Below are 72089 nucleotides of genomic sequence, written 5' to 3'. Positions count from 1 at the left end.
GTTGCTGATAAAAAAATGTACATTTTGAAATATGAGTTAAAATGAGGAAGAAAAAGTAACGGAAAATTTTTTTTATCCAGGTTTGGTGAGTTACTTACCGGAGGAGGGAGGCGTTTGGCGGAGGAGATGCGTTTTCCGGCGAGAATCTGGTGGCGGTCGAAGATGTTAAGGAAGCCAGCCATGCACCCCATTTGCTTGTGAATGTGCTTGTCGAGGTTCTGTTCTCTCACTATGGTACTCGTCATTTTGCTCTCTATTTTTTCTTCTGCGTGGATCTTCTTGCTTTCGCTCACTATCACACTTTTTTTTATGGTGATATGTTAATGTCAGGCCTTCGTATTCTTCCACATCCTTGTTCACTCTATGCTTTCTCTCTCACTCTATGCTTTCTCTCGTTCCTTCACTCTCTATCTCTATTGTGAGAGAGCTCTTTTATCTGAGACTCCCGCTTTTCTGGTCTTTAAAAGGGTGTTGAATGGTGTGACTGAAATGACGTTTAGTTCCCTTACTTTTTGTAGAATGTCTAATGTGTCCTAAACCTAAATCATTTTCGCTCTTGAATTTTCTTAACGAGATTGCTTTATAACTTTTTACTATATAAACTCTTGTATCATCTGTCTATATCATAATGAGTATTGGGAGGCCATTTCTAACATTTGAATTAAAAATGTCCTAGTTTGAGTTTAAAGTATCTTTTATTTAGACTAAACTTATATTTATTGTTATTCTATATATTTAAATTTATATTTTTGTCCATGTATTTAATTATATATTATCACACCAGTAAAAATAATTATTTAAAATAATTATCTTTTATCTGTAATAAAATATTTTAAGAATAAAATGGTAAATTAATAGACATGTTGGTTTATATTAATACAATAATGTAGAAAATTGTATAATTACAATTCTTTGAAACAGTAGCTTAAGGTTTCAAGTAACTATATTGGATATTTGAATTGAGAAGTGATTTTAATAGTGAAATGTGAGTATGTTAGCCAATGAATGTTTATAATAGTGGTAAGCATTAAGCATAGTGAAGCAGAGTAAGGAAGGCACGGAAAACCGCGCGAGCGCTTTTGGACAGTTTGCAAATGCGGTTGGGGGAGGCGAGGCCTTTTAGGCTTTTACTGTTACGCCCTGGCAGCATAGCCACCGTGGGCAATGCTCTCTGCCTCGCTGTCAGATTCCAACTCCTCTGGTTTTTGTGCCTTCACCCTCAGCTCTCATCTTTCTTTCCCTTTGAACAATTCAAACCAACTCCGATCACCCCCATACATACATAACAATTTTCGAGCCCTTCCATTCGGTGGATACCATTCACCACGTCAGCAATTTCCTTTACCTTATCAAAATATCTCCACCAAACCCTCCATTTTTTCGTGTTTTAGGATTTTATTTTGCTACCCTATATAATTATTCATATTATTTTAAATTTTTGAAAGAAATTATATTATTGTATAAAAAAGTTTTATGTTCAAAAAATCTAAAATTCAATCTTTTGATAAATTTAAAAAGTAAAAAAAGTAACATATGATAAAAAAAAAGTCTATGCGAAAATTAAATAAAAATTTATTTAAAAATATTAAAAATATAATTATTTATATAATTTTTTTATTAATTTAAATTTTAGAAAAAATAGTTTTATGAGATAGCTAAAGAATAGTCTTTTCTTTTATTATTTATTTGGTTCTAAATTTAAAATTTAAATAGGATGAGATTGCATGTTGAGGTGGCAGTGAAGATATCATACTTCTACTAAGACAAGCTCCCATGCGATAAGGAACATAATACGCAAAAGTTTCATCATATTTAATTATAAAAAGAATAATCATAAAAGTTTCATCACATTCTATTCTTTCGGTATTTCTAATGCAAATGCCATTTGGTTGATTGGAGTTTAAGGAGAGGCCATACATACAAGGCCACCCTTAGAGATGTAATACATTTCTCTCTTTATATCGGTTTAAATTTTTTGATAAAATAATTTTATAATATTATATCCAAATTTTTATGATAAAAAATCTAAAATTTTATTTTTATTATTCAAAAACAAAAATTTAGCATATTAGACAAACTAAAAAAGATATACAATCACACTTTAAAAATATAACTATTAATGTATTTTACGATAAATTATTTCATAACATATTCATAAAAACTCATATATGTCATGTAATAACGATGGTTAACATTTGTTACCATACAATTTTTAATTTATCTGTGGGAAGTAGGGAACGGCTTGGTAAGTAAATGAATATTGTTTAAGAGTGTTAATTGATTTTTAATTTATAGGGTAGAGCATTTATAAAAATAAATAAATAATTTATTTTATGTACAAAATTATCCCTCATTTTTCTCCCTTCATGTGACCATAAATTAAATTGCAAAAGAGACAATCTTATAATAACCACTCGCATTGGATCAGATGAAATCATAGAAGCATATTAATATTCCAACTGGTCACCCAATTTTGCATAGTAGTTGTAGTGCTCCCCGAACTTATGACAACAGCTATGAAAAATTTTAAAATTACATATAGCTGAATTAATTATTAAAGACAAGACCGTGATAGGATTGCATGCCTAGTACTAGTTGCAAAAATGATGGTGACAAATGTATATTTGTGGTAATATTTGAATCTAAATTTTTTGTTCAAGATTAGATACTTTATTTCTAATTCTTAGTTTTTATTACGTGAAAGTGAATTTTTAGATTTTTCTGTAAAAAAATTATAATAGGATATCTATATTATAAGTCTAACATTTTGAGTTCAAGTATTATGTTAAAAAGGGGGAGGGGGAGAGGAAAAAAAAACATAATAATAAGAAGAATAATTAATTGCGCATGAATGATTTGGATGGCTTGGGACACCCCCATTGAATGAAGTTAGGAAATGGGAGAGGGATCGAATTAAAAACAAGTCAAGTCGGTTGAATTATTATTTCACTGCTGTCCTCTCTTCATCACAATTATTAACTGTTGCCTATTCATAACAATTGATCCAGCAGTTACAGCTAGAAAGTGATAGTTCTTGAACAAATAATCACTCTTTTTTCTGAAAAAAAAAAAACCTCCTTCTTCAAATTAATGTTTCTACTTCTCTTAATTAAGGCATGTTCTTCTGTCTAGAGTCTCTCTATGATTTCACCTAAAACAGCTCATTCTAATATATCTTCTAAAGACATATATTAAAGTTACAAATTAAAAAAATATATATAAAATATAAAAATTTAATTTTTAATGTAATTATCATGCATTTATTTAAAAAATTTAAAAATTTCTATGAATAATAATATTAATAATATTCTAAAAATATATATTAACTAAACTCTTTTAATTATAATCTTGTCCATTATACAAACATGTTAATTTTTCAATAATAATGAATGTATTAATAGCACAACCTTTTTCTTCATATGGAGTTTGTAAAATTTGGACTTTATGAATAGGCTGATTTTTTTTAATATGAAAAAATATTAGTGTTTTTGTTGAAAATATGATTATTTGGTGTAATTACAGATAGGTGAATTTTGCAGGTAAGAAGTCAACACGTGGGAACGTGTTGCAATACATTGGGGCGTGTTGGACAAGTGGCAACATCCTGACTAACACGTAGGGGTGTGTTGGACACGTAACAACATTTTGACCAACACGTAAGGAGCGTGTTAAAACACTTTCACAATACTATAATATACTTCAAATGTCAATATTCAACCAAAATATCATCTCTAATTTCATATTAAAAATAATTTCTGTAAAATTGTTCTAATACTCAATTATATTAATTTCTCTTTATCTATCTGAAACCGACCCCAACTAAGTTCACATAAATTCACTTTCATGATTATCTTATCTTGTGGCTAGATCCGAACTTAAGAAGAAAAAAACCGCTACATATATATACACATCAATTTGAATTGAATGGCCGGAGTTAAAGTGCAATATTGCTAGCTCAACTCAACTCCTACAGTAATTGTATAATTAAGCATGAAAGTAAAGAGTTATAAATTTGTTTGTTATTATTTCAGGGTACCAATTATGATCATATCTATCTAACCCGTGCATGATATTATTTTAGTAGGGATGATTTCCACTGTTACTTTAATTAGTCACTTAATATCTTGTTGGTAGATCTGTTGTATAAACTATATATCCATGCAATATTACCTTTTCTTTAATCAATAATAATTAAGATGTTTGCATTATGTAACCTATGAATAAATAATTATAGCCTATTTGCTTGAATTTTCAATGCATGACCATTGTTATGTTCTCAAATTGGTCCAAAGTTATGGCCTCCCAAAAAAAATTTCTTTTTTGAAAATATGTCGGTCTATAAAAGATATAATTTGGATCATATATACAAAAGATTCTAAGTATATTTTTTATGAATTTATCCATTTCCTTCTCAAATTTCTCTTTTAAATATAATAAATAAAGGATTTAACACATACAGTATATTTACTAACTTAAGCATCATAATCAACGAGACCCACCACAATATATATTTTCCATTATTTATCATCACCTTTAAACAACAATATAGTTTTATTTTCACGTAATAATATCAAATGGGATAACCAGTTTAATTATAATTTAAGTCAAATTAATTAATTAGTTCACTTTATCTTCTCTGAATTCATGCATGTAATCCAAGAGAAATTCAGAACGTTACAGATATCAGCAAAAATAATAAGCAGCAAGCCAGGAATTAATTAACTTGTTATACTCCTGTGTTTCTTACACTATCGGTTTAGCCACTAAATTAATAAATTTTAACTATCAACATTAAATCCTAATAAAAATAAATGAGCGTGTCTTTTATATATCACAAAACATTATCATAGTGGCTAAAATTTAACCTTTTACCACAAATAACATTTTAAGAGAGGTCTTTTTAATAGAACTACGATAAAAAATTTATAGAAGATTTAGACGAAATAAGTCTCAAGCAACTGTACCTACCAGAAAAGATTATAATGATCCTTTAGTTATGAATGTCAAAGGTATATGAAATTTCAATTTTGTACGTGATTTTTTGAGTTCTAATATTTAGTTTATTTCTTTTATTCAATTTTATATTCAGTTGTAGACACTTTTACAGGAGAAATCACAACTGGCAGAAAGACGACCATTGAAGTTTGGCATTTGAAAAATGATGAAAAAGACATTGTGAAATTTGATGGGCATGGACAAATCAAGATAATGACGCAAATTTATTGGTACGGTTTTTGGGTGTAATGGCCCGTAGAACAACACTGTAAATTAGAAAGGTCTTTGGTCCTGAAAATGTAGGATGTGGATAAATTTAGAAAAGCTAGTTGAAACTTTAGAAAAAAAAGTTATGGATAGAAGAAACCAAAATTCAGTTGGCAGCTTTGTACAAATTTTTGTTATCAAAATACAGTGATAAAGTGCATAATTTATCCAGTGATATGCCAGACATTTAATTAATGTATTTAATAAGTAATAGTTGAAATTTTGAATATATTTATTCTAAAAGGGAGTAGAATTTATTTTATTTATGTTAAAATTTTTCTTATTTCTTAAAAAATGTTAGATATTATACATTTAAAAAGTTTAATTTTTGTTATTAATGTTATATATAAATATAATTTTAATTTAATAAAATTGTTCAATTAGAGTAAATTACCATAAATTAGTCACGAATTGTATGTGAAAATAGAGTGAGTTAGCCACAAAAATAGTGTGATTAAATAACTCAACTTTAGCTAAAAAAATTTGTGGTTGAAAAATCCGACCTGCACAAATTAACTACTGATGAAGTGTGGTAGAATTATACTTTTTTATTTGATTATTCTTATTTAACCGCAGCATTGTGTGTGAACAATGATATACAAATTGTGGCTCTTCAAAGGTCTCCACGATGTTTAAAATTGTGGCTAATAACGCTAAAATCGTGACAAATTGAAAATGCAACTCTTGATTAACCACAAATATTCTTTCGTGACCAATATATAGTTACTACAGTTATCTTAGAATTTAGCCACAATTTTTTTTGTGGTTAAGACTTTTACTTCTTGTAGTATTAATTGATGGCTAGATCAAAATGGGTAACGGGTCAAAAATTTTCCTTAAAAAAGAAAAGATTTTGTTATAGAAATTAGGTACAAAAAAAAATAAACAAGTAAAAAATCGCTACATAAATTATGTCTCCTTAGTCATCATTATTTATTTATTTATTTATTTTTAAATTATATCAATATAAATACCAAAATATTCTTATAAATAATTTTAAATAGACATATATATCCTTACGATTATTTTGTTAAAAGACTAAATAATCTTTTTTATTGTTCTAACTAAAATATCTTTTAGCAATAAAAAAAATTAAAATCAAATCCTAATCTAATAATCTCCAAATAGAAAAAAAAAATCAAACTAAATAATTTACAGAAAACAAATTAGAAATCCAGCATCTCCGTTATTCATAGTTGTTCATACTCTGATCCAACATTAAAGACCCAAGTCCCAATAAAATAAAAAGGGTACAATTCATAGATTGGCCTCCACTCGTAACCGACCTCCTTCAAAGAGGTCGAATTTAACACAAACTTTACACTGAGAAAGTTGAGATCGAAGATTAGCTGGTAGATAACACTTATTCAAATAAGTAACTGTCCCTAAAGTCTCTCAACCCACTTCCTGGAGCCATATCTCAACTTCCCTAAGATAAAGGGACGGTTATCCACCTTAAAAGATAGAACTACTCTAATGGTGATTATTGGTTCACCACTATAAATACACTGACACCCCTCAGGTATCTTTAAGTTCCAATATTCTCTAAACCTGCTCAGGCTCTTGCTAACTTAAGTATCGGAGTGTCTTTGCAGGTACCACCCCCATTCATTTATACTCACAAGTCGGACAGAGGCTTCTCAACGCAAACCCAACTAGAGGCTTCCTCCTCTAAATAATTGGACAAACCCAACGAGTCCAATCCACTAATCTCCAATTACCCATCGTAACAATAGTAATGAAATTAACCCTATTTTAATTCTTTATAGCAACCCAACAACAAAGCAAAAGTCAAATTGAAACCCCATGTCAAGCACCCCAAATAACCCCATTTTTAAAAATAAAAATATTTAGTAATAAAAAATTAAAAAAATTAAAATTTATTTTATTTAATATACGTTAATTATTACTAAAATTAATTAATAATAAATAAGATAAAATTGAGTCTTTTTGTCTCTCTAACATTATTACTTCAAAAAATCTAATGCTTTTTATACAGCAATTTGGATTCAAAACTTAATCACATAGCTTTCTCATCCATTTAGTGAGCTTATCCTTGGGTTAGATTTAGACTTAATTTGGTAATATTTTTTTGAAGAAGTATTTATACTTTTTAAAAGTATAAATACTTTATTTTTTATTTGATAAATTAAAAAATTGTTATATTTATGTTTATGACTTTTAAAAATTAGAATGCCTTTGAAAGCACCTAAAAAAAACTTTTTAAAAATTGACTTATAGTTGTCATAATTTAAAAAGTCTAATAAATTTTTATACTTAATTAATATTTAAATTTAATTTTTATATAAATGTCTATTATAATATTTTTAAATTTTAAAAATTATTTTATCAAATATAATTATTGTTATATATTTATGCATATTAAAATTATTTTTAATTTAATTTACCAAACATAGATACTATAATTTTTAAAAATAAAAGTTTTACAAAACCAAATCTTAATCACATATTCAAACATATGGAAGATATGGGTAAAGAAAATGAACAAATTTTTTATTTGTTTCTGGAAATTTAGTTTTGTTTTTCGTTTTTCTTTTTTAAAATTATTAAATTAAGATATGATGTTCATTTTTTTATTATTAAATAATATTTTAATCATATCAATAAAAAGAGTTATTTGATCTTTAATAAAAATAACTATAAGAATATATATAACTATTTAAAATTATTTATAAGAATATTTTGGTATTTTGTATATATATATATATATATATATATATATATATATATTAAAAAAATATTAAATAATGATTAAAAAATATAATTTACGGGACGATTTTTTACTGTTTATTTTTTTTTATTGTATCAACACGTATAAATTAATCATAATACTGAAACAAGTACCTAAAAATTATTGGATTGGATGCTTGTTTTGGAAAGGGCAAATTTTGGTACATGAATACTTGTGATTTGTAATATAAGCTTAATTATGCAACTCGAGATACTACTAATGAGTTTGAATATTTAATTTCGGATTGTGCATTTTGTGCTTGATGTCAAATGTTTCTGTTTACGATATATATTATGATAAACAAAGTTAGGAAACGATTTGGACATTTTCGATATATATTATACGTGCATTTAATTGCTAATGTAATATTACATAATTAAATATACGTGTATAAAACTTTTTACATTATCTATACATTAAAATTATATATATATATATATATATATATATATATATATATATCCAGAACTTGCTTTATTAATTAGTCCTCTCATTTCATTATTTACCCTATTAATTATCTTCACATTTTAAGGTATTTTTATTTATTTCACCAATGTTTTAATTTGTTTCATTTAGAAATTCACACTTTATCACCTTGTAAACGTAATTCAATTTAAATCTTTTAAATTCCTTAATGGAGCCTCTTCTCTACCAAATCCGTACGTGCGCCGTAGTTTAGACTTTATTAGACTTTAGTATGATTAAAGTAGGAAACCATGATGCACTAAGGCACTAATTAATCAATTATGATATTTGAATATTTTATATCTTATAGGTGTTGGATACTCATAAATTAACCAGAAGAAATAGAATTAAAAAAAGAGACAAATAACACAAATTTAAAATTCAAATATCATTTTTTAAAATTAATTCCCTGAAAGGAAGTATAATCTTGTAATAAAAATAAAAAATAAAAAACTAATACTTTTAGCTAACAAAATTAAAAATTAATTAAAATAATATTTTTATTAATTAAAAATTTCATAGTGATAACATAAACTACTATATAATATAATATAATATAGTAACATAATTATTTAACAATCACAAATGCGTTGAAGCTGCCATATCCCATGTGAATTGTCTTACTAGTCTCTTTATTCTGATTGATCCATGTGACCTTATTTTTCTCTCTCTCAGTACAATATTAATAATCCTATATATCTAAATTATTATTCAAAGCTTTACTCTAAGTGGTTACATTTCTAGTCTAGTGACATAAATAATGTATGCTCTGTGTGAAATTAAAGCATGCACACCAATCCTTTTCTTTTTTTTTTTTTTACTTCACTTTTTCTTTTTCTTTTTTCCCCATTAAATCTTTTATTGAAATCACATGCATTTGATCAGAAACTGATGCATATAATCCTTTTTTCATTTTCACCTATCACAAAACAGAAACCTCATATCCCTATATGGCTTCATGAATTCTGATCTGACTTTAGATATAAACAGATGCAAAACATTGTAGTCACAGACTCACAGTTTTGTTATAAATGATGCACATTATTCTCTAACATGTAACACACTGTTTTTCATTGCTGAACTCATTATCATTTATAGACTCATGCGTGATAGTTATTAATAAAGGACCTGCAACTTATAAGCTTAGGCATATATAGAGCATTACTAAATTAATTCACTCAATAATAATAATTATAAAGGACTAAATTAGGGTCATACTTGCTAATAACTAGTGTCATTTTAAATAGTTAACATCTAAACTGGTCTAAAAAAATTTGAATGACATATTTTAGTATTTAACAAATTTTCGTTCTCTAAAAATTTTCAATAATTGATTCCTCTATTATTTTGAACAGCATTAATGATATTTTTTTGGATCTAATTGTTTTATATTACAATTTATTAGGAATTTTTGCATTGTATTCCACAAACATATTAAAAATTGAGTGAATACCTAAATTCGTACTTAAAAGGATTTCAAATCGGATATTTGGTCTATAATAAATTTTTATTCTCTAAAAATTTTCGAAAATTACTTTCATAAGATAAATTAGTCATTTTATTACTTTCAATCAAATTTTTAATATATGTATTGGATAAATAAGTCCTCAACAAATTTTATTATAAAATAATTAAGTCTAAAATATATCACTATAAGACAAACAAATTCGTATTTAAAACGACGGAGGGACTAATTTGTTTGATAAGAGTAATTCGAATTAAAATTTGTTGAGAATTAAAGTATTTGATCTGAAATTTACTCGGATTAATTTGAGTATTTGTTCTTAAAAATTTGACTAAAAATGACAGAGAGACTAGTATGTTTAATAAGAGTAATTATTCTTAAAGACTTTTAGAGAACAAAAATTTATTGAGAATTAAAATGTTCAATCTAAAATTCATTATATATGGACACCAATTTAAACATTTCAAATTTAAATTATTATATATTGTAATTATTTTTTATTTTTTAATGAGATTAATATATGAAAAACATAAATTATTTATATTTTGAATTTATACAAATTTCCATTTTAAAATCCTAGCCAATACAATTTTTTTTTGTTTTCTCGTGGTATCTATTAACTCAGCAAATCAATGACTAATTTGTCGTGAATTCGAACTCCATTTAAAGGTATGTTGCTACCTAATAAATTACTGAAGACATAAATCAAAACTCAACACTTACTTAAGTAGACGAATGAATTGACCTCTCAACCTAATCAAGTTAGTTACTTAATAATTAATACCCCTAAACCTAATAATTAACATTATAATCCTTACATTTAAGTGAAGATATATAGTAGAAAATCTTTTGCGGTCCCCATCATCCTCCATTCTCCATTTTCCATTTTCCCATGCCATGGTTATATGAAAATGGCAAGAAAGCTCAGTTCCCAATCCTGAAAATTTTCATCTGTTTTGTCACCGACCCTATCTCTGTATACATTCCTTAGTATCCTAAGTCCTAACATGGCTTCCACTGCATTACGCATTCCTTTCTAATCTATAAAAACTTTTATTTATACAAATTAATTATTATCAATTTATTTAGCTATAAAGTATTGCAGTAATTAATCATAAATCCAGCATTTAATTAAAACCTTGTTATGTACCACAAATGACCTATAACTCCTAACAATGCTATGAAATTATATAATAGTGTTGCCATATATAGGTTTACATGATGATATCTCTACTCGAATTTAATTCGATCTATTCTTAAATTCAAAGTCTGGTATTTTATAATAACTAAGGTACTAGCTAGGAAGATTTTATAAAGAGTTAAAGACAATAGAAGAATCCATGCAAGAGAAGGAAAAGAAAAAGTACTTATAAGAAGTTATCATCTTAGGAAGCAAAAATTAATGTTTGAAATATATGTACAATTGTGCATGCTAATAAATAAACAATTAATTTAATTTTAATCTACTATTAGTGTGAAAAAATTTTACAATCACACCTAAAATATTTTATATTATTAGTATAGCAAAATTAAACTTACAAAATTATATGTCAATATTGAATATATAACTAAGTGAATAAATGTCCAAGATTTATTTAAGCAAAAATATAATTTAATAATATAATTACTTTGAGACTTTGGGTTTTACGATTTTATTTTTGATGAAAAATAAAAATTATTTAATACATCAAAATAAATTTAAAAAAATATCAATAATATTCTTATAAAATATGTTTGGTTCTCCTCTCCAAATCAATATGGAGTTGTTTCATGTATATATATATATATATATATATATATATATATATATATATATATATATATATATATATATCTTTTGCAATTTATTTATTTATTTTAAATTGTATCTCAGCATAATCGAAACTGCCACCATAAGCACAATAATTTAAACCCATAATTGGCATAAAAATATAAAATATATATTGCGGAAATTAGTTGATTGGCAGGAATGGATATTGGAATATGCTAAATCAATGATGAAGGAGAGATGGGATTCTGATTCCTCATTGTATCTAGGGTTCAGCACATATATTGTTGGACCACTTCGAAGACTGGTATTCCTCACATGGATTCTCTGTGTCTTTAATTAATTTTATTATATATGTTATCTATTTAATAATTTATTTTAATTTAATTTAGTTTGTATACATGTTTGGCCAATTTTATTCCTTCTGTATTAATTAATTTTATTTAGTATTTTTGAGTATCTTTTAAGCCAGGCACTGTCACCATATATTTGTTTTTGCCATTTGGTGCCCAATTAACAAGGCACAGTTCCTTCTTCTTACTTATAATTAAACCAATAACTATGGCTGTCAATATATAAATATATATATATGGAGTCTAAAAATTTTATTCCATGAAATTTGTTGTTTAACTTCTTTTGTTATGAAATTATATTATTCCATTAATTTTTATAATACTACACTACAAGAAAAATACTAAATATTGTCGGATTTAGCGTCGAATGTTAGCGGCGGATTTAATAATAAATTCGTCAGAGAAAAAAATTATCAATGGATTAGATTTTTCGACAATAAATCTGCCGGTAATATTTAGAGAGGAAAAAAGAAAAATTAGTACCAAATTACCTAGGATTTACCGTCGAATTTATACACCGGTAAAGCTCAATTAATGGAACGTTGCGTTTTACTCATACGCAATGTATTACCGTCAGATTTATCCGCCGATAAATTCGACGGTAAACCTTATCTAAATTCAAAATCGGCGTCCTTCTCTCCTTACTTTCGATGACATTTTTCTCTCCCCCGTTCTCCTCTCAATTCTCTCTCCCCTGTAACTACCTCTGACAGCCCCTCCGGTCACCTTCCGCCAGCGCTGCCCACCTTTATTCTCTTCCAAAATCTGCGTCAAGTCGCCTGTATCATGTTTCGTTGCTTCAAATGGAATTGCTTTTTCTATCTCTACCACCGTTGGAAGAGCTGCTGCTGCCACTCCATTTGTCGCGGGAGTTGTGTCTCTCCTTTATCGTTCAGATAGATTGTCCTCATTCCTCTTCCTATTCTATCTTGTTTTTATTTTTTAATAATAAATATTAACCCCTTTTTGCCCTCTCCGACGATGCGTCCCCTTTCTCTCCCAAAACTTGAAGCTTCGAGTTCCTCTATCTGCTATTCTGCGAGCTTTATCGTCGCCTTGTTGTCGTCTTCTGTCTCTTGTCTGCCATCGCTTTCAGTTTCTATTAGTTGTTCTTCTTTTTACTGATTCTTCTTATTAATTGTTATGTTGTTGTTGAATAGATGTTCAGTTCTTGTAGTTATTAAATTTATTTGCTGCCATTGTTCTTGATTACTTTAATTTTCTTTTCTAATAATTGTTCAGTTTTCATAGTTATTGATATTATGATTCTTGTTGATTTATTTGTGATTGTTGCTATTGCTGTCATTGTTCTTGTTGATTTGTTAAATTTTTTGCTAATAATTATTTTGTTATTGCTAATAATTCTTTTGCTAATTTTTTGTTAGGTGTTATTAAATTTTTGGCTATGTAATTTTTAAATTTATTTGCCTAGTTGTTATTGTTCTTATTTTTTACTTATTGTTCTAGCTGATATTTATTTGCATACTAATTGCCGCCTACTTATTAATTTTGTTTGGATATTTCTTTTGTTATTTGACTTATATGGACTTGGATGAGATTATATAACACATTAGTTGATGTAAAATTTTTAATTTGAATGAGATTTTAAGATTTATATTAGAATATAATTATATTTTATGTATTTATTTATATTTTACATATTATTTTATTATAATTCAGTTACTCTGATTGAACTATGATTGAACTTTTGATCTAATGAATCAGTAGCTAAGTTGAATAATTATTCATTCTTTTAATATGACGCTAATAAATTGTGTGCGCTAAAATAATAATAAGATATCGTTGCGGCATTTCTTGAAATTTTTTTATGGCGAGTTAATGAGGTCTGATGTAAAATTTTGCTAAAATAATTTGTTTTAACGTTCAAATAAATAATGCTTGCTTATTATGAAATGTGAAGGTATCTCTTATGTAAGTCACTAATTTAAGTCATATACACTTATAAATGCAATTTTGATTTTTCTAAGGTAGAATGAAAATAAATTAGTAATAATTTTTTGATATTTTTTAGAATTTGCTGGAAATATTTCAAGCTTCATTTTGATGTATAATTTTGAAAATGCTAGTTATGATAATTTTTCTAATAGAATGCTTAGTGATAGAAATATAACATGATCTAGAAGTTGACGTAATATAATTACTTTTGGTATATACGAGTTATACTTTTTTTGTTGTAGACTTGCAGTTCATATGGTATATAAGATTTTACAATATGATTTTAGATTGGATGCTTAAATCTATGTTTTTAAATATAAAGTAAATTATTTATCTTTGATCCATTGTAAATTTTAAATAAATCATTTATCTAAGTTTTTAAATTTATGTTCTCTTTTGATTTTTTATTTGATTTTGTTCACTTTTTGTAATTAAATTTATTTGTGAACTTTTAACTGAAAATTATACAAATTATTATAAAAAATTATAAAACTTTAAATATTGTTAGTCTAAAGATTATTAAATTTAAATATTTAAAATTATATATTAAATTTTTAAATAATTTTTTAAAAATTAAAATTAAAATTTACTGTCAAATTTATCGTCGGTTAAATCCATCAGTAACCATTAATTTAATTATTAATAATAATAAATAATATATTACTATTAGATTTATCAAAAAAAAATTTTCGATAATAACAAGCTCTAGAATTTCATAATTAAAATTTTATATCCATTGATAATTAACGATAAATGAAAAAAATCTATCAATAAATAATTACGGACTCGCCAATAAATAAATTTAACGTATCCAACGACTTATATATATATATATATATATATATATATATAGGCAAATTATATATATTACTGTTATCTTTATACTAGTCAAATTCAAATATTCTATCGATAAGACATTAATTAAATTATGTTGATTAGATTACTATTATATCTTTGTAATAGCCATCACTTGCAATTTTAATGACTAAATTTAGGGCATAAACTACTACATATATTATGGTGAGAGAAGATAACACTTTCTTAATTATGATGATTTATAGGTAAAATTTTACGTGCAATTATTTTAGTGAGAAATTAATAATTAAAAATTATTAAATAATAATTTATTTAAATATATTAAATTATTTAATAATTTTAATTATTATTTTTATATAAAGATAATTACAGATAAATTTTGCTTAATTTATATCGTTCTACTTATATGTACACCCTATAAAGGATAAGCATTTTTCATTATTTTTTCAATTATTACTAATTTACTATTAAGTATACAACCGCTCTACATAGCTAATACAATTTATTACTTTTCGCTGATAATAAAAATGTTAGATTACTGAATTAAAAATGTTAGATTACTGACTAAAATTCACAAGTATATTTTTTATAATTAATAATTATACTAAAAAAAAGTTAAACTTTTCTCTTAAGTATATATTGAAAAATTTACAAGTATATATAATTTTTATAGTTAATAATTATACTAAAAAAAGTTTTCAGCGATAATATCATGCCAATATTTTTCTTAATGAATGTACATGTGTAAGAGGGGATATTATTCATTGCATGAAATTTCTTGTGTGTGGTTAATTATATAAACAACTTTTTCATTTCAGGAATATGTTTTATCAAGTATTAAACCGATAATTAATTAAATAAGAATGCTTTTATAATTGTGATTAGAAGAAATGTATCCCTTACCTTAGCTTAGTTATATATTATCATCTCTTCGGTATATTCAATTTTTTTCCAAAAAGATAGTAAGTTATATTTCGTTAATTATTAAAAAATAAAATATAAGAATGTTTAAAAATAGAATAGCATAATAAAAAGTGAGGATTATTTAAAATAATATATTAAAGTTATTCATTCACTGATACATGATTAAAAACTAAGAAAAATCTAAAAAAATTGAAAGAATAATAATTTGAATTGAATAAAATTAAGAGTTTTTTTTGTGTGGAGACAACGAATTAAAATGGAAGTTCTTTGAATTTCACAGAGCAATTTGATGGAGCTTGTAAGAGTGGCTGACAATATTGAAGTAGAATCTTTAAAGACTAACTGGTTGCGAGTTTTCAAACAGTGCTAGCAAATGATGACAAGCAATTGAGGATTATTTCAGTCAACATTCTTCAACGAGTTAAGCATCTCCGTTGCTGCAGTTAGGGGTGGCAAGTGGGGAAGCCCGCCCCGCTCTGCCTAGTGAGGCAGTCCTAGAATCCCACCCCACCCCGTCTAACTGCGGGATGGCAGGCTAAACCTGCCAAAGCTCCTCTTTTTTTTTTTACTATTAACTACTAAATAATATATATAATTTCACAACCATATTAATAAATTTATAATTTCTAAATGCATAAAAATTATATTTTTTATATTCACAAATATTAAAGTCTTTGTAATTATAAAATATCTAATAAACATAATTATAAACCAAGTTTTCATCCAAAACATAAGTATAAATATTCTCTCCAAAGCAAAATAAACATAATCTAAAACATAATTATAAATATTGTTTTCAAAGTAACATAAACATAATCCAAAACACTCAATTTTTATCTTCATACTCTTATAAGTTAGGTTGGGAGAAGTTAAGTTTTGGCAAAAAAAAATGCAAAAATACCCCTTCACTAAAAAAATTAAGCCCAGCGAGGAAGTCCGCCCCGCCCCGCCAAAACCCGCGGTTTAAGCGGTGCAGGTTAGACGGACTTTTGTTATTTGGCGGTCCCAATTTTCCAGCCCAACGCGTCTTTTTTGGCGGTTATGCGGGTCGGCCTGGCGGGTTTAGGCCCGTTTGCCACCCCTAGCTGCAGTCTGCCATGTCAAAAAATCGTAAAAATTCTGAGAGAGGAGACAGTCACGAAGGTAACTCTAAGACCATAATTCTTTAATTCTAGAGCAGTGAAGCAAACAATGAGTGTCTGTTTCTGTTGCTTCATGACACCAGGGGCGTATTGGTGATACAGATGGGAAGCGACGGTGAATCTGAGCAAGCACCGAAAGACGACCATGGAAAAATTTTTAAATGAAGAGCTTAATTTTGTGAGGTAAGTTCAATTTTCATAATTCAATCCATAGCTTTTTCTGTTACATATGATTGGGGAAAAGCTCAAGAAGTGACTGGGGAAATAAATAACCAAATTTGTAATAACTTCAAGCAATATCATAATGTTTAGATTTGTTTAAATTTCATTGCAATTTGTCACTACTTCGATAAATTTTAACTGACAAAATTATGTCTGCAACGTCTTGAAAAAATAATTCTTGAATGAGACTCTAATTCCAATTCTCGTTTTTAGTTATTAAGTTTTTAACTCTTGAAACTAAATTAGAAATATCCTGTCTATTTGGCATTTCAAAAATCATTAAAGGATATAGAGGAAGCAGTCAAAGATCCTCAAAAGTTTGAATGTTCTTTCCAGTATTCACAGTCCAGTTAAAATCTTTTTTAACAATCTTTTGACCTTTCAGTATACTAACTCTTCCATCCCCATGAAGTAAGAGTCCAGTTTCTACAGTTAAAGCATTACTAATAGCGCTAGATTCTGAATTTTAATATCTTTAAATTCAAGGCCTCCTTCTATTCTTGGATGAGTCGTAGTGTCCCAGGCTCCTAACTGATCCAAGTTATTTGCCTTTCAGAACTTTTTTGCCCTCGCTAGAATTGAGAAAGTAGAGAGTGGGTTTTTAAAATTAAACCATTAGGTAATTTGAAGTAAGACAATGTATAAATAGAAATAGTTTCACCCATAACCTTAAACAATACCTGTCTACCACCCGAAGATAGAAGACCGCACTTTCGTCCTTGAATTCTCTTCCAAACCTTCTCTTTGATCATATTGAAAGAAGTCATTTTAGATCTAGAGACCGTAGAAGACAAACCAATATATCTGTTCTGAGCTCCCAATATGATCAATATTCATAGAGTTAACTAGTTGTGTTCGTGTAGTAAAGGGAGCCGGGTGTTGTGTCTAAAAATTACAGCAGAATTATTAAGATTCATCCCCTGACCACTGATGTTTTCATAAGAACTCAGGATTATCCTTCCAGAATAAGATAGAATCATCATCTAATAGGAGGTGGTTGACCTTAGGATATCGCCTGTGTACCTGAATACTTTGAATTAGTTTGTTTTTTCAACCTTGTGTAACAAGAAGGAGAGACATTCTAAACAAAAAAGAAAAAGAATAGGGAGATAGATGATCTCCTTATCGGATACCTCTATTTGGTTTGAAGAAACCATAGGGTTATCCTTCCATAATGACATGATAAGAAACTGTTGTCACTAATTCTTGAATTCACATAATTTACCGGGAGTCAAAACCAAACTTTTTTAATATAAACTTTTTCAAACTTTTTAAATAATGCATGTCCTCATGAGCAATTAGGATATTATCAAAAATTAATCTTTTTTTAATAAAAGCACTCTGTATAGGATTAATTAGTCTATTCATCATACCTTGCAGTCTATGCATAAGTGCTTTAGATATAATGTTATAAAATACTGATGATAGGCTTATTGGTCTTACCTGAGTCATATCTTTAGCATCAGAAATCTTAGAAATAAGACAAATTTGAGTGTGGTTAAAATATTTTAAAATTTTTTTTCCTAAAAAGAAGTTTTTAACTACTCAAAATACATCACCACTAAGAATGTTCCAAAATTTTTAAAAAAACTTTTCTATTGTGCCATCATATTTTTGAGCACTTTAGGGATGAATGCTAAATGTAGCATGTTTCACTTTTTCTATAGTCAATAGTCTTTAAAGTCTACGGTTGATGGGAACTGTAATTAGGTTCAAAGTCAGTAAACAAAGGTTCAAGGTTCTCATGACAAGTAGGGGAGAAGATGTCTTTGAAATACGATATTCAGCTACATAAGCAATTCCAGCATTAGAAGTACCCACTTTACCATTACTACCATTTTTAGTGGCAAAATTTTGTTCATTCCGATTCAATTTCTGAAATTTTTGATAACAGAAAACTGTGTTCTGATCACCAGATTTGAGCCATTTGATTCTAGATTTATCTTTTCAATAGGATTTCTCATTTTGCAATGCTTTCTCAAGGCTTTCCTCTAGTTTTGAAATAATTTCACTCCCATGAATTCCTGCTAAATGGAGTTCCTCTTATTCAGACGGTAGTGAATCAATCTCCACTTTTAAATTAAAATTATTTTTTTTCCTGTCATTTGACAATCTTATGCCGACAATGTTCTATTTTTAAGTTAGGATATACATGGTTGAATCATCAATCTGTTCGTGCCAAACTTCGCTAACAATATGTCTTATTTTATTATTGAAACACCATTTTTCTTAAAATTTGAATCGCCGTTTAGATTTCTCAATTCTTGGGTTAAAGTCTAAGAGAAGAGAGGAATGATTCAACCCTAATTCTGAGAGTCTAAGAACCAATGCACTGAGAAAGAATTGTGGCCAATCAACTCCTACTAGAAATCGATCCAGTGTCTCCTGTACTAATTCATCACCACTCTGTCTATTCAACCAAGTGAATGGTCTTCCGATCATACCAATATCAATCAAAGAATTATTATCAATAAAAATATTAAAAATCTCAATAAAAGAGAGATTTTACACTTCCACTTTTTTCTTCCAATTGATTAGAAATTAAATGACATTAAAATCACCCATTAAAACAACTTTATCATAAAATATTGATTGACTGATGTTAATTCAATAAATTGAGACATTTTATGTTGATCATTTGAATTGAGATAAATACCTAAAAAATCACATGAATAATTAGAATCGAATGCCAAAACTAATGTCGATAAAGAATCTACCATACTGTAAAATCTAAATAATACAATTATTTTTCATACCATTGTCAAACCCTCAAATAAGTTATTCAGATCCACAATAAATTATTTTTTGAAACTACAATATCTTAATTTTTTTTCAACTTGTGAAAATTAATTTTTTTATCTCATAGATAAAACAAATTTTGAGGATGTAAAATTTACAAAATTTTTTAAAATTGTGAATTATCAGAATAAGCCATATAAGAGAATATGAAACATGTATAATGGAAACTAATAATTATCCATAATAATTATATATTAAGGCGTGAAAGCGTAAATAAATCTCACCATATTCTTGTTGATAATGTAAAATACTTCAAGATAATTGAAATTCTTCATGTGCATATGCATCCTTAACTTGTCATCTAGTGGGGAAGGTTAATGCTTCATCTATTTTGACGAATTTGATTTCTATTTCATTATTAATTACACTCCTAATCATGCTCTGATACTTATTTTATATATATTATAAGCATGACCTAATCTAGAACAAGAGTCAAATTTTAATTAATTTATATATCTAACAAAAAAAAATATTTGACAAGTCTTCTAACATTCACATGCATTTTTCCTTTGTATGTTTCTTTATTCCTGAAAACGGGAAACTAAAGATCAAAAGCGCAAAAGAAGATGATAAGAGGTTGAAAAAAGAAGAAAAAGATGAATCTATGCACATGATATGTGGGAGAACAATTAAGTATGTTCTTCTGTTCGATCTTGTTCTTATTATATATATAGTTTCTTTAATTAATTCGAAGATTAGAAATTTATTCTTATCCAATAATTTTCCAGTTACACGTCATACAACAAAGAAATAAATTAAACTAATTAAACTAGATGAAGCCCATAAGAATGAATACAAGGGAAATAAAACGAAAAAAAAAAAGACTAAGTTTTTTCACAAATTATAAATTCTATATTTATTTTAATTAAGTAAACATTTGATTTACAGATAGCGCTTTAAAATTAATCTTTTAGTAACCATTATTCTGAAAATACTCATTATATATATATGAATGAAAATTATCAAACTATTCAACAAAATTAAAATCTTAATAATTAAATAAAAAACTCCTTTTTAAAAAAGAAAAGCACAAAATTACTACTTATATTATGATTGTTTATCGTAGCAAAATATAAATTACTAACCATTATTCTAAAACACTAATTAATTAAAAAAATATAGAAATGAAAATTTTCTAACAATTAATTCAACATACATATATAATTAAAATATTAATAATTAAATAAAAATCTTTTTTATTAAAAAGAAAAAGTTACAAAATTTGTACTTATATTGTGATTGTTTATCATATCTTAGCAAAATCCAAAAAAGTGAAACAACAATGATTATGATTTAATAAATAGCTGTAGCTATATAGTTACATATGCTACTGTGTAGGAATGAATTGATTTGGGTAATTGACTTATTGTACTTTATTAGACTGAGTCTGCCTATAGCTATAAGAAGATGCCCTAATTATTCATTCTCAAGAAAATGTAGCATATATTCAGAATACAGTGTTTTCTGCCACTAGTGAGTAGTGACTAGTGACTAGTAAGGTCACATTTCATAGGGTTTAGGGGTTTAGGCATAGCCTCAAATAAATACATACATAGAAGTGGAATAGAAATCATAGGTTTAATTATTATTTTATTACTATTATTATACAAACCCGACATGTGTTTATTCTAGTTTTCCTTCAACGGAAGGCAACTAACCAATAACAAGGGACGATTTTATATACAAATATAGCTACCATAGTTATGCATGTTTGCCTCGATTTTCCAAACAGTTGCTGGATCAAACTAGATAAAAAAGGGTTAAATATTCGGGCAATTTACCAAATTAAAATGATTGGATGAAAGTTTTACCAAATTACAACATTTGGAATTTGGTTACCATTTTGCGTTGAATTCATTTATATACAAACCGTGGCTGCCAACCACGGATTCCAAATGCACATAAACTGTGGGAGGCAGCAGGGTTTTATGATCAAATGTTATTGTATGTAAACCGTGGTAGGCAGCCACGGTTTACGTGAAGAGAATCTGAAGCATAAACCGTGGGAGGCAGCCACGGTTTATGAGTAAATGGTTTCAAACATAAACCCTTAGAGGCAGCCACGGTTTATGAGTGAGTAGTATAAATAGCAAAGCCGTGGCTGGTGAGGGCGGATCATTTGTGAGTTTTGTGAGTGAGGGGAAGGTTGGTGGGTGAGAGAGAAAAAAAAAATTTTTTTGTGAAGTTGCTGGTTTGAGAAGTTGAACCGGTTTATGGGAGAACCGATGGAAGAAGAAGACCGGCTGTACCAGTTAAACCGCGTTGCGCATGTGGCTGGATTTATCGACCAAGAGGTTGGTTAAACCGGCTTTTTTTTTATTATTTTTTGTTTAATGTTCTTATCATTAATGGTAAATGTTAAGTTAATATTTTAATAGTTATAATAGAATTTTTTGCTGTTATCATGATAGTTAGTATTTTATATTTATTGAATTTGTAATTTATATTGTTGGCAGAAATAATTTTTTAGGTTTACGTGTTAGTAATATTGTTAGTAGATTTATTTTCTCTATTGTTGTTATGCTTAGGGTTTTTTATTCATATTACTGTAAATTGTTGCTGTTGTTGTCTGTTGAGAGTTCGCTATCTTTATTTTTACAGCCTGCTAGGGTTATTACTGGTGTGAGAAGACAACAGAATATGCCTTTACACGAGCGTATCATACCGTATCTAGAGACGGCGGGCTTATATCACTTGGCTAGGCTGAACAGTCAGTGGTTCTGGGTTGATGAGCCTCTACTTAGCGCATTCATTGAGAGGTGGCGTCCTGAGACCCACACATTCCACATGCCCTTTGGGGAGTGTACGGTCACCTTGGAGGACGTGGCCTATCAGCTGGGTTTACCGATTGATGGTGAGCCTGTGAGTGGGTGCCTTAGTGAGTTTGAGAATTTCATGGAAGATGGAAGACCGGCATGGGTGTGGTTCCGTGAGCTGTTTGGGGAGTTACCTCCGCAGAATAAAGTGAAGCAGATGACAGTGTGCTACACATGGTTCCATGAGCGGTTTCGGGTTTTGCCAGTAGATGCTACTGAGGACATCGTGCGTATATACGCGAGGGCCTATATTATGATGCTGTTGTCATCTCAACTGTTTGCGGACAAGAACGCCAACCGTGTCCACCTTCGCTGGTTGCCATATGTGGCGTCGTTGGATGACTTGGGTAGATATAGCTGGGGCTCGGCCGCGCTGGCGTGGTTGTACAGATGTCTTTGTCGTGGAACAAACAAAAATGTTGTCAACTTGGCTGGGCCACTTCAGCTTCTACAGTCTTGGATCTTCTGGAGATTTCCTTGTCTGAGGCCAAGTGATTTCAACAGATTCGGGTTTCCACTTGCATCCAGGTAAAGAAATATGATGCTAGAGTTTGAAATTGTTCATTTACATGTCCCATTAGATGTTATGACATTCTTTTATTTCAACTTGTAGATGGGCTCAGTATCTACCGAGGAACGATGCAGTAGATCAGCGAGTGGTGGCTGCACGCCTCTCTTTGGATAGATTGCGTGTGCATGATGTGAGTAATTTACTTGTAGTTCATTCAGTTATGTTTTGCCTGTTATACAATTTGTTTTACGTAAAGTTTCATTACGTGATGTAGATTGTGTGGGAGCCCTATTCCACTCCGGATGTCGCAGCTATTGTTCATCCAGAGATACTACTAGACCAGCACCGCAGGCTATGGACGGCAGTTACGAGTCTCATTTATTTTGCTGCGATTGAGTGGCACCAGGTGGATAGGGTTATGCCTCAGTTCGGCGGGGTTCAGCATCTCCCTCGTTTGGCTCTTAACATAGACTGGCTTCATGCGAAGGACGGCAGGGGTGGAGATAGGTGGTTCCCCTCATATTATCGAGAGTGGCATGAGCATTGGCAGGATCGGCATGCCTCAGTTTTACCCGTTGACCGAGTTGCTGATCCTGGGCCATCAGCTGAGTACCTGGACTGGTGGTGTCGTGTGGCGCACCGATTTCTATCCCCAGATGTTGCATTTCAGGATCCCAGGCCTATTGTGTTGACTGAGGAGGCTCGCCATAGAGGGTCATCGCAGGCACCTCCTATGGTGCAGGTTGTCGACAGACCGGACAACCGCCGCGTGGACAGGCGTAGGCGTATCGGCACACGGACGACGGATCGAGAGTGGCGATGGCTGGCCGACCAGTTAGATGAGGGTCAGGGTGTTGGTGGTCAGGGAGGTGATGTTGATCCTCGTGTTCCGAGACGTAGGGCCAGACGACATGGTCAGCGGGATGGTGGTGGACGTGCCCGTGGTAGAGGACCATCTGGAGAGTATCACATTGGTCAGGATGCTGTTGGTGAGGACATTGGTGGTGTGGGCACAGGGATGGATCAGGGTACGTACGAGGCGGGGGGTTCTTCTCAGATGTTTGAGGTGGGGGGTTCTTCTCAGATGTTCGCCGACTATACTACGGCGGCAGTCGGTATGGACATTGATGATCCTGTGAGTCAGTCAGAGTTCTTCAGAGATATAGCAGACATCTTGGGGGAGGATGATGCCACTCATTATAGGCCACAGATGGATGAGGTACATTCACAGTTTGCCGAGCACCAGCCACATGTTCAGGATGTACAGCCAGGTTTGCCGGTTGACCTGAACGAGCCTGCGCCTTCACCATTGGACCCATGGTTTGCGTTGGGAGGTACCCCAGCTTCGGCTTTCAGCGTAGTTCCGCCACAGGCACAGGTGCCACAGGTGGATGAGAGACCACGGAGGGCTCGTCGTGCTCCTTTATGTGGCACTGGAGGTCACCTTATTGGTCAGTTGCAGGATGACGACAGTGACACGATCGAGGACTCTGATTAGTTAGCTATGTATTTCCCTTTTGTCTATGTCGTTTCTTTTGTTATTTAGTTTGAGTAATGTTTAAACATTTGTTATGGTTTCTGGTGTTGTATCTTAAATTGATGTATCCTGCTATTACGTATGATTAATGTTTAAATTGATCTAGTCGTTTCTATTTTATTTGTCCAAACAAATACAACGACATTAACACTAAATTAGGCTTTCTTAATATACCAAGTCAAGAAACAAATATTCTTACAGGACGATACATAAACATATGACTAAAAACAATGCTAGTTATAAGACTGAAATTAAACATACATTGATAACCCAGCATGAACCTAAAGGATACAACCTAATGATCCCCGCCAGCAGTATCTCTTCGCTGGCCACAGTTCCTCCGCGTGTGTCCTGGCTGTCGACAGAGCCCACAGCGCTTGGGCTGGTTCTCAGCAGATCGATCCATGGGACCACGGATCCTAGTTGCCTTCGGCCGACCTTCCCTGGCTCGCCTCATGTTAGGATCAGGAATGATAGTAGGCCCGGCATATGGTGGCCATAGCCCTTCTGGTATGGGCGGAACAAACCCGTTACTGTAAACTTTGAACACCTCACTCATACGATACACCTCATGCACTTATGCTGCCCAATTAAGCCGGGAGTGGGCGCAACAAGCAATGGCGTGACAGCATGGATAATGGAGGGCCTGAAAGTACCCACAATCACATGTGTGATCCTTCAGCGAGACCCTGTAGCTACCCAAGGAGAAGTTTCCAGTCGGTGTAGTCTCAGCAACCGTGTACTCCGACTGGTGCCTGTCGTACAATGTGACGGTGAAGCACCTTGACTCCCTTATGTTCCTTTCAATACCCTTGACCAATGCCTGACAAAACTCTTGTCCAGCTCCAAGTTGTGCCTCTGCTGTTTGTCCCCGGATAACGAATAGCTCAGCAAGCCTTCCGTATGTGGACTTAACCAACGACGTGACCGGGAGGTTGCGAGTTCCCTTCAAGACGGAGTTCACACATTCACTGATGTTTGTTGTCATGTGCCCGAACCGTCTACCGCTATCCTGGTGTTGCGTCCACTTCTCATACTCCATCCGGTTTGCCCAATCACACATTGCCGGATTCTCAGTACGCATGATGTCGAACCAGTAATAGAACTCCGCCTCAGTTTTTGCGTACGCAGCATTAACCAGCATTCTTCTCGCATCTTTACCTTTGAAAGAAAGGCTGAAATTTGCTGCCACATGGCGGATACAGTACGCCCGATAAGCACGTGGGGGCAGCCAACCATTCACGGGATCCTCTAGTGCAGACTTGATACCGTTATGCCTATCCGAGATAACAAGGATACCCTCCTGTGGAGTCACGTGACTTCTCAAGTTGGACAAGAAAAATGCCCATGACTCGGCATTTTCTCCCTCCACAAGGGCGAATGCTATGGGTAGGATGTTTGAGTTCCCATCCTGTGCAATCGCCAGCAGTAAGGTGCCTCCATATTTGCCGTACAGGTGGGTACCATCAATACTCACAAGCGGCTTGCAATGTTGGAAGGCCTCAACGCAAGGTGGAAATGTCCAGAACAGACGGTGAAAGTACACTGTTGACTCATCAATCTGGTCCCCAACTATAACAGGAGACGTCTGCAACACAGTGACTGTCCCGGGCATCGTCAACTCCACGCCTAGCATCCAACGTGCCAATTCGGCATAAGACTCTTCCCAGTCTCCATATATTTGTGCAACTGCCTTCTGTTTTGCTTTCCAAACCTTCCGGTAACTGGGCTTGAATCCGTAATCAGCTTCAGTCGCTTGTTGCAAGACCTTGATCGGTACTGCAGCATCCGCACTAACCAACGGAAAAATCCTCGCACATATAACGTGGTAATCAAGCTGACGGTGATCACTGGAAACAGATGTTGCTAAGCAAGTGTGCGGACCGTTGTACCTCCTAACCTCCCAAGTTCCCTTCCGTGCACGGAGCGAAATCCGAATCATCCAACTACAACTTTTGCCGAAATCCTTGCACCTTCCATGATACTTCAAATGGTCCGACTCCATCACTCGGTACTCAACACCTCGACGGATGCTGTAGTCCTTCACACTAAGAACAGCTTCTTCTTTACTCTGGAAGGATTGCCCAATCTGAAATTCGGTTGACGAACCACCTACTGTAGCAACTCCGGCCGTATGTTCACCCAGAGCCTCCAAGTTTAACGTCGAGAAGTATGGAGGGTAATGCTGTGTGCCGGAACTTGAAGGACCTTGTTGTGCTTGTGGATTGGCACCGGTGTCATCGTCGCTGTCCCCAAATATATTTACAGGCTCCTCATCAGTGTCATCATCCCGCATTGCATTCTCTACTCGATCAGGTACCCCGAATTCTTGATGTTCATCATCTGTGGCACGACCTGATTCCCCCAGAAATGCCTGTTGCAGGACCCCTTCATTAGGGGAACGTGCAGTTGGAACTGCAACCGCTGGTACCAGATCAGCCGCAAAAGAAGGAGAGGCAACCTGAGGAACAGAAAACCGGTTTGCTGGCGCCGAGCAAGACGCACCGCCAGCGGCAGTCGAGCTATGAACAGGAGCCGATGCCCCAGAACTATCCAGAGTTACCTCCAACTTCGCATACAACTCGTGTATTCTGACCTCAGGAAAACTCCTCACGCAATGAAATAGAACCCTAATATCTTCGTCAGCCCCTAACACGAATGTATCATACATCACACCGCTGGAAACTACAGCAATGGGAATCTTGTAGAAGATCTTCTTCACAACCTTGCTCCCAAAAACTCCAAGCTTCTGCAAGATGGTGCTCTTCAAATCTGACAAACTGTTTGACGAACTAACAAATACACTCAACGGTTCTCTATCAGTGAACTTCACACCATATTTTTTGCTTTTTTTAATTTTTCCAGAGCAGTGCACTAACACAAGAACACTCTCTCCCTCACTTGACATTGTGATAATGATCTCCTCAGCAACTACATTCTCACTCGAATATATATAGATTTTCATTATACATAAACCGTGCTAGGTTACAAGGTTTTTTGATCATTTGAATGCCCTTCATAAACCGTGGTTGCCAGCCACGGTTTATGCTTTTTCTTCTTCATAAACCGTGGCTACCACCAGCGGTTTCTGCTTTTCATTTATAAAGTGTAAACCGTGGCTGCCTACCACGGTTTACATTGAGCATTTCAAACCCATAAAACCCTGCTGCCTCCCACGGTTTATGTGCATTTGGAATCCGTGGTTGGCAGCCACGGTTTGTATATAAATGAATTCAACGCAAAATGGTAACCAAATTCCAAATGTTGTAATTTGGTAACGCTTTCATCCAATCATTTTATTTTGGAAAATTGCCCTAAATATTCTGTATTTTTATAATTTTATTAAATTTTTATGTTTTTTATTTTTAATTGAATTTTTATATTATATTAAATTTTATAATTAAATTTTTACTTTTACTAAAATAAAAAATAACTATTTTATTAAATAAATAAATTATTTAGTCAAAATATATTTATTTTTTAATAAAATATTTTATTAATTTTAATATTTTTATCACAATAAAAACTTAATTACAAATTTTGACCGTATGTATATAAAGATCAAATTAAAAAAAAAAAAGCTAATTGAAAATTCAATAAAACTATAAAGATTGACAGAAGAATTAAACAAAAAAAGATCAGAGGAGGAAGCAAATTAATAGAAACTTCAAAATGTGATAGTAATTAATAAAAAAGCTTTATAATTCGGTTACAAAATTGAAAATTTTAATTTATACTTTGTTAAATTAAAAATAATGTATTAATGGTATAAATTAAAAAAATTTAATTGTAATAAGAAATAATATATAAATTTGAAATTTGTAGTCATTTTTAATAATATTTTATTAAAAGTACTAATTCAAAAACTAGAGTAAAGTATTATTTTTGTCTTCAACGTTTGAGGTAAATTTTATTTGTGTCCCTAATGTTTAAATCGTCCTATTTGTATCCCTAACGTTTGTAAAAGTGATTCAATGTTATCCTGTCATCAATTACACATCATGAATGCTTTAGTTTGAGTTTTAAAAATTCTTCTTGAAGTTAGAATACAAATGTCTGGGATAGAATCGATGATCCACTTCGAAAATTAGCTCATCAAAAGTTGAAACCAATTCCTACAATATTTACATAATTTCACTTTTCTAGGGACATAATTGAATATAAACACAAATAATAGGTATAATATTAAAATCGAACACATTCAAGTGAGACCTAATTGAGAATGAATACATCCAAGTGAGAATAATTGAAAAATATAATCTGATTTGTTAGTATAATTAATAGTAGGATAATATTGAATCACTTTTATAAACATTAGAGATACAAATAGGACGATTTAAACGTTAGAAACACAAATAGAATTTGTCTTAAACGTTGGGGACAAAAATGATACTTTACTCCAAAAATTAATATGAATTTCAACAAAAAAAAAACCTATTTTGCATCACTTGGGTAGAAATCGATTGTTAGTATATTAAAAATAAGAGAAAAAAGAAGAGATAGAATAATGGAAAATATATAAAAGATGAAACTTACCTTTTCTTGAAGTAATAGCATCGTTAATTATTTTTTATATGATGGATGAAATGGTATAATATGTTGATATGAGTTAAAATGGGTGTATTTCACAAGTGTGATGTATAATATAAATCATTACTTACGATTTGCATAACAAAAGAAATCGTTATTCACGATTTCATAAATCACATTTTTTTAATTAAAAAATTAAAATCGTGACTCACGATTTCTTATTTTTTTTTGTCTTATCTGAAATCGTAACTCACGATTTCTGTTAACTTTTTTTAATTTTTTGTCTTATTTAAAATCGTTACTCACGATTTCTTTTTATCCCATATCACTGCATTACACCAAAATATCATAATATTAATGAAAAACACCAATAACAACACAATATAAAAAAAAATAGCCATTCTAAAAGTAAAAATACTAATAAAAGATCTATTTTTAATATATATCTAAAATAAATAAAAAATATAAACTATTATTATGATATTAATTCTCTCAAAAATTTAAGTTAATAAAAAAAATTATATATCTAACAGGTATATTTATAATTGCTTCATAATAGTAGTTGATTTTCTCAAAGATTTGACTGTATTTTTTGTGTGGATCCTATATTATTAGTTCTTTCTAATTTTGAATATTTATACGTATTTTAACACATGATTGTAAGTTGTGTAGGTTTTACATGTCAACCGTCCATGGCTATTTTTAAAACATTTTCCTGTTATTTTTATTTGTAGTGTATATGTATATTTACAACTTATTTTTATTATAATTTCGCTATCAATTACACATTAATGTCTATATTATAAATATTGTTGTGTGTAATAATATCTTCCATCTGATGTCTAGTCATATTAGTTTGATGATAACAATTTTAATTTGTACTGAAAATTAAAAATTAAAAATTAAAACTTTTATACAAAATTACAAACAAATAAAATAATACATAATAAGATTTGAATCATGTCAAATAAGAATTATTAATTATTTATGAATTTTATTATTAACGGTATATTTCTTTTTTTGTGACTATTTCCCAAAACACTAATGATAATATGGATTTATTGAAATTACGTGAATTTATCCGTAATAATTTAAATGATACCAAAATAGTAAGAATTGAAATCTTAGGTAATTAAGAATATAAATAAATAAGTAAATAACAAAATAATAAAAATATTAATTATTTTAGATTTTATTTTGGAAAAAAAGATAAATGAGATAATAATAACATTTCATTCTAAATGACTTGAGATCAAATTTATTTTTAATATACCAAGGAAATTTATAAGAGGATAAAGTGAAATTGATGTGAGAATAAATGAATAATGGAATTGAAAATGATGCTTAACGGTCCAATTCTGTACAAAATTGAGGAATATGCCCTCAAAAAAAGGACTTATATAATCCATTTTAGTTGGGACGCACTTTCTTTTAACGTAAAAATATAAGTATTTTCGTTTTGAAAATAAATAAATAACCAAAACATTTCAGTTTTCTTTAAACAAAAAATCTTGATTTTTCATAAAAGTATATGAATTTATATTTCACTAGAAACAATTTTGGTTCCAAGTGTATATCTAGAAGTATATATATTATATTCTCAAAACATTACCAATAAAAATACCCTTAGCTTAAAGTATCATTGAATCTAACTAACATTGTCATTTAATATTAATATATTCTAAAAAAGGTTTATTAGAAGTTATTTAATTATTTTAATTGAAAAAAATAAACAAGTCTCTAATTTTTTAATTTAAAGATAAATAAATTTTTAACTAATTAAAAATACAAAAACATTGTTCATCTTTTAAGACATAGGATATTTAATTTTTTTTTTGTCTAAAATATATAAAAATAAATAAATCTTTTAAAAAGATTTAAATATCTTATATTTTAAAAAATAATAAATATTTTTATATTTTTAATTAATTAAAAAATTATTTATTTTTGAGTTAAAAAATGAAAGATTTATTTATTGTTTTCTATTTTTAATTTGATTGGGAAGCGTAGCCATATGTTATGTGGCCAAATGCAATGCCCTTAATTAGCTCTCTTTGGATACCTTATTGGAAGATGCAAAACATGCATGGCATCATCATCATATGCTTCATGCACACTCCATGGACCCATAACTACTCCATCTTCATCGTGATGCATGCAATATAATGCATGGTCAAGCACTCCATTTACTATAATCATGGGAATTCATGTTTTCCACACATTTCTTTGCGAGTTCAGAGAAAATGCTCACTTTTTGCATTCAATAATAGGTTCTGACTTCTGACAAATGATGATGCAATGGTCTTGTTATGTTCTGCCATATTTCTTCTACCAAGCGGATCTTGATTAATTTTTATTTTTATAAATATTTTAAGATTTTATTTATTTTGTGTCTTAAAAATACATACTAAAATTATAAATTAAAAAACAATATTAAAAAAATTAAAATTTAATATATTTATTTTATAATTTTTAAAAATTTTAAAATATTTTATTAATAATAATTTTATCATATATTTTTAAAATATATATTAATTAAATCTATATTTTAATTTTTCTAATAAAACAAAAGAAAGTGCACAAACTAAGCCACGACTAACAAAAATGGTGTTTTTATTTAAAATTTTAAAAAAGGGGAGACTTGTACATATATATGTGCAATGAGTGCCATTTGCATATATATTGAAGGGAGAGATTCACAAGTGGGACATATTTAGTAGCAAAAGAGCTGGAAATTTTGGTGTGGTCAGATTTCAAGTGAAGTAATTTAATTAAATCAATTAAATTATCTAACGACTTTTAATTCTCAATTTTACATAAAATCAACTGTAATTAAATTTCACCGCCAAAAGAACTTGTTTCTCTTCCCAAGGATTTTCCTTTTTTAAAAATTTAATATAACAAGTTCAATTGATATTTACATGCAAATTTATCATTGACAAAAAAAATGCTATTTAGTATTTACTAATATTTCTAAATAGTATTAAATATTTTTTTAAAAAATATTGATAATAATGTTGTGCTTTTTTAAGAAAGAGAATAAGTATAATATTAATTTAAATTTATCTTTTTATATAAAAATAATTCTATCTATTCACATAATTTTCTATTATTATTATTAAGATTACTTTTATTTTTTTACGCTTTTAAAAAATTATTGATAATAATGTTAATGAATGCTAGTATACTAATTTTTCCCCTTCATCTTCTTCTTACCAATTGCTTATATAATTTGGGTTTAGAGGTGACATGCAAGATGCAATTAGATTCTGAAAAAATATATATGTACAACAATAACTAAATCGATTTTATTTTCATCATTTAATATTGAAAACCAATAATATAATCAGCTGGCAAGACATTAAAAACTAAATTAATACAATAATTTTAAAACAACGTATAGGCTCCAACTAATCACTATGTATAGAATAAGTAGGAATTAATGTTAGTTTGGATTTATTTGAATGCTGTATAGGTGGAGGGCATGCCGGCCACTAATTTTGCAACTTTATTCATTTGTAATAAGTTGTATGTCAGTCTTAACATGCAGGCGCACTTTAGATAATTGAGATTTTTTTAGATCAACCATTATATATATAGCCTAGCTCCAAGGACTGGGATTATAGATAATATTTATATGTTGTGCATGCAGCAACAAAACATATTTGACTAGTCTTATATATAGTCCTTTATGTTAAAATTATTGGTTGGTTAGGTTGATCTTTAATTTTAGTGCAGAAATATCAAACTTGTACATTATTACATCTGCTTTCACATATATTAGAGAGTACATGCAAAACTTAATATGCTTTTTAGAATCTACTTTCAGTGCTGGGTTAGTATAATTGGAAAATTAGAGAGATAATAGGAGTTTGAGAGAAAATATTCAAAAGAAAAAATAATAATGAAAAAAAAACAGTTTTAGAACCACTGAACCTGAGCCTCACCTAAACCAAAAACTTATTTTTGGAATTCCAGTTGAAGGACTTTAGATAGTGCCAAAAAAAATTCAAATCAACAACACCCCAAAAAAGTGTTTGATTTTCACCAAGTAGGGTCAATAATCATGCTTCAGCCCAAAAAAAAAAGAATCAATTTTCATGCACCTAGAACTAATTTTGGGAAAATTAACACATTGTACTTTTTGTCATCATTATCATTTTTAAAAGGGACTGCCAAAACATAAATCAGTTCTACTAAAAATAATACTTTACGCCTATAACCAACTCTAAACATAAAGCTAAAAACATTTTTTTTTCCTTGTTCAACCAATCTTAGACAAACTTGTACTCTTAACTCTTCTCTAAATTCTAACTACAATTGAGTGTATTCACTATTCAGTTTCAAATTTGTGTGTCTTCACATAAAACTTACTCCTTTTACCTTCCAAGTTCCAATCAAACAAAGTTAATGAAAATATTTGTCGGTGAACACAAGCAGTATAACACAATCATAGACACAATCACTGGGTATGTATGGTTGGAGGTAAAAGGGGGATAAAAGATTGTGTAGAATTGTACATAAAACTCAACTTTGCACCCGAATTTTACCCTTCAAATAAACATACCTTAATTAGATCTAAGTTAACATAAGCGGATTCTTCATGATTATCATGCACCATTCTTTTGTGCATTCAAGATAAAGATAGCAATCCAAACATAACATTATCTAATGGCAAATACACTTGTTAAATGGTCCACAAGAATTCTCTGATGAAAATTCTATAAACAAATTTAACAGATCTGCTTGTCAACTCTTCAAACCATTTTGAAGCCCTTCCAAATGCCAACTCCTTGCAGGTTAAGACACATGCACATGCATAACGGTTACAGCCAAGGAGAATTAACAGTTGAACTCTGATAACATTTACATTGGTAAACACAAATAATGATACTTCTCAATTGAATACAGATGATGAATGTGCATTCACAAAAACCTGGATTAGCATGCATGGTTAAAATACTTCATCAAACAATTATTAAAGTTCCAGAATCAATTTCGTCAACATGCTGCTTCCTATATTCACAGAAAACTTCGTGTCAAAGTATCCGACATTGACATGATTGTGGATCCTGAGGCCCTTCAAACCATCTATCCCATAACAGGTTTACTGGTCCATTTATTCTGTTATAGAAGAAAACTGATGATTACACATTATGCCTACAATCAATTATTTATTTAATACAAATAAAGGTGAAGGTAATGGAAATTACTCTGGCAGTAGCGGATCAGGCTTAGTGTCCATACTTTTTAGCAAGCTGCACTATATCAAGTGAAATTGTTTATGCCGTACAGCATAACATAGCAACAGCAACAGCAACAATAACTAAGCATTGTCCAACCGGGATAGGTCAGCTATATGGATTAAATGACCCCAACTAGCCCTAGCATAAACCAGATGCGTTTAAACTTTTTTATACCTAAATCTCTTTTAATAATCTTCTTCTAAAGTTTTCTAATTTTTCTCTTTGCCTCTAGCTGCAAAACCACCCTCCATCTGATCCTAAACTGGATTCTCGAGATGCCTTCAAGCATGTCTATAATACCTAAGATGACATTTTATCATCTTCTCTAGAATCAGTGCGCTACTATCATCATTCCTAATCTTAACTAGTCTAGTGTGTATACTGTATAGCATAACATAGATAACCTTTCAATGAAGCTAAGGGGAAATATGCTAGGTTAATATTCAACCCCCCAAGTTGATAAAAGGATACATCAATATATAAACTATTATTTACAACAATTTGCTGGATTGAAGAACCCAACAAGAATTTATCTATTCTGAATTCAGATGCCAAGTTGGCCTAAAACAGAACAATTTATCAAGATTTCTTTCCAAGAAGAGAAACAAAAGTTTGGACAATACTTACTCCATGCATATGTTTGACACATTTTCTGTTTTCTCAAGCTCTTCCAACTCTTCCTGAAATAGTCAAGGAAAAAAATAATGAATGAGAAATGCAGGGATTCTGCCTATGTTAAACCTTTTTTGCAAAGATTTACATAGCCAATTCCAAGCCAAATAGAAAAGGAGGTAGCGTTAGGCTATCAACAGCAAATATAGAAACTTTGTCATAATCTTTATTGCCTAGATCAAAGAGATGAAGCATGAAAGGAAAATGACTTTTGACAGCAGCTAAACATTGGCTTAGACATAGTATCTTTAATGTGAAGGTAAAACTAGGATGAAATATTAATCGACCAGTTTCAAAATAGTTTACTCATAAATTAGACCCATGAAAATTCTCACCACTCTACTTTTACCCACGAATCAAACTGACGCCAAAGGGAAACACTCAACATGTAAGATGGCCTGACATCAATGTAAGAAATTCAATAGACAAATGAATGAAAAGTAAGAAGAAACACATGATATCTTGCTTGGAACCCAGAAAGCAAACATGACAGATCATGTTTCCTCTATAAAATTCTATTACCATCCTTATCCTCTCATTTTAACTAATAAGGAAATGGAAAAAGAGGGATACATCAAATTTCAACTATGTATATTTCACCATCAAGAATTTGGACTGATTGGTCATACTAGGATGGTTAATGCATCACGTTGGATTCTTCTCAACATATAAGCACATATACTAAGGCTAATGATGATAAATTGATAAGCCTAAAACCAGATCAAAATCAGGTTCCTATATATATATATATATATATATATATAAGAAAAAAGGAAAAAAAAAAAAAAGAGCATCACATACCGTCATACACATCAGGACCATCAAACTGAATCCAAAATTACGCAATATCATATACAATTAGGATAATTTCTAATATACTTTAAAATGCCAATATTACTCTGCACTTTCTAACTGTCCAAATTAGATAAATTTTTATGTACACGTTTTACCTCACACACTTAGCCGACTTGGGGGCTGATTCGTTCATTTTCAAATTCTCATATTTTAGGAAATGTATGGGTTTGTTAAAATAGGTTTCATTTCCAAAGGCAGGAAAAATGGTCAAAATGTTTGGTTGGTCTATTTTCAAAATGTATTTCAATATAAATTTAAAAGAATAAACTATATTTTTTATTAAATGTTCAAATTAGCTGAATATTGTGAAGCTTGTTATGAATTGTCTTTCATCTTCTTCTCTTGTTTGTTACTTACTAAATTTTACTACATATAAGGTTATTATAGACTATAGAGATTAAAAAAATTAACATTGAAATTAAAAATGAAAAAATGAAAAAAGCTGCAAAGAACCATTAGCAATTGGTTAGAAACTTAGGGGTAAAAAAACCATGTAGGTAAGGTAATTGAAAGAAGTCTAGGAAAAAAAGAATAAAAAAATGCCACTTTTGATGATCAGCGATTTACCTACAGTGCCATTGGGTTTTCGTTGGAAAACATTTCCAACTTTTAACATTTCCAACTTTTAACATTGGGTTTTCAGATTTACCTACAGTGCCCATTTTTCATTTTCTTTGAAAATGAGGATAGAAAATGGGCAAACCAATCGGCCCCTTAGCTAGCACACACAACTACACCACTGGATGACTTATGAATTAAAATTTTATAGATCCTACACCTCTGACCCCATATGTACCAAGTAGAATGAGTAAAAATCCAGCCATGATAGGTGTATGCTAAAAATTAACCACAAAATCAACCACTTGTATAACATACATGTTGAAATACAAAATTCACATTGAAAATAAGTTAAACAACATATGTGTTTATACACAGATATATGGTAGCTGATTTGGTGACTTATTTTTGGTGTACACATAGCATTTTTGGTAAAATTAAATGTATCTTCAATTTGATATCCAAGTTAAAATTCAAATTTTTTTTTTATTTTTTAATCTCAACCATTGCTCATAAAGTTTCCAGCAGAATTCTCTTCAAATTAATAACTCTAGACTATAAAGCTCTTTAATCTTTCTATTACAAGCAAGTTTCATCTTAAGTTACAGTACAATTTTCCCTATTTTTAATCCAGAAGAAACAACATTTTGCTTTGGGATTTTTCCTTCCCACTAACCACACATTCTCAAATCTCTACTATTTTTAGCACAAGTCATATCAAATCCAACGAACTTACTATAAGTATATTAGCAACCACGCAAATAAGGAAATAAATATTTTCCCCGAACAAAAAAGAAAATAAACAATTTCACTAACATACATCCAATTTTAACTAGAAATATTAGATATTGGATACTACATTTTCTTTTCCCCTAATTTATCCACACACAAAAAAGAACATTGTACTAATTTTATTAGGGTAAAAAAACACCTGAAGAAATTTGGAATCTTGTTCGAGACGTTTCAAGTCGGCGAGAATTCGGTGCTTTCCTTGTTTCTGAATCCCCCGTGCACCCTCAGCTGAAACGGGAACAACGACGGTTTCTTCATCGGCAGACGACGCCGTTTCAGACGCCATTACTGTTTAACCACACTCATCCACTTCTTCTTCTTCTGCTTCTTCAAAGAACTTCACTACGTACATGTGCTGTTAAGCGCACTCATGAATTGAAATCAAATACACGCATAAAAAATCGAGCTTTTTATTTTGTGGTGAAAATGAAAGAGGCTAGGTTTTGGGAATTTGTTTAATTAAGGGTTTTTTTTGGCGCCTTGTCTTTTAAGAGCTTGAAATGAAAGCCGAGGTCAGTAATTGCTAATAACTAATAGGTACGTCTAAAACGAGCTCAATAATTAAATGCTTATTAAATGAATTACATTTATATAGGTCATTAGATTTTATTAGATAAAAATAAAAGGTTAATATAAAAAAAAGTATTGATGGACTCTAATAAATATAGAATATTTTAGTACATAATAAATATTTTAAATAATAATACTTTAATACACAATACTTTAAACGACAATATAATCTTTTATTCTTAAATAACTAAATATAAAATATATCTATCTATAACAATATATAATGTCAATAGTGAGTTTTTGATATCTAACTTTATGTTCCAATATTACCCTTAATTATAGAAGTTCTCCGGACATGCATGCGTAGTTACTCCTGTTTTCTTTTTATTAAAAACTGGCTTTATCCTACGACAGAACTTAAAAACTGATTTCAATAGAAAAACTGCTACTACGTACTCAATTCTTTTTATTTTATTTTATTTTTTCAAAAACTGGCTTTACCCACGACAGATTTAAAAATGATTCACTTTCAACCCACGACAAAGTTTAAAGCTTATTCACTTTCAATAAAAAAAACTATTAATACGTACTCAATTTAAATACAAATTTACTCTCAATAAAAAAACTTCTACGCCTTTAATCATGTTTTACTCAAGAGAGTTAAATATCTGTTTTACTTTCAATCGTGCTCTTACAATCGTTTTTCTTCTCTGCGTCTTGCTACTTTATGTTCTGACAAATATAATTGGAAAACTCAACGAATCAGCAATCACATTATATCAACTAATATAATTCATATTTCAAATCCATTCCCAAGTACAGAATTAACCACAATTAGACAAATGGTCAGAGCCACCCATCATCATCATCGTTTTGTTTCAAATAAAAGAAATATTGAGTACTTTTTAACTAAAACTTTTATTATAAATTTATTACAAAAAAAAATATATTTACGTTTCAAATTAATGTAAATGCTTGGAATAAAATATTAAAAATAAAAAAATATGCATTTACATTCTTATATTAAAAAATAAATGAAGTCATTTTATATATAAAAATACTACGTTATAAGATAATTATGCAAAAAGTTGTCAAACATAATAATTTTATTATCAAAATAGTATTTATATATTGTGTTAAATTAATGTAACATAATGATTTTTAATATACTTTAATTTAATTTTTTTAGTTTTTATTTTAATTTATATTTTTATATTTTAAAATTTTGGTAATAATATATATTCTTATAATTTTAAAATAAAACCAGAAAAAATTTGACTTAAATACAAACATAATGATAGAAAAAGAATACAAAAATATTGATATTTTATCTCATGAATTTAAATACATGGCATAAATAAAATTAATTCCTTCTTACTATAAAATTACTGTCCATTTAAAAATTTAACAAATGCCAAAATTTGATCACGGTAAAATGGGTCATAATTTTATAAAAAATCTAAATACTATATTAAATATTACAAACAGTGATTGGATAAATAATTTTCAAATTCTAAAATTAAAAACATAGATAACGCTTTACATATTTATATGAGTTACTGAATAAATTTTTATTGAACAACCATCTTAAATATCAATTATAAAAAGATGCTAGCTACTATATCAGCCAATGATAATAATCATAAGACACGTAACATTATTTATTATTAAAAAATATATTAATTTAATAATATTAAATATGTAATAAATTCATAATGTGAAATGTTAACATATAAACACAAAAAAATAAAGATAAATTAGAGTATAACAAATAAACTATTTTTTAAAAAATATTTCTGCAATTTTAACGAACAAAATACTCATCATATTGTTAATTTATCATAATAAATTTAAAAAATAAATTAAAAAATGTCACAAATTAATGGACGATATTCAAATTTTGAAAAAAATCAATAAAAAAAAATATAATAGAAGCATATTATTTTTAAATTAAAATCACTTTTATACGCGACATAAAAGTTAACTTTAATCATGATAACTAATTTTACTCTTATGAATTCAAATTATGCTTATTGTCTGTATTGCTCTTTAAAAATATAGGTCTGCAATCACATTATAATGAAGTTGTTCAAGTAAAAGATGTGGTGATGTCCTAACTGGATAGTACCCTATATATTTAAAACATGTAATAACATCGTTTTAAGTCATTTTGCCTATACATTAAATCTTAATATAGAAGATTAACAAAATTATTTAACTTAATTTATGCGATTTGATTTGATTTGATTTCTGAGAACTAATTTTTAATTATTTTAAGATAATGTACAACATATTAAGTTTGTATTTTTTTTGTATAAGTGTAAGTCGAGACATACACCACTGCTACTAATTCAATGCCTCAATCAATCTCTTATAATGAACCAGTTACAAACAATGCTAAAAAGCCATGCAAATATGAATAGTTAGTACTCACTTACTCTACTTATATTTTTAATATTTTATCTTCATGGCATAATATTCATTTAAAATATTTTTTGTATTGAATAAATTAAGAGGTTTGATATTGTACACTACTATATAAAATGCCTAATGTCAAACAAAATTATGAATTCTATAATAAAAAAAATAAAACAAATAATTAACAAATACTATAAATTTTAAATAGGCAATACATTCATAAGACTAATAATAACAATAACTTTGTAATAAAATTTTGGTAACAACATATGTCTTTTAAAATTAAATAGTAAAATTAGAAAAGATCTACCTTAAACACAAAACAACAACTATTGAAAAATAGTACAAAAATATGTCTTATTTTATCTCATGTATTTATTAATGTATTGTACAAATTATATGGATCCTTTTTATTAGAATCTTTATCCAATTAAAAATTTAATAGATAGTAAAATTTGGTCATGGCAAAATGTGTTCTAATTTCTTAAAAAATATCAAAATACTATATTAAATGTTACAAGTCAATAGGTAACTAAATTAAAAATTCTCAAATTAAAAATATAAATAACATTGTATATATTTGCATGAGTTACCGGACAAATTTTTATTGAATAACTAATTTAAGTACAAACTAAAAAAATGGTATTACAAATATTATTTAATGACAATAACCATAATACACATAACATCATTTAGTGATAAAAAATAAATCTTAATTAAATTACAATAACTAGATAATAAGCTTTTGATGATAAAAAAAACTTATCAAATTAAAATTTAATAATGTATGAAATATAACATAAACACCAAAAAAAATAATAAAGTACAATGAATAAACTAATTTTTAAAAATATTTTCGCAATTTTAGTGGACAAAATCCTCGTCATATCGTTATTTTGTCATAATAAATTTAAAAAATTAAATTAAAAATATTATAAATTAATAGACGACATTCAAAACTTTTAAAGAAATACAATAGAAGCATTATCATTCTGAAAATATTTTTTGTATATTTTAGAATAATTGAGAATAAAAATTTACTCTATCGAATATTTCACCTCATATATTACTTAGAACTTTAAACTATGACCATTTTATATTACCTCTTTATTGTGTGATTTTATAATTTAACATTTTAAAGTGTTTTACAGTAATTTTAATTTCAACAAAATATGATATAAATAAGATCACATCAATATTAAAATAAAAAATACTTATCTAATAAATTTAAAAATAAATAATATATTAACAAAAAAATAAAATTAATTTTTTAAAAACAATAGAAAAGCAGCTGAACAGGCACGTTAGTGCCTGTTGAGCTGCTAGTAAATATAAAATATATGAGTATTTTTTATTTAATAAAATTAATTATTATACAAAACTTTTTTTTAATATTAAAAAATTATATTAAAATAATATTTTAAACTATAACATAAAAATATAAAATCATTAAAATTTTATTTTATATTACTTGATAAATAATTAGATTATTATATTCCAAATTTATTAACTAACTACTTTTATTAAAGATATTATTATATAATATAATTTTAGATAAAAATATTTTTAAAAAATAATTTATTTAAAATATTATATATAATACATAAAAATATTAATTTTTTATTTTTTTAATTTTGTTTAGAAAAATAGAATAAATAATATAATTTTAAATACATACCTAAATAAAAAAGTTAATGTTTTTATGTATTATATATAACGTTTTAAATAAATTTTACTTTTACAAATATTTTGATAAAAAATTATATTATATAATAATATATTTAATAAAGTAATTAGTTAATAAATTTTAAATATAATAAACAAATTATTTGTCAAATAATATAAAATAAACTTTATTTATTTTATATTTTTATATTGTAATTTAAAAAATTATTTTAATATTATAAAAAAATTTTGTATAATAATTAATCTTAATGAATAAAAAAATTTATATTTTTTGTATTTATTTATTTTATATTTTTTAGAACAAAAATTTTCTATCTTTATATAATAAAATATGTGATAATATATATATATATTACGGGTGATAAAACGGGTCGAATCCGTCGGACCGATCTGCCGAACTCGCTAAAAAATGTGGGTCGGGCTAGATTTTGAAACCTATCAAATTAAAAAAATTCGCCAAATTATGTATATATGTTCCAATTATGTGACTTTATTTATTTTATTTTATTTTACAATTTCGTATATATGTTTAAATTATGTGACTTATTTTTTAAAATAAAGATGGTTCTATTGACAAATATTATTTTGAACAATTTTATTGAAGTTAAAAATTTAAAAAAAGGTAGTGAAAAATTATATTATAATTTTAACTATTTTTTATTTGTATTTAATTGTTTAATTATTATTTTTTTGTTAATTTTAATTAATTTTATTTTAAAAAAAAAAAACAAAGTCAAACGGCTAACATTTTGTACCCACTTTATTTGGCAGGGCGGGCCAGCCCGTGCCGCTTATGGTGCGGGCCTAGGTGAGGCGGGCAAGTTAAGGCAGGCCGGTCCGCATTGCCACCCTTAATATATACTATCTAGTAATTTTTTTATATATTAAATAATTATAATCATATAATAACATTGAAATCAGAAAACATATTAAATCTCTTACAGTATAACTATTTAAAATATCATTTTAATATAATTTTTTTAATATCATAAAAAAATTTTGCATAAAAATCTTGCGAATTTGGCGAATTTTTTTAATTTAACAGGCTTTAAATCCTAGTTCGACTTACCTTTTTTAGCGAGTTCTACGGGTCGGTCTGACGAATTCGACCCATTTTGCTACCCCTATTATATATATATTAAGAAGATTATCACATATTTTACTATATAAAGGTAGAAATTTTTTGTTCTAAAAAGTATAAATTAAATAAATACAAAAAATATAAGTTTTTTTATTCCATTAATTATTATGCAAACTAATTTTTTTATAATATTAAAATGATATTTTTAAACTATAATATAAAAATATAAAATAATTAAAATTTATTTTATATTACTTGACAAATAATTAGATTATTATATTTAAAGTTTATTAACTAATTACTTTGTTAAATATATTATTATATCATATAATTTTTTATCAAAATATTTGTAAAATATATTTTTTTTTTTACCAAAGATAGGAGACTCGAACCCGCAACCTCTTAATTAAGTATAAAGAGACTATGCCATTTAAGCTATTACTCATTGGCAATAAACATAGTTAGTTAATAAAATTTAAATATAATAATCTAATTATTTGTCAAGTAATATAAAATAAAATTTTAATTATTTTATATTTTTATATTTTTTTTAACCAAAGAAAGGAGACTCGAACCCGCAACCTTTTAATTGAGTATGGAGAAACTATGTCATTTGAGTTATAACTCATTGGCTTTATATTTTTATATTAGTTATAGTTTAAAATATTATTTTAATATAATTTCTTAATATTATAAAAAAAATTTGCATAATAATTAATTTTAATAAATAAAAAATACTCATATATTTTATATTTAATTATTTATGAATAAAAGATTTTATTCCCGTTTAAAGTATTGTGTATTAAAGTATTGCCATTTAAAGCATTTATTTATATATTAGGATATTCTATATTTATTAGAGTCCATCAATGATCTTCTTTTATATTAGTCTTTAATTTTCATCTAATAAGATCTAATGGCTTATATAAATGTGACTCATTCAATAAGCACATAATTATTGAACTCGTTCTAGAGATACCCATAACTAATAAGTAATAAGTGTATTGGCGCATATGATGAAAATTTCATAATTAGTCATCGATATTTTTTTTGTCACACTATTCTTCAATTTCACAGGGGGTTAATGTTGGTGCTATTATTTTGATAAAAAAAATTTTTTAATAAAAATAATTTTTTTTTTTTTTGTAGTTTGTTTGGTAAATTTTTAGTAATAAAAGTAAAAGTATTAGAATAATAAAAAATATCTTTTTTGAGAGACTACATTTTATATTTTTAAAAATTTTTTTTTAAAAAAGTATTTTGTAATCATTGATAGACAAAAATATTCTTACTAAAATTTAAAAAAGACATCTTTTATTTTTTTTTTTAGATAAATGTATTATACATTCAATATCTCCTTCATGCCTTAAACTTCAGAACTAAGTTTCAACTCAAATCGCAATTTTTCTGGTTCTCTTCATGCCATCTTTTTTATCTATTTTGTGTTTTCAATATATATCTGAAAAACAGATAAAGTAAGAAAAGAGGAAATATGTCAATGAAACAAAAATTTTGTGACAGAACTTGCATTATATTGCTTGGAGAACCTTTCATCATAGTTTTTCAAATGTCAGGTTGCATTGCTATGCTTTGATTTATGACTTTCAAGATATATGATATTTGATATTAAAGCATTAATTTTTACGATAAAAACAATGTGTTGGTGCTGATAGACTGAAACTTTTAACTACAAAAATCCCCTGCCAAACCATATATTGTGCAACAGTATGCAATAAACAATTAATATCAAATAATGGAAAGCAAGTGTTTCAGTCTTTGGTGTTACGTTAGCTACTCAAAGGAAACTTATAGAATCTACTTTTAAGAAGTTGGGATAATAACAACACTTACGAACTCAAATATATGAAAAGTCAATTAATTAATTCATACAAAATTAATGCAATTTTTTTTTTTTTTGCTATAATCATACGTGATATTTTTTATTTTTGTTTTTACTTTTATAGATGGAATTATATTTTATACAATGTTGACCTTAGTTTGATGTTTGAGATTTTTTAGAATTCTGTATCTAATATTTTGAGAGCATTATTATGTAATATTTTGTTGAATTCACTATTGCAAGAATCATGTAATATTTTGAGATAAAATCTTTAATGATTTGATATAAAATATAATCATATACAAATATAAAAAAAAATATACTAGTATCAAAATATAAAAAAGTAAAAAATTTGAAATGATTCACAAATAAAAACATAACATATTCGTTTAGCTTTTGTGAAATATATATATATAAAGGTTGAAAGTTTAAATATTATTATTTTTCTACACACTCAACAACAAACCATCAGGTTCTTTTCTTTTACCCTTTCTTCTTCATATTGTTATTATTATAAGCTTCCTATTATTGTAAGTTATTGTTATTTGCTCTCTTTTATTTTTTTATCATTTTTTTATATTGTTATTATTATTTACTTTCTTTTCATATTGTCTCTGTCTTCATATTACTTTATGTTATTATTATTTGTTTTTTTATTTTTTTTTATCATTTTGTCATTATTATTAATTTATTTGTGATTTTTATTTGGTTTTTTTTATCATAATATTTTATTTTATTTAGTGTGTTATTATATTCACGGTTATTATTTATATTACAATTTATTTTATTAACGTTATACATTATAAAATTTGATATAATTTATAATTTATACAGTATGGCTCCAAAACTAAATCCAAGAAGAGGTTCTAATCAAGTGAATATTGAAAACAAAGATGCAACAAATGAAGGAGAAGTAAAAACTGTAAAAGTAAAATGGGATGATTGAAATACTGAAATATTTTTAACTATCTGTGTGAAAGAGATACGAGATGGTAATAGGCCTAATAAATATTTCAGCAAAATTGGTTGAAAAAATCTACAAAAAAAAAGTTTAGAGAGAGAACAGGACTCCCATATGTGCATAGACAACTAAAAAATAGATGAGATGTTCTTAAATCTTATTTTCAATTATGGGCTAAATTAGTTGGACAAGAGACTGGTCTTGGTTGGGATCATGAGAAAAAAACAGTGTTATCTTCTAAATCTTGGTGGACTGATAAAATTAAGATATGTTAATTTTGCATTATAAAATAATACAATAAGTTAATTTTATCTTTAAAATTTATTAGATATCTTTTATATTTATTCTTTTACATATTTTAAACAGATTAATTCAGAGAGTGGAGGTGACATGAATTATACAAATGAATTTATTGAAGAAGACATTGCTAATTATACAGTTGTTCAAAATCTTATTAGAGAGAAAAGAAGGAAGACTTCTAACAAAAAAGTTGAGAAACAAGTTGGAATAGCATCTAGATTACAGGACTCACTTGATCATATTTTAGTTGGTGTGGAATCAAAAGCTACAACTAAGGGAGATGATCCTTACTCCATAGAAAATCGCATCAAGTTGCTACGCAAATTACCTGGCCTAAAACCATATAGTCCATAGTTCTATTTGGGAATTAGATTAATGGCTAAGCCACAGTATAGAAAAACTTTCATTGTATTGAGTGATGATCTCAATCAACAACTTGGATGGCTAGAATCTTTTAAATTGGATGACATGAACCATCTCTAAACTTTATTTTTATTTTTTTTTTGCATGAATTCTTATTATCGTTATTGTTGAACTTTAATTTAGTGATAATGTTATAATTTGTGTTTTGATTTTATATTTTGAAATTTTATTTAATAATGATATGTGAATAGTATTTTTTGCTTTGTTATCTTATTTTTCATGTTAATTTAAATTATAGAGGATGAGTGATTATGAAACAGATAATGATACTGAATATGAAGAATATGAAAAAGATTACAAATTAGCTGCTATATTAGCTATTTGTGGAGTTGTTAATTATTACTTGCGATATGTCCTCAAATAAGAGAAAAGGACTTCAAAACTATCAGGATATCAATGGCTATTAGAATTAAAAGAAGGGAATGAAATGCAATTTTTTGAACAATCTAGAATGAGAAGATCAATGTTTAACCGTTTATGCAATGATTTGGTTCTCAATTATGGCTTGAAATCCACACGAGGTGTGAGTGAAGAAGAGATTGTAACAATATTTTTATACATGCTTGGGCAAGGAGCTTCTTATAGAATGTTAGAGGAGCAATTTCAGTATTCAGTTAAAACTATATTTCATCAATTTCATCATGTTCTATCATGTGTGAAGAAATTGGCAAAAAATATTATTAGACCTATTGATCCTAGTTTTGGAGACACACCTAAATATATTATGGATAATGATAGATATTGGCCATATTTCAAAGATTGTATTGGAACTATAGATGGTACGCATATAGCCATTCATGTTCACCAAGATGAGCAAGTACGATTTATTGGTAGAAAAGAAAATACTACAACAAATGTAATGGCTGTGGGTGATTTTAATATGTGTTTTATATTTATATGGGCTGGTTGGGAAGATTCTGCACATGATACAATAATTTTTATGGAGGCTCTTCGAACAAAAAAACTAAATTTTCCACATCCACCAGAAGGTTAGTTATGTCATTTAAGTTTATTTCGAGGTTACATTCATTTTCATGATAATATGTGGCTTGATTTTTGTATATTTTTTAATATATTTCAGGTAAATATTACTTAGTTGATGCTAGTTATTTAACTTTTAAGGGATTCTTAGGACCTTATTGTCATATAAGGTATCATATTCCACAATTTAGACTAGCACCAAATTTTAGATCAAACAATGAAAAGTTCAACTATTGTCATTCAAGTTTAAGGATAGTAATTGAAAGGACTTTTGGAGTATGCAAAGCAAGATGGAAGATGCTACAAAACATGCCATTAAGAGCCAAATTTGAAACCTAGCGTAGTGTCATTGTTGCATATTTCACCCTTCATATTTTTATAAGAATGATGGATTTTGATGACATAAGTATTTTGCAAAAGTTTGAAGATATTGTTTCGTTACAAGCCAATGAAAATGACGGTACTACTGTAAAAAATAGATCAACAAATTCTGAAATTAATGAATGGGAAGAACCAATACAAGAAGATGTTCGGACAATGAAAGAAATAAGAGACAATATAAGAGATCAATTATCGGATCAAATAAATTAGTATAAATAATTATTTTTCTTTTATTATTATTAATAAACTCTTTTATGATTGAATATCTTTTTAAGTAATTTTATTATTATAAAAGTATTTTTGTATTTTTGTATCCAAACAATAACATCTTTTAAATAAGTACTTTTAACTAAAGTATCCAAATATAAAATCACTTTTACTTTTGTAAAATATCTTTTTTTAAAATGGTGCCCAAACAAGTCCAATATGTAAGTTATTGCATGTACAAAGTAAAATTTAAATTTTAACACTTACTTCAGCAGCGAATAAATTAACTCATCGATTAATCCAAATTGATTATTAGTTAGTTAGTTTAAATTTTAATTTTTTAAATTATGTTATTTATCTTAAATGTAGATTCTAAATTTAAATTTTAATATTAATTAATATTAACTAACTAAAAATTATTTTTTATACTTTTCACAATTTAAATTTTAATTATATTAATTTTCTTTTGGAAGTGAGATGGGTAATAATATATCTAATATTGTAAATTTTAGTATTTTTAAAACTATAGAAGGAATCAAAATAGAGGGTCCGAAGTATCTCAAATTTTTTTATTTTTTAAAATAGAAATTAGGGGATTCAATTTTTATATTTCAAATCATATTTTGGTACCACGTTTGATATTAATAGCACAGCAGATTATAATAAAAAAAAATACGATTGTCAATTCAATATCAAAAATAGAAATATTAATAAATTAGGATCTTTTTGTTAATTTATTATATTTTTTGAGTATTAATGATAATAATTTTCTATCATAGAATATGAATTTTAAATATTAATTTTTATGTCGTCTTTATTTATATTGATAAATAAAAGATAGAGCAAAATGCATAATTAAACCAAATGGAAGACAAAATTACATAATTCTACCAAATTCAAAAACGTTATCTGAATCACCCAAACCATCTTCTTATGTAATTTGAATGAGCCACATTCGAATTAGGAAAATCAACAGTAATTCGAATTAGATCAATTTAAATTAGTAGTGATGTTTGTAATTCGAATTTGACCAATTCGAATTATGCATGGATGTGGTCTTAGGGTAGTTCGAATAAGATTGATTCGAATTATACATGCATACAGTGTTAGGGTAGTTTGAATCCGAGTGAGATAATTTAAATAAATTTATTAAAAAATTAATAATTTAAAAATTAAAAAATATATATTTTATTCCATATATTAAAAAAAAGCTAACAAAATATTTAATTACGAAACATTTTCAAAATATTCATGAGTTATCAAGAATGGGGAAGAGTATTGTATGGAATTCGAATTGATAGCTCATAAATATTTTGAAGAGGACTAGTAATTAAATATTTTGTTAGCTTTACTTTGAATGTATGGAATAAAATATATATTTTTAATTTTTAAATTATTATTTTTTTTAATAAATTTATTTAAATTATGTCACTCGCATTCAAACTACCCTAACACTATATGCATGTATAATTCGAATCAATTTTATTCGAACTACCCTAAGACCACATCTATGCATAATTCGAATTGGTCAAATTTGAATTACAAACATCACTACTAATTCGAATTGATCTAATTCGAATTACTGTTGGTTTTTCTAATTCGAATGTGGCTCATTCGAATTACATAAGAAGATGGTTTTAGGTGATTCAGGTAACGTTTTTAAATTTGGTAGAATCATATAATTTTGTCCTCCATTTGGTTTAATTGTGCATTTTGTCCTATCTTTTATTCATCAATATAAATAAAAACAACATAAAAATTAATATTTAAAATTCATATTCTATGATAGAAGATTATTATCATTAATACTCAAATTATTCATATTCTGTCCCTCAACTCAGACTGCTCAGAAGTCAGAACAAAGGTGTAGGAGTCTGCAACTTAGTTTGGTTGCTTCGTTTTTTTTTTATTTTTCCTTCTTCATTCTTTGTTATTCGATTTAGAATTCTGCTATTCAGATTGGTTTCTTCGTTTTCTTTTTCGTTCTTCATTCTTTGTTTGTTGGTTTAAGATTCTAGTAGTGCTACTCAGATTTAATTGTTAAATGAGTAGCTTTGCTCACCATGTTTCTAAAAGTTGGACCGAACCAGCTGGTCTGACTGGTTCAACCTTGAGTCAACAGCATAAACGGTTTGATTTGCTAGGCAAAACCACTATCCAAAAATCGGAATCAAACTGCTGAACCGGCCAAAACTGGTCGAACCGGATTGTGACCTAGCCGGTTCTCATGAAACGATGTCGTTTCACTTTAAACAAAAAAAAAGGGAAAGAAAGCACGCGTGAAGGAAAGTCTCTTCTCCCAAGTCCCAACCATTTCTCCAATTCTACCATCTCCTTCCTCCTCTCCAGAGAAATGGAAACCCTAGCTTTACCGCCGCAAGCCGCAAGTCACAAGGAGTGAGCCACCGCCGTCGTCCGTCGTAGACATGGGCACGTGTGAAAGCACATAAGCCTCTCCTTCCAACCCTAGAGCCCCTTCTTCAGTTTTCTTATCTCCTTCCTTCTCCCCAAACAAAAATGGAAACCCTAGCCTCATCGCCGCAAGGAGCAAGCCACCGTCGCCGTCTGTCGCAGTCAGGGCCTTCTCTCTTCGTTCCGTCAGGGTTCTCCAAGAACAACACCTATTGGCTCTCAATCTTTGTTCTCTATCGTTGACGTCGTCTGCTCGCAGTCGTCCTCCGAAGGTCAGTGCTCGCTGCTAGTGCTTGTTCCTCATTTGCTCAGCCACGCTTCTGCGCCATCCGTCGTCCTGCTCGTGACCTGGTCTCGGTCTCCGTCTCCGTCGTGCTTCTGCTCAGACTGCTCAGAACAAGGTAATGGCTTCATTTTTTTTTAATTTTCGTTCTCTGTTCTTTATTCTTTACTCAGAACATTGAATTATTTTGGGATTCTGTTAATGCTACTCAAATTGAAATTTGAATCTAGCTGTATTATACTCTGTTTTTCTTATTTTGGATTGAATCATTGAATGATTAGTTGATTTAATTCACTGGTTAATCATTGTTAAAATTGTGCTGATTCAGTTGATTTAGTTCACTGGTTAACCTTGTTAATCTTCAATAAAATTGTGCTATTGTTTGTTGTTTTGTGTTTTCTTACTCAATTGTGCTTAGATTGTGACTGTATTGACGACCTAATTGTGCTTAGATTGAATGATTAATTCATTATTGATTAGCTATGGCTGTTTTGTTGTGTTTCTATTTTGTGTTTTGTGATTTTTATATATAGTGACGTGGTGCAGAATTTATAACCCACAAACTAACCGGCAAGTGCACCGAGTCGTACCAAGTAATACCTCAGGTGAGTGAGGGTCGATCCCACAAGGATTGATGGATCAAGCAACAATGGTTAAGTGATTTACTTAGTTAGACAAGCAAAAAATAGTGTTTGAAAGTTCAAAGAGCATTAAACAGTAACTTAGAATATCAGAAGACAGGCAAGTAAATAAGTTGAGAATAATATATGGAGAAAACAGTTAAGGCTTCAGAGTTATCTATTTTCCGGATTGACTTTTCTTATTAATTTATTTTAATCATGTAAGATTTAATTCCTGGCAAACAATATATGACTAAACCCTAATTTCTTGGACCTTTTTAGTCTCCTCTAAAATTCATCAATCGCCAATTTCTTGGTCAATTAATTCTAGTTATATGCCACAGAAATCCTAATTACCCAAATATAAGAGGATTATATGTCACGTATCCTGTTAAATCCAGATCAATTAGAAATTTAGGAGAATATGTTTTCAAGATGTTGTTCAAGTAAAGAGCTTTTCCAAGTTATACAAGAACTCAATTAGAAAGAGAGTCATACTTCCGTTCCACCCAATTTCATAAAATAAAGAACGAAAACAATTCTTGAAATATAAATCAATACATGAATTAAAATAGAAAAAAAAAACAAGAAACAGAATCAATCCATACAATAGACAGAGCTCCTAACCTTAACAGTGGAGGTTTAGTTGCTCATGGAAAGGAGTGAAAACTAGAATTCTGGTAAATTGTAAATTTCGAATGAGGTGGAATGGAATTCTCCCCAGAAGAGAAGTTTCTTTTCTCTTTTATATCTAACCCTAATTAATTTAAAATCTAATTTCTAAAATTAAAATAATATCTTTTTCTATTTAAAAAAAAATAAAATTTAAATTTAAATCAGAATTAATTAAAAAGAAAGTCTAAGGGACCAGCAGATTTTGTAGTTTTTAGCCATCAATTAGCCATCAATGAGGTTTTTAATGGTGTGAGATTGCATCTAATGGTGTAGAATCATTCAATTTTCTTTTGATGGTTAAGTGCTGGCCAAAATTTAACAAAAGTGCTGGTCTCCTAGCACTCCTCTTAATTAAATAATCCGCGCTTTGTAATGTGAAGACTACTTGGCTTCACTAAGATCCATGCCTAACTTCATGTTGTTCACCACACAAGGCGCAGGGTGCCTAACTTGAACTGAAGAGCGCGCCTTACTTGCTAGATTCATGGGTGGACCACGCCTAACTTGATCTTGCCCTTCAATGCTGTGCCTTACTTGGATTGAGGGGTGGAAGCTGCGCCTTACTTGGTTCAAGGGGCCTTCTTTGCTGCGCCTTACTTGTACCCTCCCGAGAGTACAAGCTTCCATGGCACCTAACATGGTTTCCTTTGTGCCTAAATCGCCATGAGTCGCCATAACTTGCGTGTTGTTGTTGTGTCTTGCGCCTAACTTGAGAAATCTCAAGTTAGGCACAGCCTTGGAAAGCTCTGAAAGTTAGCTTTCCAATGCCACAAAAATCGCGTCCATTGGACCTCTGTAGCTCGAGTTATTCAAGTTTGAGTGCAGAGAGGTCAGGGTTGACAGCATCATTCGCCTTCTTCTCTTTTTCTGCGAAAACTCCATCAAATCCAGACATATGCTACCTAAAATAAACATAATTGCACAAGACTCAAAGTAGCATCCATAGTGGCTAAAATATAATTAATTCTTGATTAAACTCAACAAATTAAATGCAAATTCACTAGGAAAAGATAAGAAAGATGCTCACGCATCACAACACCAAACTTGAATTGTTGCTTGTCCTCAAGCAACCAAAATAAGTGCATGATTAAGATGTGAATTTGTATGAGAAGTGAGAGTTTAGTCATGCTCAAGTCTATTCTTAAAATGGGGTTTATTCATTGTAACTTTAAACAGTTTTGGCATCTCACTCTCCTTTGAATCAGAGGAATGTCAGTGTCATTCGGAATTAGAATCTGGATCATATTATGAATTATCTGATCTTTATACTCCAATTTAATCCTTGAACACAGCAAAATTTACTTGAATTCTCTTTTCTTTGGTGCCTTGCTGGTGCGGAATTTACAACTACACTTACTTATCGGTATGTGCACCGGGTCGTACCAAGTAATACCTTACGTGAGTAAGGGTCGATCCCACGAGGATTGATGGATTAAGCAACAATAGTGTTTGATAGGATTAGTTAGACAAACATAAAAGAGTGTCTGATATTCAAAAAGCATTAAACAGTAAATTCAAGAATTTCAGAAAGCAAGCAGTAAATAAGCTGTGAAATATATATGAGGAAATAGTTAAGGCTTCAGAGTTATCTATTTTCTGGATTGACTTTTCTTATTAACTAATTTTAATCATGAAATATTTAATTCATGGCAAACTATTTGTGACTAGACCCTAATTCTTTAGACCTTCCTAGTCTCCTCTAAGATTTATCAATTGTCAATTGATTCCAATTAGAGGGTGATGATCAAATTCCAGTTATATGCCACAAAAATCCTAGTTGTCCAAAAATAAAGGGATTATATGTCACGTATCCCGTTAAATACAAACAATTAGAAATTCAGGATAATATGTTTTCAAGCTATTGTTCAAGTAAAGAGCTTTTCCAAGTTTTACAAGAACTCAAATAGAACATGGGTCATACTTCCGTTCCACCCAAATTCATAAAATAAAGAACGAAAACAATTATTGAAATATAAATCAAAACATGAATTAAAATAGAAAAATAACATTATCAATCCATACAATAGACAGAGCTCCTAACCTTAACAATGGAGGATTAGTTGCTCATGGTTCAGAGTAGAAAATTAGGATTCTGGTAAAATGTACAGAGTTCCAATCTGATGAATCTGAATCCCCTCTGGGGCCTTCCTAAAGGAAGAAAAGTTTCTCCCTTTTATAACTAATCCTAATAAATTTAAAATCTAATTTTTAAAATTAAAATAATATATTTTCCTAGAATTCAAATTTGAATTTAAATTTGAATTAATTTAAATAATCAAGTCTTCAATGGATGGATGGGGACCACTTGTTTTGTCCATTCTGCAGCTTCTAATCTGTGTTTTCTGGGCTGAAAACTGGGTTAAAACAGCCCAGAAATCGCTCCCAGCATTTTTCTGCATTTTCTGCACGTGGCGCATGTCATGCGTACACGTCAGTCACGCGGACGCGTCGATGGTCTTTTCTGCGAGTCACGCGGATGCGTCGGTCACGCGGACGCGTCGCTGAGCAAATATTCAATTCACGCGTATGCGTCAGTCACGCGTACGCGTCAGTCACGCATGCGCGTCGCTCCTCGCTGCCATCTCCTTGGTTTCTTCTCTTTCTCTGCAGAAACTTCATCAAATCCATCCGAATGCTACCTAAAATAAATAAAATTGCACAAAACTCAAAATAGCATCCATAGTGGCTAAAATATAATTAATTCTTAATTAAACTCACAAATTACATGCAAATTCACTAGGAAAAGATAGGAAAGATGCTCACGCATCACAACACCAAACTTAAACTGTTGCTTGTCCTCAAGCAACCAAAATTAATATATGCTTAGGATGTGAATTTGCATGAGAATGAGAGTTCAATTAAGCTCATGTCTCTTCTTATAGTGGGGTTTACACTGCAATCCTGAACAGTTTTGGCATCTCACTTTATCCTTTGAAGTTCAGAATGATTGGCATCCATAGGAACTCAGAATTCAGATAGTGTTATTGATTCTCCTAGTTCAGTATGTTGATTCTTGAACACAGCTACTTTATGAGTTTTGGCCATGACCCTAAGCATTTTGTTTTCCAATATTACCACCGGATACATAAATGCCACAGACACATAATTGGGTGAACCTTTTCAGATTGTGACTTAGCTTTGCTAGAGTCCCCAGTTAGAGGTGCCCAGAGTTCTTAAGCACACTCTTTTTGCTTTGAACCACGACTTTAACCGCTCAGTTTCAAGCTTTTCACTTGACACCTTCACGCCACTAGCACATGGTTAGGGACAGCTTGATTTAGCCATTTAGGCCAGAATTTTATTCCTTTGGGCCCTCCTATCCATTAATGCTCAAAGCCTTGGATCCTTTTTACCCCTTGCCTTTTAGTTTAAAGGGTTATTGGCTTTTTCTGCTTGCTTTTTTTTCGCAAGCTTTGTGTTTTTCACTGCTTTTTCTTGCTTCAAGAATCAATTTTCTGCTTGCTTTTTTTTCTTGCTTTTTTTTTCTTCTCTCTTTTTTTTTTCGCAAGCTTTGTGTTTTTCACTGCTTTTTCTTGCTTCAAGAATCAATTTTATGATTTTTCAGATTATCAATAACATTTTTCTTTTTTCATCATTCTTTTCAAGAGCCAATAATTTTAACATTCATAAGCTTCACTATAAAAAATATGCATTGTTCATGTCATGCATTCAGAATCATAGAAAATACCATCACATTTAAGTAAATAAGACTATTCTTCAATATAGACCCACTTTCTCATGCAATATATCACTCCTATATTTTTTTTATTTGAATTCAAGTTTAGTGAGTAATACATGAGACATCTTTTCAAAATTAAAGCATTTAAGGAAAAACTAAACTAGACCTAGGATTCTTACTAATAAAGGATCATGCAACAAACAAAGAAAAATAACAGGAAACCGGAACATAATATAGAAAAAGAAGGGAGGAATAAAAAAATGAAAGGAACTCAACCACCTTAGTTATCCTAGCAGTCGTTTATTCTTCAGGTTGTGCTCCTCAGTGAAGATGATTCGCCTCCCTTTGGTGCTATAAGAATAAACAGAAAACCTATAAGCGCAGCGGCAACACTAAACTTAAAGGTTTGCTTGTCCTCAAGCAAAGAAGAACTGAAAATAAAAAGAGACAAATAGTATGAGAAAAGAAAAATAAAAGGATAAAAGAACCAGAGAGAATTAGAATTGAGAGAGAGAAAGAAAATTGAAAACTGTGCGGCGAAGGCGACGCGTACGCGTGCAGTACGCGTACGCGTGGGTCGCGAATTTTTCCTTAATGACGCGTGAGCGTCATGCACGCGTCCGCGTGCCCTTAGTTTTGTGCGATTCGCGCGAAGCCAGCCGCGCGCACGCGCAACTCTCTATTTGCGTGGCTTAGGGACCAAATTTTCATCTGACGCGTGTGCGTCGATCACGCGTACGCGTGGATGTCCATTTGTGCAATTGACGCGCACACGTCAGGGACGCATCCGCGTGAGTAAATTTGTGCCTCCATCACGCTTCTAGCCCCAAGGTAGCACAACTCTCTGCCTAAACACTCTTTACGTCGATTTTGCATGTGACGCGTACGCGTCAGTGACGCGTTCGCGTGGATGGCGAAAATCACAATCGACGCGCCCGCGTGGGGTGCGCGTCCGCGTGAGCTTGCTTGTGCTAAAGGCTTGGTTCCCACGCCACTCCCGCGCAACTCTCTATTCAAATTTATTTTTCACGCACACCCATCTGACGCATACGCGTCAGCGATGTTTGCGCGTCGTGTTCAAAATTTTTTTTTAAGCCTGAGGTGTTCGGTTCCTGTGATAAAATAGCTGCATGATCAGAAAATTAGTAAGAACTTAATAAAAATTAACTAAGTAAGAAAACTACTACTACGAAAATAGCTAAGGATACGAAATTATCGGGTTGCCTCCCGACAAGTGCTTCTTTATCGTCACTAGCTTGACGGTCAGCTCCTCTAAGGAGGAGGATCATAGGGGCTCAGCTCTTCACCCCTTACTTTGAACTTCTTTCCTGTGTCTCCATAACGTAGCTCAATATGCTCCAGAGAGAGGATTCTGATTACTGTATAAACCCATACTGGATTGCTGGTCAACACCACCTTCATTCCTGGGAAAAAACCTTCAGTGGGGATCTTTTTGTTTCTCCATCCTCTGGGTACTTTCTTCTTTTTGGAAACCTCCTCCTTGGTAGATGATGCATTCCCAACACCAAACTTAGGTTTGATGTTAGGCGGAATTTTATTGATTGTTGCCAAGGGAGGTTTAAGCTGCAGATTCTGCTGTATATCATCAGGGGGTTCTTGAAGGTTTGGATCAATAAGCTCAGCCTGCATGCACCTCTCTTCTTCACCTGTTGAATGTACATCTTTGAAGACATGAAAGACCAGTTGCTCATTATGCACTCTAAGCACTAATTCACGCACTTCTACATCAATCAGAGCTCTTCCAGTGGCTAGGAATGGTCTTTCTAGAATTATAGAGGCATTCTCATCCTCCCCTGTATCAAGAATCACAAAATCTACTAGGAGGAAGAACTTACCCACTTTGACCAAGATATTCTCCACTAATCCGTATGCAGGCTTCATAGATTTGTCCACCATCTGTAATGCTATCTTTGTGGGTTGTGCCTCTTGGATCTGCAGCTTCTTCATCATGGACAAGGGCATTAAATTGATACTTGCTCCCAGATCACATAACGCTTTCTCAAAGGTTGTGCTCTCGATGGTGCATGGAATTTGAAAGCTCCCTGGATCTGGCATCTTCTTTGGTAAGTTATTCTGAATGATGTCACTGCATTCTTTAGTCAAGACCACTGTCTCATCTCCCTTTAAAGGCTTCTTCTTTGACAACAGCTCCTTCATGAACTTGGCATAGAGGGGCATTTGTTCCAAAACCTCAACAAAAGGAATATTGATTTGCAACTTTCTAAAGACTTCCAAGAACTTTGAAAACTATTTGTCCTTGGTCTCCTTTTTAAGTCTCTGAGGATATTGCATTTTAGGCTTGTACTCAGGAGCCTTTGGCAACGTAAGATAAGTGTCAAGAGAGTCTGGGAATGGGTTATCCGCACACTTTGGAGGGGCGTGCTCCACTTCTTCCTTCTTCTCTTCTGGAGCTTTTTTTTCAACTAGCTCTTCATTGGCCTTGGTCTCAGAGCCAACTACTTTACCACTTCTCAATTTAATACCCTTGCAATCTTCTCCTGGGGTCACCACTGTATCACCTTGAAATGTACTTGCAGACCTCTCAAGTATTTGCTTGCTTAGTTGGCCCACTAGCACCTCTAAGTTTCTAATGGAGGCTCTGGTTTCTTGCATAACTTGTACTTCCGTACTTGCCACTTGTTCACTTATTACGGTGATAGCCTTGCATTCCTCTCTTGGATTTGGAATTGTGTTACCAGGAAGGCTATTAGTGGTCTTCTGATCAATTTCATTAACCTTTGTGACTAATTGACCCATTTGAATCTCCAGGTTCTTGATGGATGCTCTGGTTTCCTGTCTAAAATCTGTCAATATTACTTCCAAATCATTGTTCTGCTGGAAACCGCCCTGAGAACTATTGTTGAAAAGTTCTGAGGTCTCTGAGGTTGGTCCCTCCATCCAAAATTTGGGTGATTCCTCAACCCTTAATTGTATGTCTTAGAATATGGATTATTGTTGGGATTCCTCGGGCCACTCCCCATGTAATTGACCTGTTCAGAAGAGGGTTGAGCATAATCATAATTATCATTTTGCACAAAATTACCTGTCATGTCATAGGAGGTCTCTTAGGGTAGATTTTGAGTGTTGATAGCTGAGACTTGCATGCCACTCATCTGTTGAGTAAGTAGATTTATCTGCTGAGACATAAGCTTGTTCTGAGCAAGAAGAGCATTAACAGCTTCTACTTCCAACACGCCTCTTTTCTGAGCGGTCTCAGAGTTCACAGGATTCTTGTTAGATGAGTATAAATATTGGTTGCTTGCAACCAATTTAATCAACTCAATGGTCTCCTCTGGTGTCTTCTTCTTGTGTAGTGAACCGCCTGCAGAAGTATCTAAACTCATCTTGGACATCTCGCCCAAGCCTTCATAAAAAATATCTAGTTGAGTCTACTTGGAGAACATGTCCGGAGGGCATTGCCTAGTCAGTAGCTTGTGCCTCTCCCAAGTTTCATAAAGAGTTTCACCCTCCTTCTGCCTGAAGGTTTGAACTTCCAACCTAAGCTTAGTCAGCTTCTTTGGTGGGAAAAATTTTGTGAGAAACTCAGTAACAACCTTGTCCCAAGTATCCAAACTCTCCTTTGGTTGGGAATCTAGCTATAGCTTTGCTTTATCCCTCAGAGCAAATGGGAAAAGCATGAGTTTGTACACCTCTGGGTTCACTCCATTTGTCTTTACAGTATCACATATCTGCAGAAAATCAGAAATAAACTGATTCGGATCTTCGTGAGGAAGTCCATGATATTGGCAGTTTTGTTGCACCAGGGTGACCAATTGTGGCTTCAACTCAAAGTTGTTTGGAGCTATAGGAGGCACCACAATGCTTTTTCCATAAAGATCCGCAGTAGGGGCAGAATAAGAGCCAAGCACTCTCCTCTGTTGATCATCCCCGTTCGGATTTGCCACATTGGTATTAACAGCATTATTATTAGGATCCATAGTGGATTCTGTAGTCTTGTAAAGTCTTGCTTGTTGTAAACGCCGCCTGAAAGTTCTTTCAGGTTCAGGATCAAAGTCTAAGAGATGTTCTTTGTCTCTATTCCTGCGCATACACAAGCAGAAAACAAGAAAAAATGGGACTCTCTACGTCAGAGTGCAGAGAAGTCCCTGTGAGGTAACCTGTGTAAAATAACAAAATAAAAATACTAAATAAAATAAATAAATAAATTTCAAAAATTATAGGTATAATTAAAACAAAAAAAATTCGAAATTAACCAAAAAAATCAACGGAAAAAATTAAAATAAAAATAAATAGAAGACACCAAACTTAATTTCAAAAATTAAAAAAAAATTATAAATGCTATTTTTTATTTATTTTATTATTATTTTTAAAAAAATTAAAGACAAAAATAAAATAAAACTAATAAAAAATGGAAAGAAACAAAAAACAAAAATAAAAAAAATGAAAATAAAAATAAAAAAATAAAATAAGAATGAAATAAAATAAAAATAAAAAAATAAAAATGGACTAAAAGAAAAAAATAAAAAAAACTATAAAATATAAAAACAAAAAAGAAAGAGGGGGAAGGGGAAATATTAACGTAAAGAAAGAAAAAAATGGAAAATAAAAAATAAAAAAATAAAAAAATAATAATACTAAAGAAATATAATTAAAGAAAAAATATCTAATCTAAGCAATCAAACAACGAGTAGTTGTCAATCACAGTCAATCCCTAGCAACGGTGCCAAAAACTTGATGCGTTATTTACAATCACACTTATTTACCGGCAAGTGCACCGGGTCGTACCAAATAATACCTTACGTGAGTAAGGGTCGATCCCACGAGGATTGATGGATTAAGCAACAATAGTATTTGATAGGATTAGTTAGACAAACAGAAAAGAGTGTCTGATGTTCAAAAAGTATTAAACAGTAAATTCAAGAATTTCAGAAAGCAAGCAGTAAATAAGCTGTGAAATATATATGAGGAAATAGTTAAGGCTTTAGAGTTATCTATTTTCTAGATTGACTTTTCTTATTAACTAATTTTAATCATGTAAGATTTAATTTATGGAAAACTATTTGTGATTAGACCCTAATTCTTTAGACCTTCCTAGTCTCCTCTAAAATTTATCAATTGTCAATTGATTCCAATTAGAGGGTGATGATCAAATTCCAGTTATATGCCACAAAAATCCTAGTTGTCCAAAAATAAAGGGATTATATGTCACGTATCCCGTTAAATACAAACAATTAGAAATTTAGGATAATATGTTTTCAAGCTATTGTTCAAGTAAAGAGCTTTTCTAAATTTTACAAGAACTCAAATAGAACATGGGTCATACTTCCATTTCACCCAAATTCATAAAATAAAGAACGAAAACAATTATTGAAATATAAATCAAAACATGAATTAAAATAGAAAAATAACATTATCAATCCATACAATAGACAGTGCTCATAACCTTAACAATGGAGGATTAGTTGCTCATGGTTCAGAGTAGAAAATTAGGATTCTGGTAAAATATACAGAGTTCCAATCTGATGAATCTGAATCCCCTCCGGGGCCTTCCCAAAGGAAGAAAAGTTTCTCCCTTTTATAACTAATCCTAATAAATTTAAAATCTAATTTTTAAAATTAAAATAATATCTTTTCCTAGAATTCAAATTTGAATTTAAATTCGAATTAATTTAAATAATCAAGTCTTCAATGGATGGATGGGGACCACTTGTTTTGTCCATTCTGCAGCTTCTAATCTGTGTTTTCTGGGCTGAAAACTGGGTTAAAACAGCCCAGAAATCGCTCCCAACATTTTTCTGCGTTTTCTGCACGTGGCGCATGTCATGCGTACGCGTCAGTCACGCGGACGCGTCGATGGTCTTTTCTGCAAGTCACGCGGACGCGTCGGTCACGCGGACGCGTCACTGAGAAAATCTTTAATTCACGCGTACGCGTCAGTCACGCGTATGCGTCGCCATGGACACTTCGAGATCACACGCACGCGTCAGTCACGCATGCGCGTCGCTCCTCGCTGCCATCTCCTTGGTTTCTTCTCTTTCTCTGCAGAAACTTCATCAAATCCATCCGAATGCTACCTAAAATAAATAAAATTGCACAAAACTCAAAATAGCATTCATAGTGGCTAAAATATAATTAATTCTTAATTAAACTCACAAATTACATGCAAATTCACTAGGAAAAGATAGGAAAGATGCTTACGCATCACTTGCACCTTGAACCTAGTCGTGACTTTAAATGTTTTGTCTCAAGGGTTACTTGACACAAAAACACCACAAGCACTTAATTAGGGAACTCTCTTTAAGTTTGGATTTTTTCTTCAATTACTCCCAGACAGTGGTGCTAAAAGCCTTGGACATACTCTACTAAATGCATTTGGTCTTGACTCTAAATATTCTGTCTCAAGGATTACTTGACACAAGAACACCACAAGCATATGACTAAGGAAACAACTCTTTGAGCTTTTAATCATGTTTGACCTCCTTAGTCATTGATACTCAGAGCCTTGAACCTTGCTTTTATTTTTCTTTTGCTGTTTCTTTTGCTTCAAGGATTAAGCTTTCACTAATTTCAGAGAAGTCATAATAGTTCTCTAAATGCTTGTTCCTTATACATCAACATCATTTGATTCAAATTCAAATATGCACTGTTCATATCATGCATTCAAAATCACAAATAATACCACCACATTTAAGTAAATAAAACTACTCTTAAATATAAACTCAATTTCTCATGCAATACATCATTTCTTTTTCTTTTGAATTCAAGCTTAGTGAGCAATGCATGAGGAAAAAAATTTTAACCAAAAGAAAATGACAGAATGAAACTAAATCTAAGAACTAAAAGTACTAAAGATTATGCAGGTAATCAAAGCAACAGAAAACAGAAGACAACAAAATAAGAACGAAAGAGAAATAGAATGAAAGGAACTCAACCACCTCAGTTATGCTGGTGGCCATCTCATTCCTCCATGGAGAACATTCATCTCCCTTTGGTGCTATTAAAATAAACAGGAAAGGCCAAAAGCGAAGCGACAATACCAAACTTAAAAGTTTGCTTGTCCTCAAGCAAAGAAAATCTGAAAACAGGGTGTCAAAAATTCTTCTTAATTGCTCCTGTTTCTGTTCTAATCATTCTGTATGACCAAAACACATGTAAAACAAGAAAAATTCTTTAAAAAAATAGATAAAGTAATTTAGAACAAAAACTAAAATAACTATAATGTTAAAATCAAAATAACTATAAAATTAAAACCAAAGCAACTGCAAAACTAAGGATACTAGTAGTTGGGTTGCCTCCTAACAAGCGCTTCTTTAATGTCACTAGCTTGACACTTGATTGTTGAATTTTCTTCCTCTTCTTCCGGTTGGTTAAAAGAAATGACTCCAAGGGGGGAGAGGTGAAGATTAGTTCCCCCTGATATAAATTTCTCCTAACAAGCTTTCTTTTATTGTGATTATATTGATTCACCTTGGTTGTTGGTGTAGAGGTTGGATTATTTTTTTCTGACCTTCTCTTTTTCATGGATATTTTCTTTTGTTTCATGGTCACAATCCCCTTTTTAGTGCTTTCCTTGGTTGCCTTCACTTCATTGATTTCAAACTTTGGGTGTTATGTGATGATTAGAATGTACCCTTCATCAAGAACTTCTTGAATTGGTGGTTCAATAAACTCACCCTCTATGCCACTCTCTGCTTCATTGGAGTGTAGATTTCCATAATTGTTTTCATCCCTTACAACCTCTTTTGTTTGTGCATCTTCTTTCTTTGGTGGTGCATCTTCCTCCTTTATTTTTGCATCTTCCTCTTCTTCCATGTGTGAGGGTGAAAAGTTCTCTAATTTATTGGAGTATGAACTCCTTTGATTGATTTCCTCACTTTCTTCCATAGGATCTTGCATTATATCTCTTGGAAAGGAATTTGCTTGTTCCTCTTCCTGGGACTTGATAATCAACTGCACATATTTCTCTACATTTTTGACACTCGTCTTTATATCATGTATGAATTCTTTCATGAGAAACTCAAGATCTGATGGTTTTTGATATGAATAAAGAGATGGTGGCTCTTGATATGAATAAAAAGGAGATGATGATTCTTGATAAGAGTAAAAAGAGGATGGTTCTTGGTATGAATAGGAAGATGGTGGCTCTTGATAGTTGGAACATGGAGCACTGAAGTTTCTTTGGTTTTGACTTTGCCAACCAAAATTCGGGTAGTTCCCCCATCCACAATAATGAGAATCACTCATTGGATGTGAGTAGTAACCCATGTGATCTCTCTCCATTATTTTTTCTTAGCATAAAATACCAAAAAGAATTAAACGCACCATGTAGTAAATAGAAAAGTAAAGAAGAAAGAACAGATTTTTTTTTGAAAAGAAATAAAATAAAAAATAATAAAAATAAAAGAAGAATTCAAAAATAAATAAAAAGAGGTCAACTAAAAATTCAAAAATTAAACAAAAAAAATACTAGTATTTAAAAAAATATTTTTAAAAGAAAACTTACTACGGGAACACCAAACTTAATTTCAGAAATTAAAAAATATATTAGTACTAATTTATTTATTTATTTATTTATTTGTATTTTTTTATTTAAAACTAACTAATAAAAGAAAAGAAACAGAAAACGAAACAGGGAGGGGGTATTAACGAAAAAGGAAATAAATAAAGAAAGAAAAAGAATAAAGAAAAAATAAAAATTAATAATACTAAAAAAATAATTAATGAAAAAAAATTATCTAATCTATGCAATTAAACAACGAGTAGTTGTCAGTTACAATCAATCTTCGGCAATGGCGCCAAAAACTTGGTGTGGAATTTATAACCCACAAACTAACCGGCAAGTGCACTAGGTCGTACCAAGTAATACCTCAGGTGAGTGAGGGTCGATCCCACGAGGATTGATGGATTAAACAACAATGGTTACGTGATTTACTTAGTTAGACAAGCAGAAAATGGTGTTTGAGAGTTCAAAGAGCACTAAACAGTAACTCAGAATATCAGAAGACAGGCAAGTAAATAAGTTGAGAATAATATATGGAGAAAACAGTTAAGGCTTCAGAGTTATCTATTTTTCGGATTGACTTTTCTTATTAATTTATTTTAATCATGTAAGATTTATTTCCTGGCAAACTATATATGACTAAACCCTAATTCCTTAAACCTTTTTAATCTCCTCTAAAATTCATCAATCGCCAATTCCTTGGTCAATTAATTCCAATTAGAGGGTAAAATTCAATTCTAGTTATATGCCACAGAAATCCTAATTACCAAAATATAAGAGGATTATATGTCGCGTATTCCGTTAAATCCGGATAAATTAGAAATTTAGGAGAATATGTTTTCAAGCTGTTGTTCAAGTAAAGAGCTTTTCCAAGTTATACAAGAACTCAATTAGAAAGAGGGTCATACTTCCGTTCCACCCAATTTCATAAAATAAAGAACGAAAACAATTCTTGAAATATAAATCAGTACATGAATTAAAATAGGAAAAAAAAAGAAACAGAATGAATCCATACAATAGACAGAGCTCCTAACCTTAACAGTGGAGGTTTAGTTACTCATGGAAATGAGTGAAAACTAGGATTCTGGTAAACTGTAAATTTCGAATGAGGTGGAATGGAATTCTCCCCAGAAGAGAAGTTTCTTTTCTCTTTTATATCTAATCCTAATTAATTTAAAATCTAATTTCTAAAATTAAAATAATATCTTTTTCTATTAAAAAAAATAAAATTTAAATTTAAATCAGAATTAATTAAATAATCCGCGCCTTGTAACATGGGACCACTTGACTTCACTAGAATCCACACCTAACTTCATGCTGTTCACCACACAAGGCGCAAGGTGCCTAACTTCAACTGAAGAGCACGCCTTACTTGCTAGATTCATGGGTGGACCACGCCTAACTTGATCTTGCCCTTCAATGCTGCACCTTACTTGGATTGAGGGGTGGAAGTGCACCTTACTTGGTTTAAGGGGCCTTCTTTGCTGCGCCTTACTTGTGTTGTTGTTGTGTCTTGCGCATAACTTGAGATTTCTCAAGTTAGGCGCAGCCTTGGCAGAGTTGATGGAAGAGAAGTATGAACTATTATATATCGTTGGAAAGCTCTGGAAGTTAGCTTTCCAACGCCACTAAAATCACGTCCATTGGACCTATGTAGCTCGAGTTATTCAAGTTTGAGTGCAGAGAGTTCAGGGTTGACAGCATCATTCGCCTTCTTCTCTTTTTCTGTGGATACTCCATCAAATCCAGCCAAATGATACCTAAAATAAACAGAATTGCACAAGATTCAAAGTAGCATCCCTAGTGGCTAAAAGATAATTAGTTCTTGATTAAACTCAACAAATTAAATGCAAATTCACTAAAAAAAGATAGAAAAAATGCTCACATATCATGATGTGCTATCTTGTTTTTTTTTTTAAAGTTAATTATATATTCATTTATATTTGTAAAATGAATATACAAAAGATAAGGGTCCTATCTGGACAGCCAATGAAATGAAAACGTTACCCATTAACTCATTACACTATTAACCCATTACAAGTATCAAAACATGACAATCTGAATCTATCTACCGTAGCTAGTACCTTTCATTTCTCTACCCAAATTCTTCAAGGAGTTCCACGACAGATGAATAGAGCACATCAATAGAGGAGTCCTTGGCTTCAAAGATTTTAAGGTTCCGTGCTATCCAATTCTTCCAAGCGAGAATTGCAGCAAGAGCAGTGTTTGTCTTCCAATTGGGTCTTCTCTTCAGCGCCTCTATCGGCTTCATCCAATGCCTCCAGAAATCTTCAGAGCTGTTGAAGGTGAGGAAATTTTCAAATTCAGCTTTTCGCCAAATTTCTCTTGCAAGCTTACAGTCCAATATGCAATGATTTACTATTTCCCCTAATTCTTGGCACATCAGACAGCAAGGTTCTAAGAATCGGACCGATTATCGAACCGTTTAAGTCACTGATTTTCGGGTTTATCGGTTCAACCGATCTAATCGTGGTTCAACTAAAAAAATTGTTATAGAATAAAATAATAAATAAATTATAAATATATATCCTAAAATATAATTATAGCTTTTGGTGAAGATTTTCCTACCAATCTGGTTCAGTCAACAAACACCAAACTAATAAGATGTAAAACTGATTTCATTCAAAATTGGCTTCTTCTAAACTAACATCAAGTACCAAATCCTGCAACAACCTTTCTGGAGAGAAGGAACGAGCAAAGGTTACACTACAAAAACATAGAGTATCGAAGAGTAGTAAAGGAGTAAAAAGACAAGACAATGAAGAAAAAGATAGTGATCAAACTCAAAAAACATCAAAACACAGATTTGAGATCATGAGAAACAGTTCTTCTAGAGGTGGTAATCTCACTGTACGTGTTGCTTTCTGAAGAATATTGTCTCGTCATCTTCAATCTTGAGCCATTTCATTAAAGCATATTGCAGAATACTGATTGAAGTAGTAGTAGCATGTTTAGACAGTATTATGCAGAATGTATATTGAAATAGCAACTGCATATTAGTATTCAGGATATTTAATTGACGGTATAGCTGAGGTAGTTTAATGAGGGTTACTAATTTTAGTGGTAGCTACACACTTATATAGGCAACAATAGAATGGCAGAACAACTATCCTATATAAAAATCACAACAATTCCAGCACACTTGCAGCAGATTCAAAGATCTCAAGCTCTGCAACTATTCTGAACTAACAATTTTTTCAGCTGAACATATACACTGAAGGAGAGTAAACCAACATAGCTGCAATATCTCCAAGATAAAATGATACTGACCACACAGTTGTAAGAATAATTTCTTTTTTGTATTGTAATAATCAATTAATAATCATCCTAATCGATAATCAATTAATTTAGCAGAACAATCATCCTAATCAATAATCAATTAATCATTCAATTTAAGCACAATTAAGTCACAAAACACAAAACAACAACATATCACTATATATAAGAATTACAAAAAACAAAACAGCAACACATCAAAACATCCATAGCTAATCAATAATCAATTAATCATTCAATCTAAGCACAAGTTTAAGTCAGTCACAATCTAAGCACAATCGAGTCACGACACAAAACAAAAGACAGAACACAATTTTAATGAAGATTAAAAAGATTAACTAGTGAACTAAATCAACTGAATCAGCACAATTTTAACAAAGATTAACCAGTAAAATAAATCAACTAATCATTTAATGATTTAATCCAAAATAAGAAAACAAAATATAATACAGCTAGATTCAAATTTCAATCTAGTAGCATTAGTAGAATCCAAAAATAAACAATGTTTTGAGTAAAGAATGAAGAACAGGGAACGAAAATTAAAAAAATGAAGCCTTTGCCTTCGTTCTGAGCGGTGTGAGCCGAGGGCAGAAGCGCCGCAAAGACGGAGACCAGGCGACGAGCAGGACGAGCAGAAGAGATCGAAGACTGTGAGCACTGAGCACTGACCTTTGAAGGACGATTGTGAGCAGACAACGTCGATAGTAGAGAACGAAGACCGAGAGCCAACAGGGGTTCTTCTTTGGAGGACGCCAACGGAATGAAGAGACGATCCCCTGACTGCGACAGACGGCGACCAGGCTAGGGTTTTCGTTTTTGTTTGGGGAGAAGGAAGGAGATAAAAGAAATCAGAGAAGGAGCTCTAGGGTTAGGAGGTGAGGCTTCTGTGCTTTATACCTGCCCTTGACTGCAACGGACTGCGGTGGTGGCTCACTTCTTGTAGCTTGCGGCGGTGAGGCTAGGGTTTCTGTTTCTTTGGAGAGGAGGGAGATGGAAGAATTGAAGAAAAGGTTGGTTGTGGCTTGACTGCTGGCTTCACGCGTGCTTCTGTTTGGTTTTTACGCGAAATGACATTGTTTGATGAGAATCGGCCGGGTCCCAATCCGGCCCGATCGACCGGTTTTCGGCCGGTTCAGCGGTTTAAATCCAGTTTTCAAATGAACGGTTTTGCATGACAAACCAGACTATTTTATCTGACGGTTCACAGTTAAATCGGTCAGACCGGTCAGTCCGGTCCAGTTTTTAGAACATTGTCGGACAGACATCCTCGACCGTCAGCAACCTATTGTGTAATCGGTGTCGGACAGGTAGACCACCGTGGAAAGCTTTCCAGAGGAAGACTTTGACTTTTTGTGGACATCGCAGTTCCCACAAGCTATTCCAAACTCTCTTCTCTCTGCACATTTCCGGGAGCTGCTGGATTGGAAGGTGAGAAAATCTGAAAGCAATACGATACCCAGAAGCCACCGAGTAGTGTCCATTTCGTTCCCACTTCCAAGTAATGCTATCTTCCCCATCTTCTGAAATAGATATTTGTAGGATTTCAGTAGCAATATCGGTTTTGAATATGGTTTTGACTAATTCTTCTTGCCACTGTCTGGAGTTGTTGGTGAGTTGGTTTATCCAAACCATGTTTGGATTGTGATTGTTTTGCTGGTAGTCTGAAATAGGATTAAACTTTCTTAGTCATGGGTCTTCAAATATCCTAATCCGATTGCCTCTTCCCACCTTCCATTCGATTCCTTCCTCCAAAATTCTCCTTCCGTCTTGTAGACTTCTCCAGGCCCATGATGGCTGCTGACCTGTTGGGGCTTGTAGAAAAGAGAAATATTTGAAATATCTGCTTTTGTAGATTTTGCTTATTAGGGACTCAGGTTTGGTAAGAATCCTCCAGTTTTGCTTGGCTAGCATAGCTAAATTGAACGCTTTAAGATCCTTAAAACCTAGTCCCCCATACTTCTTCTCTCTACAAATTATATCCCATCTCAGCTACTGTAGCCTCCTTTCTGAGCCTCTCTAACCCCACCAGAAACTCATAATCTTCTTTTGTATTTCCTCAAGCAATGAATCAGGGAGCTTAAAGCAGCTCAATGTATAGATAGACACGGCAGTAGCTACCGCCTTCACCGAAACTTCTCTGCCACTAATGGATAGGAGAGATCTCTTCCATGTTTGCAGCTTCCTTTCCACCTTTTCTTTAATGAAATTGAAAGTCTGCCTTTTAGATCTATGTACAACTGCTAGTATTATTCTGTCTGCCCACATGTGAAATTTGTAGAGATTCAGCTAGGGCATCTCTAATCTATGTTGGGGTATTTTTGCTAAAGAATACCAAAGACTTTAAGAAGTTAATAAGTTGCCCACTAATTTGTGTTTTGTGATTTTTATATATAGTGATGTGCTGTCTTGTTCAGTTAAATTGAAAAAGTATTTTGTATTAGTGACTAATATATTATCTTTTTTGCATCATTAGTTATGTCTAAGAATTGATATTTGATTTTTATTAATATGTTTGTGAAGACATGTATTTTAACTTTAAATTTTAATTTATTTTTATAATTTTATATTTTTATTTAATTATGATCAGTTAACTATGATCAGTATCAATTTCATATTTTTATTTAATAGAAGTTATACTCATTATCCTCAAGATTTTATTGGATTTGCAAGACACTACAAAATTCATGGTCAATTTCCGGTAAATTATTTTTTTATGTTTATTATTTTAGTTTTAATTTAACTATAATATTTTAATATTTTATAATAATAAATATTTAAATATTTATATTTTTTAAATTATATACTAAGTATTATTTTATTTTTTTATATTACTTTTTCTAACAGTATGGGATAAGGCTACGGTGTTTCAACATGCTAAAAGTTTTCTGGAAAACATTAAAAATGTGTACCAGGGTTTTTTATGCGCGGTACATAGCAATTTTGAGGATAAGAAAATGGCTAAAAAAATTTGGATATGAAAGTAGAATGAGTATTATACTTTAATGTGGTAATTTTTGATATTTTTTAAAATTATGGGAGTATACAAATCGAACCCCTCCGATTTGTGTTTAAAATTTTTTAAAAGTTTGGAGTACACAAATCGGACTCACCGATTTATGTTAAAAAAATTAAAAAAAATTGGAATACACAAATCGGACTGAATCAATATCAATTTTATATTTTTATTTAATGGAAGTTATACTCATTATCCTCTAGATTTTATTGGATTTGTAAGACACTACAAAATTCATGGCCAATTTCCGGTAAATTATTTTTCTATGTTTATTATTTTAGTTTTAATTTAACTATAATATTTTGATATTTTACAATAATAAATATTTAGATATTTATATTTTTTAAATTATATACTAAGTATTATTTTATTTTTTTATATTATTTTTTCTAACAGTATGGGATAAGGCTACGGTGTTTCAACATGCTAAAAGCTTCCTGGAAAACATTGAAGATGTATACCCAGGATTTTTATGCACGATACATAGCAATTTTGAGGATAAGAAAATGGCTAAAAAATTTGGATATGAAAGTAGAATAAGTGTTGTTACGGTAGGTAACCGGAGATTAGTCCAATGGATGGCGTTCGGCGGCCCAAATGTATAATAGAGGAGGACTCCAGGCAGGTTCGCAACTCGGGAGGCTCCGTCCGACTTGTGCTCGCGTGTGAATGGGGGGTGGTACCTGCAAAGACACTCCGATGCTTAAGTCAGCAAGGGTGTAAGCAGGTCTAGAGAGTATTGGACTTAGTGATACCTGAGGGGTGTCAGTGTATTTATAGTGGTGAGCCAATAACCACCGTTGGAGTAGTGCCGTATCTTTAGGATGGTAACCGTCCCATTATCTTAGGGAGGTTAAGATACGGCTTTATGAAGTGGTTAGAGAGATTTTAGGGGCGGTTACTCATTTGAATGAGCATTTATCTGCCAGCTAATCTCACAACCGACTTCTTCGTACCAAGTCGGGGTTGACACCGACCTCTTGAGTGGAGGTGGGTGCTTTGCTAGGTTTAATCTATTGGATCAGGCCTTTCGATTGGACCTGGGCCCTTAGCATTGGGCCAGGGTATGAACAGTGCCCCTACTTGAGCCCAAATTTTCTTTTAGGTTTGGGTTCAAGTATTCAACTCGGGTTCGTAGTCGACTTGTTTGAGAGAATACGGATCTTGGAAACCGACGTGATTTTCGCGACCTTTGATTTCTGACAGTTACGTCAATTCAAGCGTCGTGTCCGTTGAGGGATCATTTAGGGATTGAGGGCTTTGGTAACGGTGCAGTCGCATTTATGGCTGCCTCGCTTTTACCATTATGCCCCTTAGCCTTTTTTATAAATATTTTCCCTCTCTTTCCATTTTCCGTTTCTGCAATCTTTCAAACTTCTTCTTATCCTGTTCGTGTTGC

General features: G+C 30.8%; 3 protein-coding genes and 1 long non-coding RNA gene across 4 annotated transcripts in view; all 4 read right to left on the bottom strand.

Moving 5' to 3' along the window:
• LOC130961975 (protein LONGIFOLIA 1-like) overlaps positions 1–381 on the bottom strand; it is a 3709-nt gene extending 3328 nt beyond the window's left edge. The window contains exons 1-2 of the mRNA XM_057888028.1: positions 99–381; positions 1–4 (exon numbers count right to left, since the gene is read on the bottom strand). The exon at positions 1–4 is cut by the window's left edge and continues 1355 nt beyond it. Coding sequence (XP_057744011.1) covers positions 1–4; positions 99–245 — 151 coding nt within the window. The 5' untranslated portion in view covers positions 246–381. The remainder of the gene's footprint in view (positions 5–98) is intronic.
• Positions 382–25365: 24984 nt separating this feature from the next.
• LOC130962580 (uncharacterized) lies at positions 25366–27696 on the bottom strand. Its single transcript, XM_057888774.1, has one exon. The coding sequence runs from the start codon at positions 27694–27696 to the stop codon at positions 25366–25368; it is 2331 nt and encodes a 776-aa protein (XP_057744757.1).
• A 6073-nt stretch (positions 27697–33769) lies between these two features.
• LOC130960747 (guanine nucleotide-binding protein subunit gamma 2-like) lies at positions 33770–37921 on the bottom strand. The gene is made up of 4 exons (XM_057886201.1): positions 37581–37921; positions 35192–35244; positions 34532–34576; positions 33770–34442 (listed from the first exon to the last, which is right to left on the bottom strand). Exons 1-4 carry the CDS (start codon positions 37725–37727, stop codon positions 34358–34360), a joined length of 330 nt encoding a protein of 109 aa, XP_057742184.1. The 5' UTR covers positions 37728–37921; the 3' UTR covers positions 33770–34357.
• Positions 37922–65304: 27383 nt separating this feature from the next.
• Positions 65305–68711, bottom strand: LOC130960288 (uncharacterized). The gene is made up of 3 exons (XR_009079056.1): positions 68347–68711; positions 66465–67328; positions 65305–66140 (listed from the first exon to the last, which is right to left on the bottom strand). It is a non-coding gene; the product is annotated as an uncharacterized LOC130960288 (long non-coding RNA).
• Between the last annotated feature and the right edge of the window lie 3378 nt (positions 68712–72089).

This window comes from Arachis stenosperma, chromosome 2 (assembly GCF_014773155.1).
Source record: "Arachis stenosperma cultivar V10309 chromosome 2, arast.V10309.gnm1.PFL2, whole genome shotgun sequence".
Taxonomy (NCBI): Eukaryota; Viridiplantae; Streptophyta; class Magnoliopsida; order Fabales; family Fabaceae; genus Arachis; species Arachis stenosperma.
This window is presented reverse-complemented; position numbering and strand designations above follow the sequence as displayed.

What these genes read in the sequence shown, in the direction of transcription:
- LOC130962580 (XM_057888774.1), bottom strand. Translation starts at nt 27,696, where the DNA reads ATGTCAAGTGAGGGAGAGAGTGTTCTTGTGTTAGTGCACTGCTCTGGA.
- LOC130960747 (XM_057886201.1), bottom strand. Translation starts at nt 37,727, where the DNA reads ATGGCGTCTGAAACGGCGTCGTCTGCCGATGAAGAAACCGTCGTTGTT. An exon ending in GTGTCAAACATATGCATGGA is followed by an intron (nt 34,577 to 35,191) that starts GTAAGTATTGTC and finishes GATATAGTGCAG; the next exon opens with CTTGCTAAAAAGTATGGACA. An exon ending in CCTGATCCGCTACTGCCAGA is followed by an intron (nt 34,443 to 34,531) that starts GTAATTTCCATT and finishes CTTCTATAACAG; the next exon opens with AATAAATGGACCAGTAAACC.